The sequence below is a fragment of the Rhipicephalus sanguineus genome, chromosome 1 (assembly GCF_013339695.2).
Source record: "Rhipicephalus sanguineus isolate Rsan-2018 chromosome 1, BIME_Rsan_1.4, whole genome shotgun sequence".
Classification (NCBI taxonomy): domain Eukaryota; kingdom Metazoa; phylum Arthropoda; class Arachnida; order Ixodida; family Ixodidae; genus Rhipicephalus; species Rhipicephalus sanguineus.
In genome coordinates, this window is record NC_051176.1 from 56413334 (window position 1) to 56484270 (window position 70937).

General features: G+C 47.6%; 3 protein-coding genes, 7 non-coding genes and 1 pseudogene across 10 annotated transcripts; all 11 read right to left on the bottom strand.

Annotated features, from left to right (window-relative positions):
• Positions 1-6939: 6939 nt before the first annotated feature.
• Trnas-uga (transfer RNA serine (anticodon UGA)) lies at positions 6940-7021 on the bottom strand. The gene has a single exon. It is a non-coding gene; the product is annotated as a tRNA-Ser (tRNA).
• Positions 7022-17781: 10760 nt separating this feature from the next.
• Positions 17782-17864, bottom strand: Trnas-cga (transfer RNA serine (anticodon CGA)). The gene has a single exon. It is a non-coding gene; the product is annotated as a tRNA-Ser (tRNA).
• Positions 17865-17931: 67 nt separating this feature from the next.
• On the bottom strand, positions 17932-18013 carry Trnas-cga (transfer RNA serine (anticodon CGA)). Its single transcript has one exon. It is a non-coding gene; the product is annotated as a tRNA-Ser (tRNA).
• A 143-nt stretch (positions 18014-18156) lies between these two features.
• Positions 18157-21405, bottom strand: LOC125757993 (uncharacterized). Its single transcript, XM_049414383.1, has 3 exons — positions 20836-21405; positions 19447-19577; positions 18157-18642 (listed from the first exon to the last, which is right to left on the bottom strand). Exons 1-3 carry the CDS (start codon positions 21397-21399, stop codon positions 18261-18263), a joined length of 1077 nt encoding a protein of 358 aa, XP_049270340.1. The 5' UTR covers positions 21400-21405; the 3' UTR covers positions 18157-18260.
• A 5852-nt stretch (positions 21406-27257) lies between these two features.
• Positions 27258-27339, bottom strand: Trnas-cga (transfer RNA serine (anticodon CGA)). Its single transcript has one exon. It is a non-coding gene; the product is annotated as a tRNA-Ser (tRNA).
• A 67-nt stretch (positions 27340-27406) lies between these two features.
• On the bottom strand, positions 27407-27488 carry Trnas-cga (transfer RNA serine (anticodon CGA)). Its single transcript has one exon. It is a non-coding gene; the product is annotated as a tRNA-Ser (tRNA).
• Positions 27489-27555: 67 nt separating this feature from the next.
• Trnas-cga (transfer RNA serine (anticodon CGA)) lies at positions 27556-27637 on the bottom strand. Its single transcript has one exon. It is a non-coding gene; the product is annotated as a tRNA-Ser (tRNA).
• Positions 27638-33469: 5832 nt separating this feature from the next.
• Positions 33470-35428, bottom strand: LOC119390470 (uncharacterized). The gene has a single exon (XM_037658117.1). It carries the CDS (start codon positions 35426-35428, stop codon positions 33470-33472), a length of 1959 nt encoding a protein of 652 aa, XP_037514045.1.
• A 114-nt stretch (positions 35429-35542) lies between these two features.
• LOC119390576 (uncharacterized) lies at positions 35543-36280 on the bottom strand. Its single transcript, XM_037658196.1, has one exon. The coding sequence runs from the start codon at positions 36278-36280 to the stop codon at positions 35543-35545; it is 738 nt and encodes a 245-aa protein (XP_037514124.1).
• Positions 36281-36734: 454 nt separating this feature from the next.
• Positions 36735-38065, bottom strand: LOC125758539 (uncharacterized; annotated as a pseudogene).
• Positions 38066-38189: 124 nt separating this feature from the next.
• On the bottom strand, positions 38190-38271 carry Trnas-cga (transfer RNA serine (anticodon CGA)). The gene has a single exon. It is a non-coding gene; the product is annotated as a tRNA-Ser (tRNA).
• Between the last annotated feature and the right edge of the window lie 32666 nt (positions 38272-70937).

Genomic DNA, 70937 nt, shown 5'->3' on the forward strand with positions numbered 1-70937 from the left:
ACGCCTTCAAAGGATCGCGAACATGGTGGACCCATACGGTGACACTTGTCGCGTCTTTTCGTTTTTCCAGTCGGCGCTTTTGCAGCCAAGCACCGCAAACTGATGCGTGAAAGCCATCGTAAATCACTGTCAGATCGAATCCGCGCAGCTTATCAGACCGCTAGGCGTGACTGTGCTGCTGGTACGCTAGCGATTTGGCAGTTGCGTCACTGGCCACAGTTGCGATTCGCAAGCGCGCACACGCGGGCAACACGACGAACAGCAAGGAGTGCGGGCAGCTGCTTGCAGACTAACCGGAAGTCGTCGGTTCTTGTTCGACCAATCGCAGCATCGCCTGCATAGGGCCCATGTACCCGCTGAAACTTCGTCATTAGGATGAACGGAGCGTGCGGAAGTTGTTTAGAAAAATGACGTTCTAATGTGAACTTTTTCCCAACAGGGTGGCCCCGATTACAGAATAGCGGAACGATATATTCTTTTTATTTAACACTCACACTTTCCTTTATCGATTTCTAGCGTTACACCGCGAAGCCTTCTATAAGGTGTGAAGTTCACGCAGTAAATTTTAAAAGCCTTCTTGGGGTCCTGCATCTGCCCTGGCGAGAGCCTTAGATGCTTCATCAAACGCGGAAATTGACCATCGGCGTCGGCGTCCCGCATCGGCGGCGTCAACACGAGTGGCGCAAAAAATCTTCACGTGATGACGTCATCATATGACGTCATAATGACGTCACAGATCGCCAAAATTTGTGACACGTCATTGTGACGTCACAACGTGACGCTACACGATGACGTCATCACATGACATCGCCGCCTCGCACTGCTTCCGTGATCACCCCCCCCCCCGATCACGGAGGCAGTGACAATACAGGTGTGGCGTAGAAAGCTTGCAATGCCTCCGATCCTGGATGCAGTGAAAAACCATGTTAGCTCCAGAACGCTGTCGGAAAGGGGCAGGGCTGGAACAATACATCGACTGAAGAAAAAAAGAAGGTGGCTTTCGCCGTCGAGTCGTCTCAGGCAAATACGTAAGGGACCTGTGAGTTTTCTCGCTATTAAAGAGGTTTAGTGCAGGGGACCTTAAGCCGCTTGCGTACGCAAGCTGTTGCGTTCTTTTGTACTCCCAGCCACTCATGGAGAATAAAAGGAACGCAAGTGGCTTACATACGCAAGCCGCTTTGAGGCCCCGGCACTAAAGCTTCTCTATTAGTGAGTTTTAGGGACGGGGACCCCAAGCCGTTTGCGTACGCACGCCCTTGCGTTTTCTTGAGGCCTTAAAACCATTTCGTGCGAGGCAATCCCTACTTTTTTAACAGTAGAGCTGTTTAAGCTCGAAGAATCTCCTTTAGTCGCGAACAAAAATGATCATCGTCATGAACCGGCACGCACTCATATCCTTCTCTTCTTCATCTTCATCCTCTTCATGTTCTGCTTCGCTCCAAGAACACGTGCACCGATTTGTCCGGCGTGGGATTGCAATAACTATAACGTAACACTAGTCACGTGACATGTTCCCGCCAGAATCACGCAACACTAGTCACGTGGCCTAAAGCCACGTAACTCTAGTCACGCGACATCTTCAATCCAAAATCACGTACACTAGTCAGGTGACGTAAAATGGCATAACACTACTCACGCGACATGTTCCCGCAAAAATCACGTAACTCAAGTCATGTGACGTAAAATCACGTAGCATTTGTATAGGTTTTTTGTGCATTTATATTGTTCGCATCTGCCGAGGCCTCATGCGGTCAATCATGGTGCACGAGTGCAGAAGAAGATGTTCAATGACAAGAAGGAGGAGAGGTCGGCCTAGAAAGCGGGTTTCTAGCATGCTACTCCTCACGGGGATAAGGGGAAAAGGGAAAGAAAGGCGACTATGGTATGGCACAACGAGTCACTGTACACTCTGTCGAATTCTGATTATTCAGTCCGTCTCGAATTGTAGAATAATGTAAAAAAAGTGACAGTTTCGCCGCAAGGGCGAAGCAATGACTGCGATAGCAAGAAAAGCGGCCCGTGATGGACGCCTTGCTACGCTGAAGAAATATCTGCCCCCCGGCAGCAACTACCGCGCGAGCAGACAGCGGAAGGGCAAGGTTCTCCCTGCAAAATATTAGAAGAAGCGAGCGAGCTGGCCGACGACTTTTAAATGCGCCCGTTGCGCTCCTCGCGCCATCTTGCTGGTAATGAAGAAACGCTTATAGGCGCCTGCCGTCTCTGAGTCCTGCCAGCGGTAAAGGGTGTGTATATAACGCTCGCCGTTAGCTACCTGTAGGATCTGCGTTTTGTGGCGTAGTGTTTAGCGCCACGCGCTGCGGAGCGAGAGGTCGCTGGTTCGAATCCGCGCCTCGGAAACATTTTTTCTGATTTTTTTTCTTTGGGACTTTTATAAATATATATACATACTTATACATATACGGTGCATGACGGCGGCAACGGCGACGGCAAAAACCAGCCGAGACTGTCCATATAATTGCTATCGCAATAAAAGTCACAGGGTCCCCTATGCATTCACCTAAGACGACTCGGAGGTGAAAGCCAACTTCCTTTCAAGCCGTACACTTGATAATTGTCGAATGTTATCAGGCCGCTGCATGGACGGCGAAACCAATCATGAGACCGCCTTTAATTCTTAGCTGGAAGAAACCAGTTATTAACGTGGATCGCGGGACAAAGGAAGACAGCGGGCAGCTCGCACACCCTAGTGGCTCCATTCGGCGTCTCGTGTAGCGAAGATTAGCTCAACGCTTGGGATTGCTTAGGTGTGTATTACAATCGATCGAATCAACAAATGTTTTAATATGGCTTCCAAAGTTAACTGATCAATGTGGACAGCCTCGGGTTGGCAATGTTCTTAAATGCTCGAGAACTTTGAAGCTCGCTTGTATAAAAACTAGTTATACCAGAAGGCTTTCGGTGGCACTTCCATTTTCCCTCACATCAGCGACGGATAGATAATAAGTACGGCTTTATTAGTAATATATTCAAAAGGATATACAAAACCTTCAGCATACCCGATTATAGATGGATCCCCAGATCGCCAACCGGGGATTGGGACTGAACAATAGGCTGCGTCAAAAGTGATGAGAAGCGTTGGGCAGCAGTCGGACGGTGAACCATAGTGGTGCCTGCCATTTCAGCGCTATATGGCAACAAGCACGCCTACCAGGCTTGTCAGCACAGGTTCGTGTGGCCACCGCAGGCTCTGGTTCAGCATGAAGTTGCGCAGCACCTAACCACGGAAGGCGTAAAGCGTTACCATGGGTGTACACTTCATTCAACCCAGAAATTTTTGCCGCTCACTTTTCGGGCGCCACTCGGGCGAACCGTCGCGTGAAGCATTGCTCGATTTCTCTACGCTCCGCATCAGCGCCACGATCTTCCACTGCGATTATGTCGACAAGAGAAAAATAAGCCCAGCAGCTAGAAGGATCCACACCTGCGCGGTAAGAATCCAGCGTGGTTTGAGCGCATCGGTTTAACCACGCCACCACGACTGCAGTCTTTTTTTCTGTAAGGCCATCTTGGTTTAACATACAGCTGGACAAAGGCGATGCACACGGAGCCCATACGCATAAACTAAATTAAACGTTTCCGACAAATGTGTGTCACGTGACTTTCGGTAAAACTGCGACTTTTTTCTTTCTCTGAGCGAGAAGATTATATAAAAAAGAGAACCATCGTGAGTTCTCAGTTTAGTAGCTCATCAACATATTTACCGTACGCGTTTTACTGTATGCATTTTCACCAACAAAGCGTTTCTCTTGGTTCAGCTACGTGAACACGTTCAGCTCAAGGATCAGTATCTTCTGCATAGTATGCATACTGAGTGCCATAGCTAACGGTGTGTCTACTGAATTTCGAACTGGCGTCATAAAAAAAATAATGCAGAAGAGGTTTGCCCGGATTGGCTGTTAATCTTCAATATACGACCCTGCTTGTCGTACACGAGCAATTGCACGGCTGTACAGTTTCTGGATTCCTTTCTGGATTCCTTTCCGGAAGTCTTCTTGCCCGACAGTGTTGAGCTCCTTCGTCACAGCTCTTTGGATGTCCGAAACTGAGTTCAAATGTTTTTCTTTCAACGTCATTTTGACTATTGGTAACAGAAGATAGTCCGCTGGGGCAAGGGCAGGCTAAAAATGCGGACGGTTGAACCACATCACCTGTTTCTTTGCCAAAAATGTCTGTCCTTCTGTTGCTCTGGGGCACGGTGCATTGTCGTGCAACAAGAACCATGCAGTCACGCGAATGAACCATTGCCGGCCGGACCCATTAAATTCCCTGCAGTAAGCGTGCTAAAATGTCTATGTACATTGGAGCATTCAGTTTGTCCTTCTGTAATGAATTCATTTTTTTAATAGAAATGAGTTCTTTATGCACGACACCTTTCCAGTAAAAAAAAAACCACACGCATTGTCTTCGCACGTGATTCTGGGTGCGAATTTTTTTTTAATCGTGGAAAATTGTTTCCCAACCATGCCACTTATTGTCTCTTTGTAGCAGGATCGTACGCATGGGAGAGTGATTCACCACCAGTTATAACATTTTTTAAAACCATTCTTGGTCATTTTCGGCCAGTTGGCCCCACTCCTGGCACGAAGATACGCGGTCTTCTTTTTTGCTTTGTCGTCAGACTGTGGGGGCACAAATTTAGAAGAAATCTTCTTGTCTAGATCTTGTTCCATGATCTTCCTGAGAGTGTCCTTGCTGATGTTTAGGCCCTCCGCTACAATCTTTACGGACTGAAAGTGGTTTTCAGGCAGCTTTTCCAGCAGCTTTTCAAAATTTTCATCAGTTCAAACGGTTATCGGACGAATAGGTCTGAGGTCATCCGTGACCTCCTCCCGACCCTCACGACACCATCGATGCCATGCAAAAATGCTCGCCCGAGAAAGAGTGGCATTGTTGCAAGCAATTTGAATCATGTCCGTGGTATCCGTGGCTGTTTTGTCAAGTTTTACGCAAAACTACAACGGCATCATGTAGCATTACGTCACAAGGCGTCACGCCAGAATTTGTGACGTCATGATGAAGTCACAAAATTTTGCGATCCGTGACGTCATAGTGACGTCATATGGTGATGTCATCACGTGACGATGATTTTTTGCATCACTCGTCCCCGACGCCGCAGAACACAAGATGCCGATGGTCGAATTTCGCGTTTAATGAGGCATCTCAGACTTTCACCTTAAAAACATTAGCTAAATCATGTTTAAGAGATGGCAAGAAATGGTGTGGGACGGATGTTTAGGGGACTCATGCAAGGCTGTAGCTTTTTCTATTTCCCTGGCCGCAATGTCAGTTTTGACTTCGAGTTTCCCCTCATGTTTCCAAGTACGTAGTTAAATAATACTACAGTAAGCAAGGAACTTTTCTCAAAGTTTGACTTTAAATCGAATGTACGATTAGGCCCGATATAATGTTCAAGAAATGCACGTTATATCGAGCGTTTCTACTTGTTACCACATTCAATATATTTATTCCATTTCACTTCGTGTACCTTTTTATTGTTTTTTGCAGAGGGAAAGTTCAAAATGTTTCACATATCAACAAATGCTCAGGTCATGCCCGGCTCACAGAACCACGGTATTTTGCTCTGTCGATAATCTTGACATCATTCTTAGACTTTCATTCTATATTCTGCAAATCTTCATCGCTTATCATCTGTTGCCGACAGCAAAAATTTGACGTAGCACTCAATGGTTTGTCCTTTTCACTGTGGTGTGCAATTAACGCAGTCTCAACTGAAGCCATGTTTATATCACTTTAAAAAACATTCACACTCTGCCAAGAGTTTTCGGGAAACACAGTCTGAAAATTTACCTAACTAGGCTTTAATTTCGCCACACACCACAACGATGAGACAATTTTGACATCGGAGCTGTTCAAGCCGACCGTTAGTCCGTGCAGAGCGAACAGAAAACTATTATCCTCATGAACCGGCACACGTTCTCTTCGTCTTCTCCTTCCTCTTCGTCCTCTTCTTCAACTTCTCCTTCGCTCCCAGAACACGTGCGCCGATTTGTCCGGCGTGGGATGCAATTACTGATAGACTAGAGAACAAGTACAGAGAGAGAGAGAGAAATAGATGAAGAGCCAGAAAAAAAAGAGAAATAGAGAGAATGAAAGGGGAGAAAGACAGGAAAAGAAAATAATAATTGTTGAGGTTTAACGGCTCAAAACCATGATATGAGAGACGCCGTAGTGGAGGGCTCCGGAAATTTTGACCACCTGGGGTTCTTTCACGTGCACCAAAGTCTACAGCGCACCAACAAAACGAACACACTAAAGGGAGAGGAAACGACACACACAACAAGCGATGTTGCAGTGCCGTTGCAGTTCTTGTTGTGTGTGTCGTTTCCTCTCCCTTTAGTGTGCTCGTTCTGTTGTTGCGCTGTTAATTTGAAGTATGAACCGATACCAACTCGCCCAAGTTGCCATGTTACTTAAATCTAAGTACACGGGCCTCTAGCATTTTCGCCTCCATCGGAAATGCGGCCGCCGCGGTCCGGGATTCGATCCCGCCACCTGCGGGTCAGCATTCGAGCACCTAAACCACTTCACCACCGTGGCGGGTACGAAAAAGAGATAGAAAAAAGAGAAAGCAAAAGAGAAAGAGAAAGGAAGAGAGAAAAAGAGAGAATAATAGAAAGAGAAAGGCACAGAGAAAGAGGAAGATATAGATAGCGAGAGAAATACGTAAATAGAAATAAAGAGAGACAATAAAGAGATAGAAAAAGCAGAGAGAAAGGGAAAAAGGCAAAGAAGGAGAGGAAGAAAGAAAGAGAAAAATAAAGAGAAAAAAGGTAAGCCGCCCAGCTCCGCACTTCCTTGAGGCTCGGCACCACTTGTGCGAAGCTGCTTTAACTTTTTTGTTTGCGTCCGAGGGATTGGACTATATAAAAAAAATAAACCACGCAAGAAAAAAAAAAACGCAGTCGGCAGGAATCGAACCTACGCGGGCAGAGCCCAATGGATTTCAAGTCCATCGCCTTAACCACTCGGCCACGACTGCCACGACAACGAGGCCGCTGCCCTTGATGGTCAATTATCGGATAATGCCGCAAACGGGCGCAAAACAAAACAAACATGTTAGTATAGGCGGCCTATCAGGGGCCCAGTTATATGTACTGTAAGCGCTTTTAGTGCGCCTCATTATTTTCATCTATATGTTTCCACCATTAGTATCTTCTTCTTCTTCTTCTTCTTCTTCTTCTTCTAAGCGGTGGGGGTCCTCGTTTTCTGCCCATTTTCGGTTCTTACTGGAGCTGCCTTTAAACCACCGGCTGCGCCGGCCTGCCACTGATATGTTGGAAGACTCAAGTAGGTCTAACGCGTTTATTAGGTCTGCAATTTATACTTCACTTGATTACGATGTGACCTTGTCATGCACGGTTTCAGGAAAAACCTTCGAAACTCGCAACTGATGTTTGTATTTGCCTCTGCTACGTCTCAAGAGGCTTCGACAGCAAGGCGCTCGTGACAATTTGGAACTGTTTCCGAAAAGCATTCTCAAGTTCTTCGGTACGCTTAGCAGGAGTGGCTGCATTGGCCGTATATATAAAACATGTGTGGCGATGGGTGCTACCGTAGGCTCAAAGGCCAGATAACCACCATGGCCTCCGCGATTAACTCCTTTGGCAGCGCGCCGTTGCTGCCGGAGCTGATCGCGGAAGCCACGTTACGCGTTTGCTGGTTCTTTTTAATGTCCATAGCTGGCGCAAAAGTAGAATACCGGCGTATGCAGCCTCCAAGAGGCGAAGATTCGCGTAACTGGTTTGACTGGATGCCACAACACTTGTACTTGTTTAGAAAACGGAAACTCTACCTTCCACTGTGGTGCTGTAGTAAACTGCAATAGCGCGAAAAGGGATGGCGCTGCAAGTACTATCATCATCATTTGCAAAAGCGCATTTTTGTCAGTTCTCACAAGTTGGTTTCAGCAATGTAGAAGCTACGGGGCTGCTTAGCCAATGGCAAGAGCGAAATCGCCTCATGCACCACCGATGGCGGCGCCGCGAACGGCGCTCCGGTGACGCAAAGGCTGGGATTCGGCTTTTGTCGTCGGCTAGGCTCTGGCTAGAACAGCAGCATTTTCGTTATAGTTCGCTCGCGTCACACGGCGTTCCTCGACTACTAGCTGTATTTTCTTCTAATGACAGTTCTTTAGATGGCTGGTAGCATTACAGGAAGTTAAGAAACGTTAACATTTAACGTATCTTCTATATACCCACCGGCATCGTGGTCAGGATCATGCCCCCGAGTTCGTAGCGTCATTCACTGGGCTGGATGGCGTTGAAAAAGCTTACGTGAAAGCGCAAACGTCACGGCAAGCTAATTAAAGAGAGTCTACGCTGCTTTGGAAGCGAAGCGCGATCAATAAACGTTAGCGTTGTGTAAACAGACTTGAGTTAAACGATTAAAGTCAAGTAGATCTGTGTACACAAAATGTTTACCGACAAAGTAAAATTGATAACTTCATCGACCAGCGGGTTATTGCGGACAACTAGCGTAGATGCACATTAAAACTTGTTACGCGTACTATCGGCTCCGAATGAAACACCAGCAGTTGTGCGCGTGGCACAGTTCGCACCGTTATGATTAGAGAGAGATACGCTCATGCGGTTTGCCGCTCGTGAGCCACATTCATGCTTTCGATCGTGCAGTGCTGCCTAATCGGGTGTGCGGACCTTTCAATGGTGACGACAGGACGGCGCGCACTATACAGTTCCTAATGCTTGGGAAACGCGCTGCACAGTTCATGTTTCATTTGACACCGATAGTACAGCTTGGCAAATAGTAGAAAACATCGGCGAATGTGTCGAGGAAGGGGAGAAAGAGAGCTCTTTCCCACCATTATTTTTGGCCCCTTTGGCTGGTAATTGCTATTCTTTACCGAGCTGTAACAAGATTGAATATTTAAGTTGAAAGCCTTAGATTCCTCATCAAACGGGAAAATTGACCGTCGGCGTCCTGCGTCGACAGCGCCAACACGAGTGATGCAAAAAATCATCACATGATGACGTCACTTTATGATATCATCATGACATCACAGACCGCCAAAATTTGTGACGTCACAACTTCACGTCAAATGATGGCGTCGTCACATGACTACGTCGCTTTACATTGCCTCGGTGATCAGTGGGCCGACCACTGAGGCAATGCAAAACCACGTGATGTGTAGAAAGCTTGCAATGCTTCCGATCCTTGAGGCAGTGCAAAACCACGTTACGTCCAGAAAGCATTCGGAGGGGGGCAGGGAAGAAACAATACATCGACTGAAGAAAAAAGAAGAAAATGGCTTTCGCCTTCGAGTCATCCAAGGCAAATGCATATAAGGGACCCTCTGAGTCATTTTAGAACAGTGATCGCACCACGCCCTATCAGGAGTCGACCGTTGATAGTGATTTGCACTATTTTATTGCAAATTCATCTTATTACGACTTTCAGATGCGAAAGCTTTGTACTTATCTACGTTAGTATGGTTACACTAAGTCTTTTCACCTTACTTTCAGACGACTATGAACGAGTCAGAAAACGTCGATTTATTAACCTAAGGATTGAAACATGACACATAATAAAAAAACTCCGCACAACCTACAATGTTTCATATCCCCGTCGTGCGTCCGCTTTTGACTCGTGCTCTCAACCTTTTTATTTCTTGTTTAAATTTCAAGTACTTACGACGCGCTTACACAGCACAGCAGCTACAAAGAACTTGGATTTAATGAAAGGTTGTTGCCTGTAACGGTCATTCAATTTATTTCAATGACATCACACGTCGTTTCTCATGCGCTTAGAACTCCGAACATAGGAATTGAATCGAAGGAGCAGACTTGCCAACCGAACACGCGCAGCACGCGGTATAGGTACATATATTGCGCTTTAACGCAGACACGGAAGCTCAAGCCCGAACGCTGAGGTCAGTAATCGAAAACGTGCCGGAAGGCCATTTTGAGTGCGCCACGGCCATAGAAGGGCCGTGAAAAGAAATCATCGCCATACATGCAGATGTACACATTGATGGCTAGCAGACGACACCAGGAGCAATAGACACCGATCGTGCCCCTGACGGCAACTCCACTCGATTTCGCTGGGCATTTACTTGAAAATTCCGTACAAATTGCTTTATGAACTTGACCACTAATGTTTCAATAACTCGAGTAGGACAGACTGGCCGGCAGCGTCGAGCAGCCTTCACGTAGTGAGCGCGCGCGCGAAGAGCCGCACCCGAGGCCTCTGTCTGACGCCACACGCGGAAGAGCGCCACTCAAAGATCTCGAGGCGAACACCTCTCTCGATGTATTCATCCGCGCCGCACCGTTTGCTCGGCCTCCGCATAGCGTCTGCGCTCGCGCGTTGGACGAGTAGAGTGAGCCCACGGCGGCAAACGATGCTCGTTGGGCAGCAACAGCAGAGCCGCAAAACAACAACAACAACGCGCGTTGGCCGAGTAAGCGAGCACGCGGTCGCAACCAACTTTCTAGCGTTGGGCAGCTGCGTTAGCACCGGAATAAGCAACAACATGGCGACAGCCATCGAAGCTTCTTCCTTGCGCCTCGAAGTTATGAAGTCGCCATCGTCAGCTGTGTATTTCTTATATTTCTTCTATTTCTTTCCGTCTCTCGGTACTCGTTCTCTCACCCATCAGGGTTATTACAGACCACGCAGTAGTGGTGAGTAGTGGCATCTGCCCGAATTCTGTAGCACATACCCGTTCATGATGATGATAGTTTTCGGGCACGACCACGCACTTTACGCCGAGCTAGAACAGCTTCGCTGTTAAAACACATTTTAGTTGGCTATACTTACACATCATGTAGACGAGCATGTAGACCTCACCTGCTTTATTGGAAACCACAGACCATCTTTTCGCGCTTCCTATTCTGCTGGAAAAGCTGTGTGAGCTATATTGATGAGGTTTATAAAAATGATGCTAAAATTGAACTATTCTCTCTTTGCAGCCACTGGACACAACGGCTTGGACTTGCTTAAGATGGATCTTGGACTTGCTTAAGATGGATACTTCACTATTTCCAACACTAGACGAACGACACCAGAGCATGAGTCCAATGACTCACTTAAAATAGTTAAAGAGACGCTTGACACTTCATTCTGTGTCATTTGACCCACTTAGAAGAGTTACTGGCAAGAGTCGTCTGACTACCTCCACAGTGGTAATGTGATCTTTCAGGTCAGAGTTCTTTCACTCTTCCTAAGAGATCCTAGGTACTCTCCTACAGCGCAACGCCTCTCAGCCACCAAGAGAGTTCGCGCATCTCCTCAAAGAGAGTCATATACGTGGCAAATCAGGACTCATCGAAAAGAGTCACTGATACCATTTAGATGCGAAGGCATCTCTTGCTCGGGATTATGTCCCGCGGCGTGCTAGTCCGCACTCACACTACGCATGCGCAACTCTCCTCCTTCCCTCTCTCCGACAGCTGCGCGTTACTCTCTCCGCTTCTCTACCAGCACCTGCTTGCGCTTCTCCTGCGTTCTCGCTTCTGCTCTCGCGGCGCATGCGCTACTCTCCTCCTCTAGTCTCCTCTCCTTCAAGTGGTAGAGCGCTGCGCGCGTTCAGTCCAGCGCTTGCTTCGGTTGACTCCTCTGAAATGCGGGCTCGACATGCCGAAATTCTCTCCTGCGCAGCGCCGCGGTGAGCGCCAGCGCATGCGCGTCCCCTCTCCCTCTCTCTCCTCTCCTACGCTGCTCCCTTCTCGCGCGCCTGTAGACCGCGTTCTCCGCTCGCCCTGTGAGAATTACCGGCCAGGCTAGAGGGAAGACACGACGCGGGTAGTGTTCCTCTTCGCGTTCCACGACGCGAGGTCGGTAGCATGCCCGAGGTCGGTAGCATGCCCAACGAACGCCAACGGAACGCGATCGTGCAAGTGCTCCGGCTTCGCATCGCCTCATGGTCCCCTTTAGCGGGAGATGGTGTAATTTTTTTAGGAGTGTGGGTGAAAAAAAAAACATATTTCAGGCTTCATCTTCTCTTCATTGCAGTTCAGTTACACAGATCGCACTGCTGAGACGAAGTGTATTGGGAAGGCAATATACATGTAAGTGACAGCTGATATTCTGTGAATTACGAACCGAAGATGAATGCTGAATAAACATAAAAAATAAGGACAGTGCTGAAAGAGTGAAATGGAACAATTCTTAGAAAATTAGAGTATAGGAATTCATTAGACATCCTTGTTGGTGTCCGTACAGAACACTAAAGAACCACTCAGGCATGAGCACAATTTCTGCCATGCATGGAAATGTTGGCAGAAATTATGCTGTAGTGCAAACACGAAATCAACTCGTGTGGCACGATTTGAAGCTGCACCAATGCTGGTGCAGCTGTAACCTGATATTATGTGCATTACATGTTTGTTATCATTTTCCGATCTCTTAATGCACAGAAACTGAAATATGTGCCACCCCCCCCCCCTTAATTTAGAAGCTCCAGCTTGAAATGCGAAAAATCGTGCAAAAGTCAAATTTTCGACTCCTTACCTTGTGTTTCGCGACAACGGTGTACACTTTCACTTCACTGGTTTCCCGAGCAGCAACTGCGAACCTGGAACACGAGGGCGCGTTCGCGAGAGCTTGCTTGCGCGATATCTCGACAGGCATCAGTAGACGGCTCGTATACGTGCTGTCCTCTCACTGGTTACTCCGCGTTGAGACGACAGACAGCATGAAAACCACTTCGCTCCCGAGAGTGGCCGCATTCGCTTAAACCAGCGTTTTGTTGGGTTACGTGAGGTAGAACCCAAAAGAGTTGGCTGCTAGCTTTACTTCGTGTAACACTCCAATTGGTTGCTGTCGCTTTCATTGCTTCGCTCTTGCGGCAAAACTGTGATTCCTTTTACCACACTTACAGAAATTTAAGTACATGAGCGTTCTTGTGTTTCGCGGTCATCAAAATGCGGACACTATCGCCGGGACTCAAACACACGTCGTTGAGCTCTGCATCAGTGTTGCCAGGTCGAAAGGCAAGAAAGAAATAGCCACGAAGTTAGAAAAACTAGCCAAAAACAGCGAACTCGAGCCACGGGCAGTAAAATTAGCCACGCGTGTGTGGAAACAACTGCGACGTTTTTACTTAAATGACTAAATGCACGAGCCTTTTGGTGGAAATGTAAATAAGTACAGCAAGAACCCTTCAAACTCATAATTGATGAGATTAAAGCATAAATTGTTCACCTTAGCAATCATTTCGTGCAGGATCACGAAGTTTCTTGCGCTACTGCAGAAATGGCACTCTCTTCACACGTATTGCGTAACTTTTCTTAAAAGAACTAGGAGTACCAGCCTTGTGCGCATAATGAAAATTAGTGCTGCATGACTGTGCTCAAAATCACAGTTGCTGTAACTGACGCATAAATTGTAGTCACATTCGCAATCGTTTCTCGCGTGATGACGAAGTCAATTATCGGATATCGGATTTTCGGCAATTAATCGGATATCCGATTTCCAATGCAGATGACTGCGGAGCTACCTGGATTAGGAGCGCTTTCGATTCCAATTACAGTTTGAAGTCGCGTTCAGCAAAAGGTTGCCTGCAAAATGTTTTCTCCCAAGTCTCAGCAACGTATTCAAAAGTCTTCTCTTTCGTTTAATGCAAGCGCCCCATTCAATTTTGGGAGCTGGAAAAATACCTTGGTCCCAGTGTTTCCATGCAGCTTATTTGAAAGCCCGCTTCTGCGATGCCACAAGATACTGATAATTTGGTTCAAATCGAGGCAACAAGAAAATAGCCAAAAAATAGCCAAGTAGCCAATATGTTTTTTCTGCCGCCACCAGCCTAAAGAGTAGCCAAATTGGGGCAAAGCCACACCTGGCAACCCTGCTCAGCATTGTGACGTAATCTACGTAAAGTATAGATGTAGTGTTCAACATTTTGTGGTGTATATTATATAACGCAGTAGACAGCTAATGCCAGTGGACGATCACCAGTGCCCCTTCATGAGATGCCTGGTACAGGGTTGGCAGGTTTGGCTACTTTGCGCCAATTTGGCTAATTTTGAGGTCGGTGGGGGCATAAAAGACGTCTTGGGTGTTTGGCTAGTTTTGTGCTACTTTGCGTTCTCTAGATTATTTTTTTTTACAAAACGTAGATATCTCGTAACGTCGCACTAACTGGCGTTCGGGTATGTGGTGTCAAACATGTTTGTCACTGCGTGTTCCCAGCTTCCAACATTGAATTTGACGCTTGTTGTAGACAGATAAAGGCTTCAGACACGTGGCTGACACAAAGGAAGCACTGTCGGCCTTGGTCTGAGTTTGCTCACCACTTGCTGCTGAATGGAGCTTTGAGCTGCAACTTGAAGCAAAAAAGACGATCCAGGACGCTCCGCACTCCGCATCGCGGGCACTCCACATTAGAAATCGGATATCCGACGAACTATTTCCGTCAATTCTTAGGATTAAGTTTGGAAAGCGACTAAAGAAGATTGTCACGTGGTTGTAACGGTGAAGAAAGCAATCACAGGCCACAAGCGGAAAAAATGCAACCACTTATTAGGCGATCTTGTGCCCAGAGAAAGAATGACACTAGTGCAACGATATCGGCGCACACAGTCGTCGGTCGTCGAACAATCTGATCAGCAGTAAAGCGTGCCAGCATTTACACATGTTGCATCGAAGACTCCAACGTCATCGTTCACGCCAGGGTTAGCTCAAGAATAAACTCTATTGTTTGCGTTGCGCGCACAATCTTATCGGAACATTCTAAAATAATCGAGAATATTGCCAGACATTCGGCCGTGGTTTGCGCAAGATAGTGGTTACACGTGTAACGGGCCGGTCACATAAAAATAGAAAAAGATCGACGCGTGGCATTGCCTTCCTCTGAAAAAGCATCGTCCCGATGCTTAAACAGAACATGGAAAAGAAAAAATATGCATACAGAAAGAAAAAACGATAATAAAGAAAGCAACAAGTAGACTCCTCAGCCAACGCGTATAAAATGGCTCAAGGCGCACGACATGGACGACTTCAGGTCGTGTGCGGCACAGCTGAGAGTTCGTAATGCTGTCCTGGACAACCTCGTAGTCTAACGGGCGAAGACGTCGGAGTACCTTGTAGGCCAGAAGTAACGTCGAAGTTTTCGCTGAGTCCACGTCGGCGTATCTGTCTCCAGAAGACCTAAACATGGCCTCCGGGTTGGTATTCCATGTTGTGTCGTCGAAGATTGTAGTTACGGCTGTAGACCCTCTGGTGGTTCTTGATACGCGGACGGGCGAGCTGTCGAACTTCTTCGGTGCGCTGTAAGTAGGTAGCAACGTCGAGATTTTCTTCGTCGGTGAAGTTCGGCAGCTCAGCATCGAGCGTCATTGCCGGGTTACTGCTGTAGACCAACTTGTATGGCGTCATCTGCGTCGTTTCTTCTACGGCCTTGTTCTATACGAAGGTCACGTACGGAAAGATGGGATCCCACGTTTTCTGTTCGACGTCAACGTACATGGCCAGCATGTCGGCGATGGTCTCATTTAGACGCTCGGTGAAGCCATTGGTGTTTGGGTGATAGGCGGTGGTCTGGCGGTGGTTTGTCTGCCTCTATCTCAAGATCGCCTTAGTTTGGTCAGCAGTAAAGGCCGTGCCTCTATCCGTGATGAGGACCTCTTGGGCGCCATATCGCAAGACGATGTTCTCAACGAAGAACTTGGCCACCATCGCGGCACTGCCTTTGGGTACCGCCCATATTTTGGCGTAGCGGGTGAGGAAGTCGCTGAGGTTGTCGGACGACAAACTGCACCCTGTGTAACGAACCGGTGACGATCTAACGCACATTCATTAACTGCTGGGATCGAATATTTTTTAGATGCGAAGCAGCTTATGAACGAGGCCTGTCTCCCCGGCGTAACCAGTGCCCCGCATGCCACTAGATGTATGGAAGAAAGAAGAGAACGAAGTGCCGGCACGAGAGGAGAGCTCGCGCGTGGTGTGCAGAAAGGAATGTTTGCCTGAGAAAACGGTGCCACTAGATATATGGAAGAAAGAAGAGAACGAAGGTTTCGCACGAGCGGAGAGCTCGCGCATGGTGTGCAGAAAGGAATGTTTGCCTGACATATGATGATGATGACGATGAAATGAACTTTATTTGGTCCTGGAGAACCCCGATCAGACAACCCCCGAAGGGGGGTCCGTGGACGTGCGATAGAGCGCTCGCTCCAATGCGGCTCGTGCTCTAGTATAAATCATGCAAGGTACCCACTTCGCCATAAATCATGCAAGGTACTCACTACGCCATAAATCATGCAAGGTACCCACTACGCCATAAATCATCGTCATTCATGCTTAGATGCCCTTAGATGCGAAGCAGCTTATGAACGTGGCCTGTCTCCCCGGCGTCGCGTCGACGTAGCCACTGCCTCAGCCAATCCGGAGCGGCGGGCTCACGAAGCCGAAGAGAAACGGGCGCGTTGACATCGCATTCTCAAACTTCAAGCTGCAACCTTTGCAGCAAGAGCCATTAAGTTTATACTTTACGGACCATAAGGCCGTTATACTAGAGGAAAAGCGTTCCCCTGAGCTTACAGTCATATATGACGAGTAACAACATCAGGAGAACCTCGAATAGAAGGACCATGAACAGTGATGAAGAAAACGAAACATTAACAGAAATCTAAGTCGACTCATGGCTGCTTCGCATACTACTCAGGGTTCCCTTTACGGGGAGATGGCCGGATTTTTGGGATGTGTTACAAACAACCCTGAAGAAAGAGCTACCGATGACATGACATCAAATATGTTATCTTTCAGTGCAGAATGAGTGTGATGTTCCATGTGATATGGTAACGTTATTGTGGCTTTACAGCCTCTGGATCACTCGGCCACGACTGCAAACACGGCGCGTTATTTTCTTTTCCTGCCCTGATAGCCGATTATATCGAAGAGAGAACAAAAAAGTCACAGTTTCGCCGCAACGGCGAAGCAATCAATGCGATAGCAATAAACTGGAATGTAACGCGAAGAACGGAAAGCAGCTCGAAATTGCCAGCGCGTCGCTCGAGCCCAAAGGACGCACGAAACGAACGAACAGGTACACACAGGACGAGCGCGAACTAATTGTCACAGTTGTTACTTATTTCTGTTTTTACAGCGCGCTCCTTTCTCAAACGCGGCCGTTGCAGCGATAGAAGTGACCTTCGTACGCCCTGTGACTTCAGCGCGGACATCGCGGGGAAGCACAAGATACACAACCCCCCGCCTCACCACCCTCTTCTTTTCTCGAGATAAGCGCACGTAGGGCGACCATGCCCTGTAGGGCGAAGAGCAACGGCGTTCGCAGGAGCGGGGCGACGATCTTTAAGGCGCGCCACACGCGCGCGCACATCGCGCCATCTATGTGGCAACTGAGAAAGCATGCTGAAGTACATGGTGTATTAAATAGCTCGCCGTTAGCAAGCTGAAAGACGGTGCTGTCGTGGCCTAACGTCTAACGCGGCGGGCTGCAAAGCGAGAGGTCACCTGTTCGATTCCGCGCGTCGGAAGGTACTTCTGAATTATTTTTCTTTGTGGATTTACTATATATATACATACTTATACATATACGGTGAATGACGGCGGCGGCGACAGGGACGGACATTTTCCAGCCGAGACTGTCCATCTAATTGCTATCGCAATAAAATGCGCAGTCCGCAGGATTCGAACCTGCGCGGGAATGTCCCAATGGATTTCGAGTCCATCGTTTTAACTACTTGGCCACGACTGCAAGCACGGTACCCCATTCCCTTTTCCTGCCCTGATGGCCGATTATGTCGAGAAGAGAACCAAAAACGCTCGGTCGACAGAGTTCGAACCTGCGCGGGAGGTCCCAATGGATTTCGAGTCCATCGCCTTAACCACTCGGCCACGACTGCAAGCACGGCGCCCTCTTCTCTTTTCCTGCCCTAATAGCCGATTATATCGAGAAGAGAACAAAAACCGCGCAGTCGGCAGGATTCGAACCTGCGCGAAAAGGTCCCAACGGATTTCGATTCCATCGCCTTAACCACTCGGCCACGACTGCTTTTTTTCCCTATTTATTGCTTTTTACAACCACAACCAAAATGATCACTGTTACGTTCTACCGGCCATAGGCCGGCCGCGGTGACCAGGAAATCAGTCGATGTGGCAGGGCAAAAACGACGAGCCTTTATTTCCAGCACGGAAATATATAGGAAAGCAAGAGGAGAGAAAGAAGGAAAGTTTTACAATGACGCATGCGCTGAGGGGCGTCATTTGGCCGGACTTGTTATCTGCAGCATTCCTTCCCCCTAGTAGCCGTAGCGTTCCACGGGCTTTCTGATTCTTGTGGATCGACGAAACTCGGGGACCGGGCTTTCGGAAAGGTCATCCGCTTCGCATTTCGGGGCATCCTTGGTCGTTCGGTGTTGTCCCTCGGGTGGTGGTTCTTCTGGAGTCGATGTTTCTCGGCTTGCATCTGTGCCGGATGAACGTTTTCGCACCTGGTCGACATGACGTCGAACGACGCCGTCTTCCGTAGCTACAGTGACGAGACGTGCCCCACTCGTCGATTTCACTTTGCCTGGCGTCCACTTGTCTCCAACACCGTAGTTGCGCACATAGACGGCATCTCCAGGAGCGAAGTACCAACTCGCAGACTCAGCACCTGGATTCTTCGGCAATTCGTGGTCCCTGGGAGGAAGGCAAATATCCAGTCTAGTACGCGAACGGTAGCCCAAAAGTAGTTCAGACGGCGAAACCCCCGAAGCTTGTGGCGAATTCCTATAGTTACAAAGAATTCTTGACAGAGCCGTTGACAGTTCTACTCCGGGCATTCTCTTCAACCCATCCTTAAGAGTTCGCACGGCGCGTTCTGCGAGCCCATTGCTTTGAGGGTGGTAAGGCGGGGTACGAATGTGCTCGATTCCATTTTTCTGCACAAATTGAGCAAATTCTGCCCCTGTAAAAGGCGTGCCGTTGTCGGTAACTATGGTGCGCGGTAATCCAGACCGGCTGAACAAGGTTCGCATAAAATCCACCGTTGCATTAGCGGTTGCTCGCGATACTGGAATGGCTTCTATCCAATTGCTGTGTGCATCCACGATTACCAACAGCATTTTGTTTGCAATAGGTCCTGCGTAATCTGCGTGCAACCGCGACCACCTCTCACGCGAAATTGGCCAACTGACGCGGTTCCGTTCCGGGGGCATAGGCAAAGCTTGCACACAATTTCTGCAGTGTGAAGTGGCCCTCTGGATGTCTTGATCCAGACCGGGCCACCAAAAGCTAGCCCTTGCCCTTGTCTTCATGGTGGACGCTCCCTGATGAGACTCGTGCAACAATTTCAATAGCTTCTCACGCGCCGTTCTTGGTATCACTACCCGATGGCCCCAGAATAGCATGCCCTTCTCGACAGACAACTCATGTCGCCTTTTCCAGTATTCGGCCATTTCTCTGCTGTCCCTCACGACGGAAGGCCATCCTTCAGTCACGTACCTACATACTTCTTGTAAAACGGCGTCCGCTTCTGTGAGTGCTTGAAGTTCTTTGTGCGAAACCGCGGGCTTGTCCAGCTGGTCAATGAGAAGCACCATATCCGTGAGGTTTTCCGTTTCTGCTTCCGGCTCCTGCAAGGATTGTGGTAAGCGGCTTAGGGCATCAGAGATTAACATCTGTCTGCCGGGTTTACAAATAAGCTTGTATTTGTACGCCCCGAGCAAAAGCGCCCATCGTTGAATGCGTGCGGCAGCCATAACAGAAGTCTGACGGTCCGGTCTCAGTAGCCCCAACAAAGGACGGTGATCCGTTACTAACGTGAACTCCCGACCCAAGAGGTAATCGCGGAACCGTGTCACGCAACACTAAGGCTAAAGCTTCTCGCTCGATTTGGGAGCACTTCATTTCAGCCGAGGTGAGCGTTCGTGAGCGGAACCCAATTGGCCTGTCTTCGCCATTTATACGGTGAAAAAGGGTAGCACCGACACCGTAATGGGAAGCGTCGCATTCCAGCAGCAACTCCAGCTGCGGATCAAAATACGTTAGCACTGGGGCCGAACACCAAGCGCTCTTTGCCTTCTGAAATGCCGAGTTTTCTTTCGTGTGCCAAACCCATTTTGCGCCTTTTTTCAAGAAGCTTATACAAAGGTGCAAGCACAGTGGAAAGATTTGGCAGAAACTTATTGTAAAAAGTGACCATTCCTAAAAAGGATCGCAACTCAGCAACATTTCGTGGCAACGGGGCCAGTCTGATTGCGTCGACGTTCTTTTCGAGCGGATGTAGTCCCTCGGTATCAATACGATGTCCCAGATACGTCACCGACGATTCACAAAACCTGCACTTTTCTGCACGAAGCTTGATGCCGTTCTCGCGGATTGCTGCAACACTGCTTCCAGATTAGCATTTTCATTGTTGTTGCTCTCGGCTATCAGCACATCATCCAGATATGCCTGTATCCCTGGCAGCCCTTGTAGCACCGATTCAATCTTCCGTTGGAATATCGCAGGAGCTGACGCGATGCCAAACGGCAATCTATTGTAGCAGAACAGCCCCTTCGGTGTCTTTATCACTGCTAATTTCCGCGAGTCTTCATCTAGCTCGACCTGGTTGTATGCATCGCGAAGGTCTAATATACTGAATTTCTTCCCTCCGCATAAATTTGCAAATATGTCGTCTATGACAGGCAATGGGTACTGCTCAACCTCGCACACTGGGTTTAAAGTCACCTTGAAGTCCCCGCATATGCGCACCGTTCCGTCCTTCTTCAAAACTGGAACAATGGGCGTCGCCCATTCGGAATGAGAAACTGGAGAGATTATGCCAGCGGATACTAATCTGTCAAGCTCCTTTGACACTTTATCGCGAAGTGCAAAAGGAATTTTTCTTGCCTTGAAAAACTTGGGGGTTGATCCGGTCTTGATATGCAGTCGGGCCGGCGGACCTTTCATGAGACCAGTGCCCTCAGTGAAAAGGTCAGCGTTTTTCTGGAGCAGCTTCAGAATGACCTCCTGGGCTTGGCTTGACCTTGAAGGCTGCGGATACACGTTGAGAACCTGGATACGTTCGTCTGTTAATTTTTTCAGCAGATCCCGACCGCAAAGACTGGGCCCATCGCAGTCTAAAACAGTCAAAGTACATTGCACTGTTGTACCTTCGTAGGAAACCGGCATTGTTATTGCGCCGAGAAGCGGAAGTCTTCCCAGATAGCATGAAAGCTGTAGTTCTGACTTCTGTAGCTGTGGCCACTGATGACAGTACATCTCGTAGATGCTCTTAGGAATGACGCAAACAGGAGAGCCCGTATCGATGTCCATCGTTACTTGAATGCAGTTCCACGCGAATTCCTTTCTTATAGGGGGTATGAGCGAGCGCTTCGTGGTCAACGACCAAATCTGCGACGCACTGTTATCACTGTCTTCCGTTTCTGTCGCCTGTGCTGTCATTGCTAGCATTCTGTTTGTTTTGTCGTTCACCACGCACATTCTGGCTAAATGCCCTCGCCGTGTACATTTGAAGCATCTGCGCTTGATTAGGAAGCATTGGTTCTGTGACCATGCTTCCCACAACAATTGCATTGTTGTACGCCCGCAGTCTTCGCGCGCGACTCATATTGAGCACTCAACTTAAACAAACTCGCTTGCTCTTTGTCCGAAGTAATACCTTGCGAATCGCGTTCGGCACTTTCTGCGGCCAGGGCAAGGGCCTCGGCTTCTTGAAGATTAAGGTCTTTCTTTGCTAGCAGCTGCTTTTGCAAATTCTTGGACCTGACTCCACACACAATACGGTCCCTTATCATTCTGTCCAGCATCGTCGAAAAGTTGCAATTCTGGGCCATCTGTCGAATTGCCACAATAAATGCATGCACAGACTCCCCTTCTTGCTGGTAGCGATGGAAGAATTTGAAGCTTTCAAAAATTTCATTCGGCACTGGGTCGTAGTAGCTGTTTAACGTCTGCACAACTTCCGCGTAGGTCAGAGCATTAGGTTTCTGCGGCGCTACTTTCCCGTTCAAGATTTCAATTGTCTTTGTTCCAAGCGCGGGTACCAGCAGGGCCCTCATCTTAGCATCGTCCTTCACATCATTAGCTTCAAAGTAAGCCTCCGCCTTTACTAAGTACGCCTGCCACTTATCTTTTGCGTCTTCGAATTCCGGTAGTTGGTGTGCCATGGCTGGTGGGTTCGTTCTGCAGGCCGTCGCTTGTGGGCATATGCTGGCCTTCTTGTTGCTGTAGAATTCTCGTCACCGCTGTTACGTTCTACTTGTCATAGGCCGGCCGCGGTGACCAGGAAATCAGTCGATGTGGCAGGGCGAAAACGACGAGCCTTTATTTCCAGCTCGGAAATATATAGGAAAGCAAGAGGAGAGAAAGAAGGAAAGTTTTACAATGACGCATGCGTGGAGGGGCGTCATTTGGCCGGACTTGTTACCTGCAGCATTCTGTATATACAGAATATATACACTCTATAAAAACACTAGCTTCAGCTTGGCCAGTGCGTATGCTTTAAAAAGGCTTCACAGAAGCCAATTATCAAGTACAGGTAGCCACTCGGGAGGTTCAGGCTGTGCATTGAACAAGTATCGTGTGTACAACATACTCTCAACAAAATAGTCTCTTGCTGAGTGAGCCTCTATATGAGCATGTCGGATATCCATTCTTGTCTTCCATACACTATGCATGCAAAGCAACATTAACATGTCACTCGGCACTTCCCCTGTACCTGCACATGGAAGAAAGCGAATTCCAAAAGCGCTAATAGGTCATTCTTTTTTTAGTGTTCGTTGTAGTACATCCCACAAGTATACAGCATCGTGGCAATCGAGGAAAATATGCCTTATCGTTTCTGGTTTTCCGCATATTAAACAGTTCACTGACCAGGGTACAAAGAGCCCTTTACTTTGTAACCATGGCAATACAGGCAGAGTGCCGGTATGCACCTGAAAAAAGAAGGTTTTGACTGAGGGTCTAACCGGCATTCTTTTAACACGCTTTAACACATCGCGCTCAGGACCATCCTCCGTACAGGACCCAGCCTGTACGGAGCTCAATAGAAGGGTACTGGCAAAAACACATCCCGAAGGTCACGATACAATTTCTTTTTGGGGACATCAGACAAGTATTCATAAGAAAATCTTTCCTTGAGCAGGCGTGTAGACGAAACAACTTCACGCAAATAAGGACTCAGCGGTCAAGCTTCAAAAGAAAAGGACGACACAACGAAATCGGGTAGGGGATTCTGCAATCGCGCTTGGATCAGAGTTCTCAAAAAATTATCATTTTGATCTCGAACGAAAAAGAATCTGCTCACCAGCTGTTTAAAGAACAGATGCAATAGCCCTAGACCACCATTTTTCACCTAATGAAACAAATTGCACCGGCTCTTGCGCTCCCACTGTGATCCCCATATAAAGGTCGCGAATACTCGGTGCATTTTCTGAACCGAATTTCGGGTCACGGTTAACACTTGCAAAGCATAAAAAACTTTGGCAATCAAAAATACATTGCAAACAGACGCTCTTGCAAACATCGAGAAATTGCGGCCACCCCACTTATCGGTACAAGTTTTGATGCGTTTGTTTTCCTCGGACCAGTACTCCGTAGCATTCCCCTAATGATCTAAAGGAGCGCCGAGGTACTTTCCCGGCGTGATTTTCCAATTCATGTTACAATAAACCTCAGGTGTGCTCTGCCAATTGCTATGCCAAAAGCCAAGACACTTTGGCCAACTGATTGCACTACCGGTCGTTGCGCGGAAATCTGTAGCTATTCTTACCACTTCTTGCACACTTTCTTTGTCAGTGCAGAACACGGCAATATCATCAGCATAGGCTAATATTCTGGTTTCACTGCTCAAAAACGAATACCCTCTTACACTAGGGGTTGCATGCATACGTAAACAAAATGGCTCCAAGTAAAGTGTGAAAAGAAGAGGCGACAGAGCACATCCTAGTTTCACGCTCGAGTGCACTGGAAAAGCAGCAGTTAATTCTTTATTGATTACTAACTTAGCCGTACACCCATAGTACACCATTTTAACACCTTCGGTAATAACAGATCCAACATTCACGTGCTCCAAAAATAAAAACAAAACTTCGTGTACAACTTTGTCAAACGCTTTATGCAGATCTAGCTGAATCATGGCCACGCGGTCATGCATTGCGTCACAGCATTCCAGGATACTTCTGGCTATGTGTACGTTTGTGAAGATGGTTCTGCCTTTAATACCACATGTCTGATGCGGGCCGACTAGGGATGTGATAACACTTTGGAGCCGTCTAGCTAACACCTTCATGTATATTTTATAGTCGGTGTTGGTCAGACTAATGGGCCGATAGGACTCTACTGAAAGTAACTTTGCAGGATCATCAGTTTTGGGGATCAATACTACGTGAGCAGTCCTAAATGAGCGAGGTGCCTGCTTCTTCTCATAGCATTCTGTGATAACTGTCGCTGCCATTTCAGTCTTAAAATGTTTGTATATGGCAGCTCCCAGGCCATCCGGCCCCGGTGATTACTTAGACCGTCTATAGCTGCTTCAATTTTCGCCACCGTAATTTCTGCTTCTCTTAACTCCCTATCAGAGCCTTGCAATCTTGGCATAAGGGCCAGAAAGTCCTCTTTGAAGCGCTTGGGGTCATTAATTTTATTGCTAAGAAGTTCCGTGTAAAACCCAACAAACGCAAGATTTACCTCGTCACGGTTTCGTGTAATGTGATTGCGATACCGTATTTCAGTTATCTCTTTGTTTGCTGCATGTTTCTTTTCTTCACTGAGCACTCGCTTAGTGGGCGTTTCGCCCATCCACAATCGTTCAGTGCGTGCTCTTATCATTGCTCCGCGGTACTTATCTTCGTCGATGAATTCGAGCTTTGCTTTCACCTCCTTTATTTCTTTTTTGAACTTTCCCGGCACTTCGTTTTATATATATGTATACGCTTAACATGTAGTCCAGCTCACTTTCTAACTGCTTCTCTTGTTGCCTTTCTTTGTGACGTAATACACAGACTGTTTCGACGGCAACCATCTTTACGTCACACTTAAACTGCTCCCACACCGACATGAAGTTGTTGGTTTCTAAACGAAGGGCATTTGTAAGACATTCTTTGGTTTTCGTGACAAATACTTCATCTTGCAGTAGCTTTTCATTAAATTTCCACAGAAACCAATTAAACTTCGCAGCCTTTCGTTTTTCGCCAATGTTAACCGTGACCATACAATGATCACTAAAACTAAGGTGCTGCGTTTCATAGGATGAGCATAGAGGTACCGACTTCGCCGACAAATATATTCTGTATAACCTCACATGCGACTGACCTTGAAAATGCGTGTACCGTACTTGGCCCTCTCGCGTCATTACGTAACCGACATCTCCCAGTTCTCTCTCGGTCACTATTGCGCTCAACAACTCTGCACTTCTATCACGCACACTGATGCTCATCGTTTTATCTTCAGCTCTACAGACACAATTACAGTCTCCTAAAAACACAACAATTCTTTCTGTTTTTAAAAACCCCTCAACCACCCTAAAAAAAAACTTCCCGTTCGTGCGTTCTGTTCGGTGCATAAATGCACACGGCACGCCAAGGCATTCCAGAAAAAATAAAATCACACACAACCAGCCTACCGCTGTCGCAGGTGGACATTTTCCACAACCGCGATGCTGCTACGAATGAAAACGACACAACCTCCTGACCGCCCCACAGCATGACAAACGCATACATTGTACCTAGGGCGAAAAACTTGAACCATTTGCTCCGTTTGTTCTTCACTTTCCATTTTAGTTTCTTATACAGCCAAAAGGTCTACGTCGTTTTCCAAAAGAATGCGACTAATCTGGCATTGCCTTCTGCGCGAACATAGTCCCTTTGCATTCAACCTCGCAACACGCATGCTAGTTTTAAAGTTAGTCGCCATTTCATGATGGTTGCTTGGCCGGGTGTCCTACTCACATCGTAGCAGTGGGTACTTGTGCTTCTCGTTGAGAGCCTCTGGAACGTCTCCTCCGCTAAGGCGGAGGCGGCGTTGGGGTCTCCCCACGGTCAGGCGGCAAGTTTGGCCTTGGTTTCAAGGTAGGCCGCCGACCAGTCGCTATCTTTGTTGGAGGTTCTCCGGTGCCTGACGTGCCCACGTTTCCAATGCTGTCAGATGCCTCACGAGCACGCTTTGAAGCAACGCCCCCTGCCGCGGTCATCTCGACGTCCGTTGCTCCCGGTCCGACCTCTCGCGCAGCTGCCGATGACTTGCTCACGGCTTTCGCTTCGTCGTCTCCTGCGGTATTCTCTGCCTTCGTGCCTGGCGCAACACGGGGATTGTCGCCTTCACAGGTCCCTTCCTGTGTGGCTCCTGAAGAAAGTTGAAGGGGCGTTACAGGCGTTTCCACATTGTCGTTTTCCCTGCTCGCTTCTTCAGCGTCCGCGGCGTCCATCAGGTGCTCAGACACTTCGTCCGTTCGGCTTGGCCCGGTAATGCTGGCGTATGACCGCACGCAGTGAGAGTCATCGTAGCCATAGCGACGACAAAACCCACAACGCGTCACGCGGCAGTCCCGTCGAATGTGCCGGATGCCACGGCATCGAAGGCAGAGCGGTGCTCTGCCAGGAATGACGACGAGCGCCATGTCTTCCGCAACACCCAGTTGGTGTGGCAGGTCGTCCACAGTAACGCCCACATGCAGTTTCAATGTAACCGAGCGGATAGTTGAACCTTTGTCACTGCAACCCTGGACCTTCCACTTGTCTCTGCTTATTTCGGTTACTTTTCCGAAAGGCGACAAGGCAACTCGCACATTTTCGTCCGGCACGCCATGAAGCAGCCAGTATAGCTTTAGCCGCACACCACGGTCACGGGGGTCAATCACCATACAGCGATGGTCCTTGACGTCGAATGACTCCGCCGCCAATATCTTCTTTTTGCCTTCATCATCCTTGAACGTCACTGCCCACAGGTGATTCATTGGGTATGCCCCAAGGGCGACCACTTCCGGCAGCAGCGAAAGATGAGCAAGGCTGTCTCGGACATGCTCCACTCGATACGGTCTGGCTTTTAAACTGCCATGCAAAAAAACCGTGTGCAAAACAGAATCACTTGAAGGCAAATGAGGCAGAACAACCTGGAAATCTTCGCCTGGCTTTTCGGTACACCTGATACCGCGGCCCAAACGGGCCGCGAAACCGCCCCTACACGGGAGCACATGATAGCACGTCCGTTCACTGTCGTGGCCGGAAGTGGAATCGGCCACGACTGCAAGCACGGCACCCTCTACTCTTTTCCTGTCCTGATAGCCGATTATATCGAGAAGAGAACAAAAAACGTGCAGTCGGCAAAATTCGAACCTGCGCGGGAAGCTCCCAATGGATTTCGAGTCCGTCGCCTTAACCACTCGGCCACGACTGCAAGCGCGGCACCATCTTCTCTTTTCCTGCCCTGATGGCCGATTATATGGAGAAGAGAACAAAAAACGCGCAGTCGGCAGGATTCGAACCTGCGCGGGAAGGTCCAAATGGATTTCGATTCCATCGCCTTAACCACTCGGCCACGACTGCAAGCACGGCACCCTCTTCTCTTTTCCTGCCGTGATTGCCGATTATATCGACAAGAGAACAAAAAACGCGCAGTCGGCAGGCTTCGAACCTGCGCGGGAAGGTCCCAATGGATTTCGAGTCCATCGCCTTAACCACTCGGCCACGACATCTTCTTTTTTTTTTCTTTATTGCCACCTTTATTTAGAAGCACTTCGTAACCAGGCTAAAAACACCAGCCTGGCCGCGACTGGTTTTATTTAAAAGCGCTTCATTGCAGCCAACTCATCTAATAACGACACCCATTCGGGTTGTTCGTCCCTAGAATTGTACACATCTCTCATGTATACAATGCTTTCTGTGAAATATTCATGCGCAGAGACAGGCATCTTTATCTACATGGCGCACAGCCATTCTTGTTCGCCACACGCTGTGAAGCACAAGCAACATAAACATGTCATAAGGCATACCATCTTGATTTTCCGTAGCCAAAAATCTAATACCGTATGGCGTGATTGGCAAGTCCTTTTTCAAGGTGCGCTGCAAAATGTCCCACAGAAACACAGCGTACCAACAGTCAAGAAAATTGTGGTTGATAGTCTCGGGTTTTCTGCAGAAAAGGCAATCTATCGACCACCGGGACGAAGAAACCCTTCTCTTGTAGCCACCGTTTTACCGGTAATGTTTCGCTGTGCAGCTGGAAGAAGAATTTCTTTGCGCTTGCACGTACGGTCATCATTTTTACCCTCTTAAATACGTCGCGCTCATGGCCAACACGATATATGGCTCTGTAGATCGGCTGAGGTAACATAACGTCACGTAAATCTCTGTAGAGACGCTTTCTCGTTACATCAGATAAGTAGTTCGTTGAAAACCGCACCTTCAATATTCCGTATGCCATCACTACTTCTCTTAAATATCCACGCAAGTTACATTTTACAGACACATTTGATACCACATAATCAGGAATCCTATTACACAGTACAATTTGCATAAACGTTCGCAGAAAAGGGTTACATTGGTCACGTAAAAAAATAAATCTTGACACTATTTGCTTCAGAAACAGGTGAGCCAATCCTAGACCACCATTTTTGGAAGAATGAAATAAGTTTGTCCGGCTGGTACGCTCCCATACCGACCCCCAAACAAAAACTGCTAAAACTCTATGCAATTTTTGCACATTTGCTCTTGTCATGAAGAGGAACTGCAGGACATACCATACTTTACAAATAATGAACCAATTATATGCAGTCGCTCTAGAATACATAGAAAGTTCCCTACCATGCCAGCTTTGAGTCTTTTCACGTGTACGTTCACATATCTCCTTCCAATAATCATTTGTGTCTCTGTAATGCTGCAGAGGGACACCAAGGTACTTAGTTGGTACAATTGACCATCTCATATTTGCATAGTTTTGCGGGGTGGTCTCCCAAATCCATGCCGCAAGCCTAGGCATTTATCCCAGTTTACTGCACTACCTGTGAACTTGCAAAACGAGACCACATCACGTATCACTTCACTGACACTTTCTTTATCCCGACAAAACACAGCAATGTCATCGGCATATGTTAACATTTTGACTTCACTTTCCTTTAGTTGATACCCCCTTATTCTATCGTTCCCAATAATCTTCATACAGAAAGGTTCCATGTATATTGCGAATAATAAAGCTGAGATGGGATCACCCTGCCGCACGCCATTTCTCACTTGAAAGCTTTCAGTAACATGCCCATTAACCACAATACGTGTAAAGCACTTTCTATAAGCCATTTTTACCCCTTCCAATATTACAGACCCTACATTAACATATTCTAGCATCAAAAATAAAATGTCATGGTTTACACGATCGAAGGCTTTTTCCATATCTAATTGCAACACGCTCCTTGCTACATGAACATTGCTGTTTATTGTGCGTCCTTTTATTCCACAAGTTTGATGTGGTCCAACTAATGATTTTATCACCATCTGCATCCTACTGGCGAGAACCTTCATGAACACTTTATAGTCTACATTGGCTAAGCTGATCGGTCCATAAGACTTCACGGACAATAACTTTATAGGGTCTTCGGTCTTCGTTATTAGTATTGCGTGCGTCTTTCGAAAAGAAGACGGAAGCTCCTTTAATCTTAAAGCCTCTGTGTAAACACGATGTAAGGCTACAGATATTACGCTTCTAAATGTCTTATACATTGCTGCTCCCAGTCCTTCGGGTCCAGGTGCTTTGCCAACAGACAACTCGTCGATAGCTTTTTCTATCTCGGAAATATTTATCGGCATTTCCAATTGTTCTCTTTCGCTATCGGAAAGCTTTGGTATCAAACGCAGAAACTCAGCCTCAAACCCTTTATCAGCTTTCACTTCTTGACCAAGCAAGCCATGAAAGTATTCAACGAATGCCCGCTCAATAGCTTCGCCTTCTCGTGCAATTCCCCTACTAGTTGTTATAGCTTTATTTTCGTTGCGCTTGGCGTACCTCTTTTCGTCTCCTAGAGCACGTTTTGTAGGCGTTTCGCCAAGAAATAGTTTTTCTGCACGCGCTCTTATCATTGCCCCTCTGTATTTTTCAATGTCTATCGCCTCCAATTGATTCTTTAACTGCCTTATTTCTTTTGTGTACTTTCCAGGTATTTTACTTTCTAGACTCAGTGCAAAGTCTAATTGACATTGCAATTCTTTTTCTTTTTCCTTTTCACTTCTATACAGCACACTCGATCTTTCAATGGCCCTCATCTTTGTTATTTCCTTGAATCGCTCCCAGGCTTCGATTGCATTTCCTTGGGGCTCAGCTAACATTTTGTTAATGCTGTCCTGTACACCTTCTACAAACAATTTGCCTTTTAAAATTTTATCATTTAATTTCTATACTTCCAAGTTAAAGCTCGTCCTCTTTTGTTTATGGCCTATAGTGAACATCACTAAGCTATGGTCACTGAAGGATACACTTTTTACTTCATATTTCGAACATATTCGGATTAAGTCTATTGACACATAGACTCTGTCAAGCCTTGCATGGCTTTCGTGCTGAAAGTGTGTATAGTGCTCCCCTGCAGATAGTACGACACCTACATCTTCAAGATTACAATCTTGTACAATTGTGCTGAGTAGTATTGCACTTTGATCTTTTACAGTTGTCTTTTTTACTCTGTCTTGAGGGTTACAAACACAATTAAAATATCCAGGCATAATGACAGTCCTGTCGCATCTAACAAAAGATTTCAGACACTCGAAAAAAAACTCTACGTTCATCCTCTTTGTTGGGCGCGTACACACAGACAACACGCCAGTTTTTCTTATTATATGTAAAATCACATACTATAAATCTCCCAGTACAAGACACAATTACAGTCTCTTCTACTATACCAAAAGAATTTCTAAGTAGTAGTGCACAACCAGCAGACATTCCAACAGCATGAGACACACACACATTGTACCGCGCTCTAAATGGAGAGACCATGCGGTCGGTCGGATCTTGACTTTCTACTTTCGTTTCCTGAATGGCAACAACATCGAGATCATGCTCAAGCATCAATCGACTTAATTGATACTGCCGTCGTCCAGCAGCAAGGCCCCTAACGTTGAGAGTAGTGTAACGAAATAGACGAAGAGAGAAACCGAACCCGGCCGTCTGGCTGTATCGAAGGATTGGAACCAACTGAGCGTGCCAGCGCCCGTGGCAGTCGCTCGTGAGCCTCGCCCCTTCGTCTTCTTTTATTTGTAACACACTCCCGCGGCCGACAAACTTATGACGTGCTGCCTGCTTCGAGCAGGTAAACTTTCTGGACGGGACGTCTAATCATGGAGCCCGACGCCAACCTCAGGCAGCACGCTCGTGCGATGTTGTCGCGACTCGGTAGCAGTTCGGTCACTCGAGCCATCTTCCACGTTATTGGTGGTGAGTCGTCGTGTACCATGACAATGTCGCCGACCTGAAGCCGTGGTGGTGTCTTGGGTGCCGCTTCGTGGGCCGATCGCAGAAGCAACAGGTACTCCTTGCGCCAGCGCTTCCACAGATGGTCTGTTAGCGCTTGTCGATGTTGAACTCGACGTCGCAGATTGACGGCTGTTGACTGAGGGATTGCGGCGCCGAAATCTTGCGGCAAGCATGTTGCACGTTTGCCGAGCAGGAAGTGCGAAGGTGTCAGTGGGCTTGGGTCTTCGGGAGCAGCAGATAGATAAGTCAGCGGGCGGCTATTGATGTTCGTCTGATGGCAGTCGTGTCCGTTGTGAGTTCTAGGTGTAGAGCCCGTGTTACAGCGCATGAGAAGATGGCTATGTAGGCTTTAGAGCCAGTCTGCTTCGCTGCATGGCAATAAAGTGGTCCGCAGAAGTCCACTCCGACAACCGCAAATGGGCTTGCTTCAGTAATTCGGTCTTTTGGTAATGGCGCTGTGGGTGCTGATTCCGGGGCAATCTTGCGTCGTCGGCACATCAGACAGCCTCTTAATGCGGACTTTACGGTTCTGCGACCTTTCAGCACCCAGAAGCGCTCACGTAATTCGGTGAGTGTGTGCTCGACACTTGAGTGAAGCATTCGCTCATGAGTGGAACGAATCAGCAACTCAATGACAGCGTCGCCACCAGGAAGCACGATAGGGTGACGGAGGGCTATGGTGCCGGCCAGAAGTTGGAGGCGCCCTCCAACGCGTATGAGTCCGTCGTCATCGATGAACGGACGCAGAAGCAGGAGATGGGAGGAAGTGGGCACCGATTTTCCAGCCGACAGTGCTGCAATGTCGTCAGGAAAGTGCGAATGCTGGACTTGCTTGATCCAGTAATGTTCAGCTCGTGCGATTTCTTGGGCCTTTAGCGGTCCGACTGTCGACGCTCACCGTGTTGCTGCGTTATCGATGAAACGGTAGATCCACGCCGTTACTCGAAGAAGACGTGAGTACCGGCTGTAGTCGGTGACCTTGAGTAATGCTTGTTGTTGGGCAAGGTTGACGACGCAATCGGCCTCAGGTACTACTTCTTCAGCGGTTACAATGGGCTTTGGGCATCTCCCGTCATCTTCCCAGGCGTGCTTGGGAATAGAGAGCCATGAAGGACCTCTCCACCATAGAGATGAGCGAAGAAGCGCGACCGCAGTGAGACCTCTTGTAAGTAGGTCGGCCGGATTTTCCTTGCCTTTGCAGTGCTGCCACTTGTGGCCCGCTGTATGCTGCTGTATTTCTGCGACTCGGTTTCTGACGTAGACGTCGCGGCGCCCTGGATCTTGTGACATCCAATGGATGGCAATCTGAGAGTCAGTCCAAAAAAACGGTCTTGTCTTTTGGAAACATGGTATGTTCTTGATGTGGTTGTAGATGCGGGCCGCTGTAAGACAGGCTAGCAGTTCCAACCGAGGCAGAGAGATAGCTTTCAGTGGTGCAATTCGCCCCTTGCTCATAAGAAGGTAAGTACTGCGCTCTTGCGAGTGCATTGACTCAGCACACACGTAGACAGCTACACCGTACGCCCGCATGCTAGCATCTGCGAAGACGTGTAGCTCGGTGGTTTTAATTGGGTGCCCTAGCGCCCTGTTGACTTGTCGTGGCAGGCGAACCTCACGTAGCGTCGGGAGCTCGGAACACCAGGCGCTCCATGCTGTTAGCTGTTCTTGCGGTAGTGGGCAATCCCAAGGATGCTTCATTTTCCAGAGATCTTGGAAAATCAGTTTAGCTCGAACCGTGAACGGCGTGAGGAAGCCGAGAGGATCGTACAAGCTAGCGAATCCTTGGAGCGTTGTTCGTTTTGTGGTGGGCATGGTTGATACAAATTTGATGACGTGGTCGGTGCTCACGATAGCGGTATCATTGTCTCTTTCCCAGCAAAGCCCGAGGACCTTCATTGTGTGTGGATCGCCGCCTTCATCTTCCAATGATAATCGGTCCGTCCGGAACTGTTCTCTTAGCAAGGAGCTGTTTGATGCCCACTTACGAAGCTCCATGCCGGCGTCCGCTAGAATGATTCTCGCCTCCGAGTAAATCCGTTGAGCCGTCTGCAGGTTGTCCGCACCGACCACTAAATCATCGACGTAAAATGACTGTCGGAGGCATTCCACTGTTTCGGAGAATCTCTTCGGATACTCGGAAATGGTGATGTAACGTTGCTGCTAGGAGAAAGGGGCTGGACTTAGCTCCGAAGGGCACGCGGGTCATTCGCCAGTGAACGATTGGCGGAAATGGTTCGTCTTCCGTCGGGAGATGAGCAACCCATAGGAAGCGCAGCGCATCTCTGTCCTCCGGGCGAATGCTGATTTGAAGGTAGGCCTTCTTAATGTCAGCCACCATGATGATTGGATGCATTCTGAAGTTGAGCAAAAGTTTAAGTAAGTCGGCATCCATCTTGGGCCCTTTCATGAGTACGTTGTTCAGGGGTGGTTGACCGGGAGCATGAGATGACGCGTCAAAAACAACCCGAAGCTTGGTGGTGACGGCATCACGACGAATTACTCCATGATGCGGCATGTAGTACGTGTTGGGCTTAGGCACCGTGTCGTTGTCTGGAACTCGTTCTGCGTGTGATTCGTTGAAATATGCCTTGATGGTGTCGTCATAACGAACAAGAAGATCTGGTTGCTGTCGGAAGCGACGGAGCTGCATCAGTAGCCGCTGTTTAGCGAGGTCGTAGTTGCTTTGGCCGGTTTCCAGACCTGGCTCCCGAAGAAGAAGGGGAACCTCGTAGCGCTCTCCTTTCTTGGACACATCACTTTCGAACAATTCAAGGGCGATGCTGTCGCTTTGGTTGCCGTCAGGACTTTCTTGCACCCCTAAAGAGTCGATGCACCATAAGTTGGCAATTCGCATGTCCAGGGCGGTATCGCTTTCAGTGGCTTCTTCGACAGCAATGAAGAGAGAAGTAGCTCGCGTTCTCGATCCTTGCGATAGGTTGCTCAGAGTACGCTGAATGGTCCATCCAAAAAGGGTTTCTGCCGCTGTTATCTTAGGGGAAAGCCGTGCGATTTGTCCGGTTGCCACGTCCCAGTAGATGTCCGATCCTATTAATACACTGATCTCGTCCTCCTGGAATGTTGTCGCTTCTGGATGTGCATCAGCCGGGAGCATACCTTGCCGTGTCATCATGGTGACGAGCTCGCCGTCTGCTGGTGGACTTGTCACTGGGCTAATTTCTGGTATTGCCAGAGCTTCTATGGTGGTCTCGTTACTGCTATGTTGGCTCCGAAGCGTCACCGCAACGCGTTCACAAGTCAGAGTCGCGGGACGTTGCGTTTTCCCGAAAGTGAACAAGGTAAGACGCTCAGTGCCGCGAACGGGACACTTCAAGGCACGAGCGATGTCCTGCCTAACGAAAGAGCGTTGACTTCCTGTGTCGAGCAGGAAGCGAACCAGCACTGTCTTTTCTGGCGCGATAGCCCACGCTCTGCCAGTCTGCAGCAGCACGGGCGTGAGACCAGCGCCGCTGGTTGACACTGAAGTTGCACGATATGGGGTTGTGGCAGACCCTGATGCGCGGTCTTGTGGTGCCGAGGCGTTGCCGGTACGCTGTGACCGGTTCCTGACGTTGTTGATGTCGCATAGCGAAGTCAAATGCCGTCCAGCGCATTGGTGGCACTGCAGGGATCTGGAGGTTCGGCAATCGTTGGCGAAGTGGTTGCGTTTGGCGCAGCGGAAGCACAGCTTGTCCACCTGAAGCCTCCTTCGTTTTTCTTCCGGAGTGAGGCGTTCGGAGCACTCCTGAATAGTGTGTTCGGGCGAGTTGCACAGCAGGCAGGGGCGCGAGTAGGGGGGTCGAACTTCGGCTGATAAAGCCGCAGCGGATGGCAGGGGTGGTTGTGGTGGCCGGAATTCTCGCTGCGGATGCCGCCGGCTTGTGGACGATGTCGCTTCCTCGAGACCGCTTTCCTCCCGTATTTCTATCTGAACTCGAATGAAGTTCATGAGGTCTTTCACTTGTTGTGACTGGGCTCCTTGAGATGCATCAGCGTTTTCCGCTAGTAAGGTTTCCTTTTGCCGCTGACGATACATGATGCTGAGGTCCGGAGGTAACGCCTTCAAGAGGATGCGCCGCAGAACCGTGCGATACTCTCCTGGAGACACTCCGAGACTTTCCAGTGCGTTGATGCGAAATGCTGTCTCGTCCTAGAGATTCCTTAATTTGGTCACGTCGGCTGAGCTTCGAACTGGCGCGACAGACAGCAAATTGTCTAGATGATCGTCGACTAGCATGTCGCGACGGCCGAAACGGTCGGACAAGATCTGAATGGCTACGTCGTAGTTAGCTTCGGCGAGGCAAATACCTTGGATGGCTGCCTTAGCTGCCCCAGTCAGGTATGTCAATAGGTATTTGATTTTGTCGATTTTTGGGATCCAGTCGTTGTCATGAATGCTGACTCGGTATTGGTCCCAAAGTCCTTGCCACTCGCGCCGCTCACCGGCAAAACTTGGTATGTGCAGCTTGGGCAAGGCGATGCGAGATGGCGGCGTTGGAGTTGAGATGTCGGGCGAAGGTGAATTTGCTACCTGCGTCGATGTCGATGCGAGAGGCTCACTGGTAGGACTTGCGCTAACAGGAACAGATGCGGGTGGCGTCGGGTACCAGGGCGCGGTTGCGCGGCGAACTCTCGTTTGTGCATAGCTGACTTTCTCCTCGTACTCGTAGGCGGTAGTTAGGTCTGCTTCCAACTCGTCATCATGAAGTGCGGCCTGGATTTCGCTGTCGAAGTGGACGAGTTGGGCGTTTTTTACCACGCTGAGGTCGAGGATCTCCTGGAGCCTGCCAGCCGGGGTGGTCGAATCTGCGAGCAGGGCGTCGAGTGTTGATAGGGCTTTGGTGATGGCGGTTCGGACGAAGCCGCGCTTAGTGCGTAGTTGGTCCATGGTAGAAGGTCGAGGACTAGACGACCGGGCGGGTTTCGGCACCAGAACGAATGTAACGAAATAGACGAAGAGAGAAACCGAACCCGGCCGTCTGGGTGTATCGAAGGATTGGAACCAACTGAGCGTGCCAGCGCCCGTGGCAGTCGCTCGTGAGCCTCGCCCCTTCGTCTTCTTTTATTTGTAACAAGTAGCAACTCTTAATTGTGTCTCGACGTTAATAGCCATTAGGTCATAACTGGCCATCCCGGGCGCATGATTCTCACCTCTGGTACTCTTTCATCCCCATCAGGTCCACGGTTCCATGTAGCCTCACAGGCCCCCGTTCTTTTGGTCGTCCAAGTAAAGCGCAGCGTATCATTCCCGCAGCACATAAGGCACACGTCATTAATGTGCTCCATTTGTTGAGGTACGATGCCGGGTCAATAACTTGTATCTATTGGTCCGAACCCCCGCCTTACGGGGGCTGTTGATTTGAAGGCGACCCCGTCCCCGTTGAAGGCATCTGCTGCTGTTGTAACTGCTGCTGATGATGATGACTTGTCTGTCGCTGCTGAAGAGTCTGCTGCTTCGGCAGTGGTTGCTGTTGCTGTGTCTGTACTTGATGAACTGTCTGCTGTTGCTGAGCCTGTTCTTGCTGCTGTTGGAGTTGGGTCGGCGGCTGGGTCTCGGCTATACGACGTTCACTTAGGACGTTAGGTGCCGGTCTTCGGCGCACATTAATCGCCTTAGCCGGCGGTTCCTCGGAAGCTTTCATTACATTCACCTTCTTCCTTTCCGCCTCCTCCCTTGTCCTCTTGTTAGTGCTAGACGTGTCCATGTTTGCTGGCATTTCTTCCTTCGTTTCAGGCGTCGTTGCACCTTGAGTACTCCTCGTAGGTTGGGCTTCAATCGCAGGTCTTTTGTCTTTGCTACCAGTTGAAGCAGCACTCAGGGGGCGTGAAGAAAGGGGCGTTAGCCTGGGTGTTGATTCCTCCCGACGTCCTCGAGTGAGCTCTTCTGCCTCGACCTCGTCCATGTGCTGCTCAGATAGTTCTTCGCTCCCCACGGGCCCGGCTACACTTGCGTATGTCCTCGAACACCCGCTCTCGTCATGCCCAAAACGCCGACACACTGCGCAACGCGGGGCCCGGCACTCCCTCCTAATATGGCCTGGGCCTCGGCAACGCAGGCATAGCGGTGCTCTTCCCGCTACGACAACGAGCGTGAGGTCTTCTGCAATCCGTAACTGATGTGGGAGGTCGTCTACCGTGAGGCCCGGTTTGAGTTTGAGGCTCACCGCACTCGTCGATGAACCTTTGTCCGTGCAGCCATACACGCGCCAGCGTTCTCGCACTATTTCATTAACCTTGCCATAAAGTGCCAACCTGCTCGGACGTCGTCATCAGCAACGTTATACAGTAGCCAATGAATCTTCAGTCTCGTATCCTGGTGGCTTGGGTCTATAGCGATACAGCGCTGGTTCTTCACCGCCATGTCACCAGCAGCAAGCATTTTCTTCTTGCCCTCAGCGCTCTTGAATGTGATGGCCCAAACATGATTCATTTGGTACGCCCCCAAGGCAGCCACCTCGGGGAGCAAAGCCAAACGAATAAGTGCGTCCCTGAAATCCTCGATGCGGTACTGCCGCGCCCTGATATCGGCGTGCAAAAAAACAGTATGCAGCGTTGCATCACCTGATGGCAGCCAGGGCAAAATAATCTGATATTCCTGTGACGATTCGTCCATGTTCCTGGTACCGCGGCCCTGCTGGGCCGCTGATGCCGTTCCGATATCGTCGGAGCTCATTCCGCCCACGTCCGTACACTACGGTGACCGGAAGTGGAATCCCTCGGCCACGACTGCAAGCACGGCACCCTCTTCTTTTTTCCTGACCTGATGGCCGATTATATCGAGAAGAGAACAAAAAACGCGCAGTCGGCAGGATTCGAACCTGCGCGGGAAGGTCCCAATGGATTTCGAGTCCATCGCCTTAACCACTCGGCCACGACTGCAAACACAGCACCCTATCCTCTTTTCCTGCCCTGATAGCCGAATTATGGCACCTTTGCACTAGTGGTGCCAAGCCTCAAGGATGAAGGGAGCTGGGTGGGTTTCTCGCTTGCTTGCTTGTTTGTTCCTTGTGTTGGCTCTTACCCACAACGGGGAATCGGCCACGAAACCGGCGGTTAATTCTTTTTTTTTAGCTAAATAACGAGGAATAAATCAATTGCCGTAAGAATAAACGAAAATTTAAGAATGACTTGCCAATAAGGAATAAGGAGCAGAATAATACAACAATATGAGAAACAATGAACGAGTGAAAGGCATTCCACAATACCAAATTTTGTTCAGGAATAAGTTAACAAGGAATCCTTCATGTCTTGCCGAGAAATTCGCATAGGGCTGAGCAGACGTTCCTTTTGCTGAAGCCTTGATTCTGTGTATTTTTTTCTTTTTCTCTTTCTTTGTATTTCTCTGTGTTTCTTGCATCTGTTTTTTTTTGTGTGTCCGTTGCTTTCTATTTCTTTGTTTCTCTCTCTATCTATTTCCCTCCCTTTCTAGCTCTTTCTATCTGTACTTGTCTTTCTTCCCTTCCTTTCTTTGTTTCTCTCTCTTTCTATGTCTTTATCTCGTTATATGTTTATTCCCTTTATTTCTCTCTATTTTTCTCTTTCTATCGCTTTCTTTTTCTCTTTCTTTCTCACTATTTTCTCTTTCTACTTCTTTCTTTCTCTCTCTCTCTCTCTTTCACGTGCTTCGCGTACTTCACTTCGCCGAGCAGAGCTTTTGTTCAAAGGGACCGACAACTGCCTAGAGTATGAAATGAGATGACTCCACTGATGGAAAGATTGTCCGTCGCACTGACTCAAACCAACCCAGTTTTTTTCGTGAGAGATGGATTTATACTTTTATTTCTTAATTGAAAGTAGCGAAACATGTCCTGTGGCGCCTCTGGCGGCAAAAACATGAACGATCCGACGAAATCGGCCACGTGACCGTTGATTGCAGTACGCGGTCGACGACTTTTTGTTAGTATTGAAATATTGTTCTTTACTTTATGTTAAAAAGTATTACTCCATAAAAATGTACATATAGGCCTGCGTTAGTAGTATGCATTAAAGTGACGCTGCCTTCGCGTGACGTAATGATCCCATGCTCGTCAGCGCGTACTGAGCAACTTTTCAGCGTGATCATACAACCGTGCACGCAGTTTCCAGGTCGCTAAGATTTTGGAGCACCCCCCCCCCCTCCCCCGGACATTGTTTTGCTACGTACACTTCGTCTCAGAAACGACGCGCGCTGCTACTCGGCGCGGTCGCACATATGCGTAGTGACGTTTTCGATAACTTGGCTTGACTCGTGCGTCGAGAGAGCAACGACGCCGGGACAAGCCACCCATGGCACAGGCGCAGGCAACCTTGGACGCATGCGCACAAAACGCGGTACAGATACAGGGAAGGTGTATAATGCCACATCATCTCACTGTAACAGCTCGTTATTTTCAAAAATAGTTGAAAAGCTATAAATAAAGGTGGTTAAGCATAGTTACAGGAACTCCTGCTAAAGCCGAACAACGATAGCTTTCACAAATCGCGAGAAGGGCTGGCGGCATCGCTATCAATGCTCAGCGTTGCTGGAGGAAAGGTGCGTCCGTGTTTAGAGCCTTTCAGATCGAAAAATACTGCTTGTAAAATAACTACGTGCTTTTGGGATTAACTACTGCAGCTACAAACACTGCGAAGGGTGAGCTTCCTGTCGCAGCGTAAAAAAATGGGTCGAGAAAAATCAGTTGTCGGTCCCTTTAACGCTCGCGCCTGCTGTACTCGGTAGTGGGTCTTGCCCAGTCCCTGTGGCGCATGCCCACCTGTGGTTTTCTTCGGAAACCAAAGTCTGCGATAGTCTTTCTTGGGGAACTTGAACGCAGAAATTTTGGTCTGTCTTTCTGTTTGTCGACACGTCACCCGATTCAGCCACCCGGCCAACGTTGAACCACTTGCTTACCGCCCACCCATCTTGAACTGGTACGGCTGTTCATACTTGTGAACGTTGTCGATCAAAAAGTAAATATTACGCATATCTGAGGCGCAACATCATTAGGTAAGTATTAGGTGGTGTGTTCCTTTAATAGAAAATACATAGATACGCAATTTTAAAGACCCTAGTTTCTTAAGCTGCGCTGAAAATGCGACAGCGCTGAACGTGCCCTCTGCACAAGCTCATGTTGTGTTTCGGTTTCCGTTCAGTATTGCATTGTACGAATGACAGGGGGCGCCGCTCTGGCATTCCTGTTTTACCCAGGCGAAATGTAAATAAGAGAGTTTGTGGAGAGTACTCGTTGAGTGCGGACGTTTCTTCTCCTTCGGCGCATCGCGCCAAACAGCGTGGTCGGGCTGGCCGGCGTCCCCACCGGTCGCGTTGGTCACCGCCGGTCTTCGCCTGCCGCTGCGCTGGGACTACCAGCCCGCAACACAGCACTCATGTTTCCCAACGTATTGCCAGATGGCGTCCATCTCACGCAGCGCCTCTTCTATCGTCTTTAGACGACGTTTGCAGCGAAGCACGCAGATACGCGGCCAATTTTTCACGGCCGGCTTGAACAGATGCACCGTTAAAAAAATAAATAAAATAACTTAAGGCAGCTTTGCACTAGTGGTGCCAAGCCTGCAGCTGGACAACCTTGCTTGTTCCTCCTTTTCTCTTTCCTTCTTCCACTCTTTCGTTCCCCATTCCTCTAGCGTACGTCGCCAAGAGCGAACTGTCTTTTTTTATAGTATATCCTAACATGGATAATAAAGTTGCTCTCTCTCTCTCTCCTAACATGGAAGGCGAGGACGAAGAGAGGGCGGGCCGGCCGAGTTTTCGCCATAGCTCGGCACGGCGGTTTCAGCGTTACGCATGACGGATTCCTGCCAGACTAAACAGCACCGAGCAAATAACATCACTAGACATGAGGCTAGTTGAATTAAACTGAAAAATCTTAATTCTTGCCAATTAATCATGCACGGTTATCTAACTTGAAGGACAATTAATTCCTTAACCACATCTCGTATGTATGTACATACCTCTTCAATAACGTAGTGATTTGCTGGATGTTGATGCAAATGTGCATGTCTGACGTCCATACTTGTTCACCATGCGCTACACACACACATAGTCTAAACATATGGCACGGCTCTGCATCTGTTTCCGCACGTGGTAAGTGAGAAATTCCGAATGTGCTAAAAGTCAGGCCTTTTGTCAATGCATATTGAAGCTCATTCCACCGGAGCATCTTGTCGTGACAGGTAAAAAACTCGTTCGCTCAATGGTTTCCGGTTTCCTACACCAATCGACCGACTATGAAACAAACAGGCATTTGCTTTGCAAACATGGCTTTGCAGGTAACTTGCCAGTACAAAGTTGAGAAAAGGAACCTCCCCTTTCAAAAATGGCTAGTAATATTGAGTAGACCACCTAGTAACCATCTATTGACATTGGTGGCCGTCTAGTAACATTAGCGATCTAGTAACCTTTGTCAATAGGCCGTCTAAAGACCTCCTTCTTACTTTTTTATAAAGACTATTCTATGTAGACCGTCTAAAGAGCTCCTTCTTACTTTTGTATAAAGACTATTTTATGTAGACCGTCTAAAGACCTCCTTCTTACTTTTTTATAAAGGTTATTCTATGTAGACCGTCCAAAGAGCTCCTTCTTACTTTTGTATAAAGACTATTTTACGTAGACCGTCTAAAGATCTCCTTCTTACTTTTGTATAAAGACTATTTTATGTAGACCGTGTGAAGGCCTCCTTCTTACTGTTCTCTAAAGACTATATTATGTAGACCATCTAAAGCCCTCCTTCTTACTGACGTATAAAGACTATTCTAAATACAACCCCTGAAGGCCTCATTTGTGAGTACTACTTTAAATGTACCTTGAAAAGATGATGTAGCTTTAGCTAGGGGTGCGAAATCATAGAACATTAAACCTTTTCGCACTTTTCCAGCCCCAAAACGCGCATGTCTTGACATATAATTGTGCACGTGCCGATGCAGGACCTACACAGGCGTAATAATATGGCGTCCATGCAGGTCCTCGTTGCATGCACACATGCAGCGGCTTTTATATGAGGAAGGCTCCCGCCTTTCTCATATAATTCAGCTTCAAGGCTCTTCCACTAGGCTGCGCGACATGCCGGTTTTTGTTACTCTTAAACACGATTTAAAAATATAAATCCTACTCACAATGTGAAAAGGATGCTGGAATCTGTCGCTATATTTCACTGTCTCTTCACTTTTACCAGGATATAATCACACGTTGTGACCAGTTCTCGGTACCTTTAATCAAGTCTATAGGAAGCTCCTTGTGGATTGTGTCTGTAAGGTGGTGATCCCCCTGATCTGCATTCCGAAAGCTTGAATTCGTTCGCGAGGGAGCAATAAGTTCAGGGAAGCAGATGTGTCCATGCTTATCGTCTCCTGTTGTGCACTTAGGGCAGTTGAAGTAACCACTGTGGCCCTTAATTCCGAGAACATAAGCCTTAGCTGGAACAACACAGATTAGTGCACCAAATTCCACACGGATCACCTTAATTTTAACAGCAAGATCTTCATGCAGGGCTGCTTTCATGTCCAGCACAAAGTGCTGCAGGAAGACATTCGTCACTAAAGCCTTGAACTGCCCATAATAAACACCAGTTGGAAATGTTGTAGTGCCTTCACAATTTGCTGTTTTACAGAGAATGGGCTAAAACTGGTCCCGGGTGCTTTTGGTCAAAGGAAGTCCATCTACATTCATATAAAGAATGACTGGGTCTGGCACAGACAGAACATTTTTCAATGCACCATGAAGACTTTCACTTTAACCAAAATGACAATACTGGCCTGAACCCATTGGTTTAACGCCCTCTGCTGACCTTCGTGTTGACAGAAGAGCCCTAGCAGTTTTCGGGGAGCTAGAAAAGCAATTGTGCAAGACCTGCAATAAATTTGTGGCAGTAACATGCGGCACATCTCTTTCAATGCACTAAACCTTGAACTTTTCTTTGAAAGAGACTGCATTTAGTTGCTCTCCTTGGATCAACTTGCTGCCTTCTGGAGAGCTCGGTACCTCATCATAACTATAAGTGCAAGGCCCACTATCACTTGGAGGGCTGTTATTACTTGAATGAACGTAGTCGGTGCTCACATCTGCCTCCGGAAATTCAAGCATGGAAAGTGTGCGACAACCAGGCTCAGCAACAGGGTCGGGCAATGGGGCTGACGGAGTTACTGTGCCATCCATAGCGAAGTGAGCACTGGAGGCATTAATTAAGCGTGAATCTGTTACTCTAGCCGACAGTATTTCGTTTAGATCGTTCTGCACGGGATGACACGCGCGCCGTTATGCAGTCATTCGAGGCAGAGCAGCCATGTGTTCCATGATCGCGGTGTCAATCTACACACGTGGCCCACAACAATGTCATATCAGTCAATCACTGGACAATTAGTTACGTAGCATACTTTCATTGCATATATTTTGACCTCAACAGTTAATAATGATATCTGGGGTTAACGTGCCAAACCCACGATATGATTATGAGAGACGCCGTAGTGGAGGGCTCCGGAAATTTCGACCACCTGGGGTTCTTTAACGTGCACCTAAATCTAAGCACACGGGCCTCAAACATTTTCGCCTCCACCGAAAATGCAGCCGCTGCAGCCGGGATTCGATTCCGCGACCTTCGGGTCAGCAGTCCACAGGACCACCGTGGCGGGGCTTGACCTCAACAGTTTCTACGGAAGATAAAGCAAATTACATCACAAATAAAACGTGCCATGCTTGCTGTGAGGGTCCAGTTCAGCGTACACCAACACTGCCCGGTGGGGAGACAAAGGAAAAAGTGCTAAGAACGCGCTAATTGCAGTAATACAAGCATGTAAAGTACTTACCGAAGGGGTAGACATACGTTGAAATCGGGAAGAACTTGCAACCAGGCAAACAAGGCATGCGCGCTTGTGATTTCTCCACGAAACGTCACGGGCCAGGTACCTAAAAACGAGGCCAACGAGGCTAGAGAACACCTATAACGAGCATAACCGTGCGCACAGGGTGGGGTGCAAAATCTGATCCTACATTGACCCCCCTAGTCACTGTGGAGATAGGTTTAGCGCAAAGCTTACCCTACGAGGCGACCGTGAAGGGACGCGACGTTCTCCACTGCCGCAGCGAACAAAGACGCTACGGCCGGATTCGCCGACTCCGGCACGGCGCAGAAAAGGCACTCGAGGCAGGATGTCAACAAACAACACGGGTTTATTAACCCAAGATGCAGCACAGTACGACAGTCACGGGCTTGCAGGCCGTAAAGGGAACTCCGCAAGACCGATCGAGTACGCTTGCCAGCGGCGCTACGACTACCACACAAAGGGCAGCAGTCGAGCACGCGAACGAGAAGCCGCCTGCTAGAGCAGCGCGTCAACCTCTCATGCTAGCCTGAGTGCATCTCCCGCGGGCAAGCCAGGGCCCGACAGAAGCGAGCACAAGGGGGAAGGGGGGTTGTCACTGGCGGCCAATGAGGACAGGCGTTGCGCAGTGACGTAAGCTAGCTTGGTGGCGTGAGTATGTCCAGGCATGCCCGTACGCGCGCCCGCGCGCCGGGAAGCTGACGCATGGCTCGCACCAGACAAAGAGGCCTGGCGCTGCCGCCGTGGTCGCCATACTGCCGATTAACGGCGGTTCCCAGCGCTGGAGCCGCGCGGGGCCAACACGCGCGCTAGCTGGGGAACGAGGCGCCAAAGGGAAGGGCGCGTTCGATTCCCACATCACCCAAGAGGAGGGGGGGGGGCGCAAAATCTGCTTCATACATTGACTTAGTAGGGGGGGGGCTGCGATGAACCTTCGCCTCCCCCCCCCCCCCCCCCCCCGATGGGCAACCCTGCGCACGCCTATGATAACGAGACTTTGACGCATTTGACGCTCCGAGCCTCCAAGTCCGAGCACGCCGGGAGCGATGATGGTGATGGCAATGGCTGCACAGTGCTCGCAGCAATCAGTAAGCGCGATTCAAAAAATTTTTACGCATTAAGCATAAGAGAGAAAACAATAATTAACAATATTTCATTTAATTCTTCTAAAATAAGCTGGTGGTAAGCGTACGTGTTATTTTAAATTGATACGAAACCACTGCTCGTGCGGTCTGCTCTTTCACGAAAGGCACGGCGTGCGTGAGCACAGTGGCGTGAGCACATGCGTCGTACCGCCTCTACCAAGTGCGACACCTGTCCGCAGTTCCTCGTCCTCATAACGGTGCGACAAGTAGAAAAAGAAAAGAAACGGACAATTTCTCAAAAATATGAATATATTATTTTCATGTGCATGTAGATATACAATTTTGCACGCGCCCCAAATATGCACTCCGGTGGAGTTGCAGTTCCCGATAATTTAGGATCGCCAATTTTCAACACGGTATACTCTATTTCGTCGCTAATCTCAAGTCCCGATCAGAACCTACAAGGGATAATTTAGGAATGATCCCTATGCGTATGTCCAAAGGACATCGTGAGAACCGCCCTGTTGGGATGTGGGGCGTTTTTGAGAAGTCTCTGGGATGTAGTGTGTTGTCTGGTTTTATAGTGTTAACAGCCATTTGAAGTGATGATTACCCCAAAATATTTACGCCCGTCTTTACGTCAAGCAGTAGAAACCAGACCCATCGACGGCGGGAGGTTTTACGTTCATTATACGTTCCTGATGCGACATTCATTAACGCACCTCGGGGCAGAAACCCATGCACTTCAAGTGCATCACTTTAACCACTCGATCACGACCGCAACGTCGATACCACTGATAGCTGATAATGTCGAGAAGAGCAAAATCAAAATGCGAGCATGCGCAGCAGGCAGGATGTTCATCATTCGTGGCTAGAACCAACCGGATTCCCAATCCCTTTCAAACTTGGTACTTTTCAAATGATGGTTTAACCCATAATAAGTTGCCTAAGTCTTTTTTATTGCTAATTACGTGATACAATTACTACAGAGGTAGCCTTTATAGTCAGCTGCTGCTATCTAGCAGTTGCGACTGTCTAGCAGCCCATTCTGCTAAGGAATGGCTTGCATTTTTCTTATGACGAGCGAATTTTTCTAGATACGGACTACACGACCGCGACTTCCTCGCCTCTACCATGACCTCACTCGCATTGACACGAGTGAAGTTGTGGTAGTGAGGAAAATTTGGGACTCTTTGTTGCCCGAAGCCTACGCCACTTTTCTATACTCTGGAACTTGAAGATAAAAGGTATGTTACTCTACGACGCAAAGCGCACTGAGTAGGAGCATATATAAACAAGTTTGCGAAATGCCTCAGCAAAACAGGAATACTTACAAATGCTTTAGGTCACGTTACGGTACATAGCGAGACCTTTATTTTGTCCCCATCAAGCGACGCCACAGGCACTTTTCATTTTTTTGCAATTTAAGAGCCGATATAATATTACAAGTACCTGATTATGAGATTAAAGGCGCATTATTTCCGTTAGTGTGGCAAAGAATCTTTTCTTTCATACCAAAACATAGACTCCTTTAATGGCATGTGGCGCTGGTTGAAGCAAAAGTGGCTTATTAAAAAACTGAAACCCGTTTCTATTTTTCAGCGTGTGATAACTTCGTGGACATTTGGTCAGGTTCTGAGTTTTTACGAAACTAGGTAACAGCGCCAAAACAATTTGTTCGCGTTCATGGCATCAATAAAACAAATGCTGGGTCTATCTGAATGTACGCAGAACGTTCGGTAATTTTCTCTTTTAAACCCTACAAGATTCTTACAATTCGAGAGAAAGATAACTATAATAATTTTGTGGTTATTACGTGCCAAAATCACGACATGGCTATGAGGCACGCCGGGCAACTCCGGATTAATTTCTGAGGTTATTTACGCAAATGTAAGTACTCATGTGTTCTTGCGATTCGGCCCCACCGAAATATAGCGGCCGCGGCCGGGAATCGAACCTGCGTCCTCAAGCTTAGCAGCGTGACAGCTGACCTCCTGAGCTACCCCGGCGGGTAAGAGAAAGATGGAGGGTGAAGACGCGTTCTCTTTAATACATTTCAAGGCTAGCTTTATGAGCGGTACTTTTTTTTTTCATTGCAGCGTATCAGACGTTCCGCATATTTCATGACAAAGCCAGCAGCTTAGCGCTGGTGAAGACGAGGACAACAAGGAAGAGACACTGGACACATGGGCTTGAACGGACACATGGGAGGCGCGTGAACGCTCGTCTGCGGGAGCACCACTACAAATGTGACAAGACGCCTGCAGATGGTTTTCTAGCAATTCATTGCCAAGAATGCGCGTGTGTTCCTTTCTTCATAGTTAGAAAGAGGAACTGCGAAGTCACCCGGTTGAAATGGAAAGTGAAAGAATTGACTATCACGGTAGTTCTTGCATCAGCAAAACTTCCCTAACGCTATCTGACAAAGAAAACAGTTTCTTCCGCAAGCCGTAAAATTGATATTATGTCTGATTCCGCTCAAGTGTTCTTTTTTCTGTTGATTCGCCCGGTTTTTTCTGGCTCTTGGTTGTTACGAAGGCCACATGGTCTTGTGACGTGTATCTAAAGGCACGTTTGTTCGATGCGATCAAGGGATAAACTTTATTGTTGTGAGAGTGTTTCAAAGGTCACATGATCTCGTGACGTGCATCTGAAAGGCGCTTTTGCCCGATCCGGTCTAGGAATAAACATTATTGTTGTGAGAGCGCCCTTGTGTATACAGTGTCTCTTCCTTGTCCTCGTCTTCACCAGCGCTAAGCTACTGTCTTTCAAGATGCACCAACAAGCCGACATCGCTACACTTGCTGCATGACAAATCGGCAAGTGGGGCTGCGTCTGTGTCAGGCAGCTGCGGAACATAGCCGCGGCCTTGCGTCCCACGGGAAGGTACAGCATAGCTGGTGCAGCAGAGCTGCAGCATGCCGGTGAGCCAAGCGAGCAGCATGTCCGTCAGCGTGAAGCGGGACACGTTCATGAATTGCGGACGGGATTGCCAGCGATTGCACACATAGGCCGAGAAGTCTTCACAGGGGTCCACGCTTCTGCGCAGTGTCAGAGATGGTCATACGCGTATTCTGAGCTCGACTGCAGCCTAGTTTGGTGCAGTTACCAGACAAGTATGTGATAGCTGTAGTTTTTGCCACCTGCAGAGTGACTGATGACTGGAGCAGCCAAATGGCGACTTCCATTGTAAATGCTAGTATCGCCATGGGCTGCTTTCACCTGGCCATCGCTGCTTTAACACGTGGATTATGCCTGACACTTAGTATTGGCATGCTGCGGAACAAGAGCGTCGCATGTCGCAATTATGCAGTTCTGACAACCGGTCACCTGCGCTAATCACCTTACGCTACAACTGAATCATTTCGCTAAGTCATTTAGTCACTGCCCTGTGTCCTGTGAACAAAGAATAGCAGAGCTGTTCTGTGTTCCCTTCTGCCTTGTGCCGTCATATTTTGCGCTACCCCAACAAGATGTTCAACCACTACCAGCTCACCCTATCTTTGGAAAGTTAGGTTGAAGCCCACTGAAGAAAACGTGGACAGTAGAAGTGGACAGGACAGTGCTTCTACTGTCCACGTTTTTTTTCAGTGCGCTTCAACCTAATTTTCCAAAGATGAACGTAAACCAACTAGCCCAACTCACCATCTTGCAGCTCACCCTAATTTCGATTCTTCTGGAGCCATCAAGAAAGTTTTGGCAAGGCTGTTTCCGGTCCAGAAGTGGATGCTACAGGGCCAGACGTTGAACACTCCGAGAGGAATGCAGGATGAATCTTGGTAAGAACGAACAGATTGTCTTGGTAATCATTTGATGCAATTTATGTGGGGGCAGGTATTCGACAAACAACAATAATTCTAAAACTAGTTTCGCGAAGAAAAAATTTCGTTTGCCAAAAAAAGAAACACAAATTTCCGCCACGTAAAACACTTTTCCGCCCATTGCGCAACTTCTGAACGGGGAGAGCAGTTAGCGAAAAAATGGTACTCTCCTTGACGACAATATCTTTTCTGAACAAAGAAGAAGTGAAATGCAACCTTATGAGTATTTTATTACACTTTGCCTCGGAGAAAATCCTGAATTAAAAAAAACTGGGGAAGGGCGAAGCACGTGGGGTGTTTCAGCTCCACTAACATGAAACCTGGGGAGGGGCGAAGCATGCAGTGTGCACCGGTGTTTTCCACAGCGAAACCTTTACTCTTTGCTGCTTTACTCGCCATCGGTCCACTAACGCACCATCACTTTGCAGATATGTTTCAAAAAGTGGTATGTTTCAAGTTTCAACCCATCGAGCTCTGCTGACCTTCATGGACCAAACAGATCTGGCCAACCGTTTATAAGCGTTTCTTTTTGTGTGTGTGTGTGTGTGTGTGTGTGTGTGTGTGTGTGTGTGTGTGTGTGTGTGTGTGTGTTTACCTATTTTTGTCCAAGTCTTTGTCAATTTTTTGACGCCTGCCTCCTCCCGAAAGAGCAGGCAGGCGTTGTGCCCATTCTGGTGGTAGTTGCCAGCTTGCTCTCTTCCTCTTTTCTTTGTGTCCTTGTGCTTGTATGTATGCAAATCAAATAAATAAATAAAATAAATACCCTAGAGATACACGTTTCTGTCTCTGGTTTTAAATAAGAAACTTCAGCGCCTTGGTAAATTTCCTCGGGGCTTCTGACGCCGATGCTAAGCTGCGAACCATAATGTTTTAAGCAGAAACGACGATCCTTTAGCTCATAATATACACAGTGTGGACCGGTGGTGAGTAGTGGGATTTACCCAATTTTCTGTGGCACATACACGTTTATGATGGACCGTGACGACGACATGACACACCGACAAGGCGAGACCCTCAGGTGCTTCGCCCCTAAAAGAAATGCTTCTAATTCAGAATGTGTTTTTTTTTTCGTTTGAAACGAACCCGCAGGCTGAGTTGTGTTGGAACCTGTAATCATGCCTATTTTCTATTGTCATGCCCACCTCCACCTTATTAATACACCAACAGGAGTACTTTAGTTACGTCGCCACCTTCTTTTTTTAAGTCTCTTTAGATTACGTCCAGACCCGCCACGGTGGTCTAGTGGTTATGGTGCTCGACTGCTGACCCACAGATCGCGGGATCGAATCCCGGCGGTGGCGGCCGCATTTTCGATGGAGGCGAAAATGCTCGAGGCCCGTGTACTTAGATTTAGCTGCACGTTAAAGAATACCAGATAATCAAAATTTCGGAGCCCTCCACTGCAGCGTCTCTCATAATAAAATCGTGGTTTTTTCAAGCTAAACCCCAACAATTATTATTATGATTACGTCCCAAAATTTATTCTTGTGGGTCTATCGTAAGGAGGGCAGTTTAAAAAGGCACTTTAAGTGTGTTGAATATAAAATTTAAAATAATTGTAGCGAAATAATGAAATTACCCAAAATACGCCCATCACGCCAACAGTGATAACCGCCAATCCCTCCCCACAAAACAAAAATGCCTTGGCAGCGCTATATCTGTGTATGTAGGCTGTAGAATGAACTAGTATCCTTGCTATAGCATGAGTATGAAGTACATTAGAGCCTAAAAACTTACAATTGTTCGATTATAGAAGGTACTCTTTCAACTGAAAGTGTATAACGTCAAAACTTATTGATCGTTTTCAATTTTTCTAGTTCACTGCACAGGATTATATCTGAGAAAAAAACATGGATAGTTACTTTGAAAAGTATTAATTTATGCCAAAGTTATGAGTTTTTGCGTAACTAAATGCAACTGAAAATCAGGTTTCGAGAAAAACAAGCGTTAAATTTTGCAAACATGGCATTTTCGGTTTCAGGGCAGGTGTGAAAAAGCGCTCAACTTTTGAAAAGAGCCAGATAGGGACGTAGTTCTTTCTGCACCACAGTATCTAATACTTTCGAGCAAATGGGAGGCCCAGCTCGCCAGCTCTGACCCGGAGGTACAGCTTGCGCTTCTGGGTCACGTCAGGCAGGCAGCAATAGCCAGTGGAGCCCTTGACTTGGGACCCCGCCCATCGAGCTCATGACCCCTTATCCTAACCCTTATGAATAAAGTTGTACTGCTACTACTACTACAGTTCTGAATGTCTGTGCATTCTTATAATTTCAAAAATAAAAATTCGCTTCTTTCCGACGTCGTTTTAAAGGATGGCGACATACCTCCAGAGAAAGTAAATTATTATGATGGCCTATGTCGGTAGACAATTTAAACAGATAATAATAAAACGGTGGATAGTGACAATTTTAACAGCGAAGCTGTTTAGCAAATGGTTCCTTGTGAGTCGATCGCAGAAAACTATCATCATCTTAACGGGTATGTGCCACTTTGCGGCTACCTGAGAACGAGTATACAGAGAGAAAGGCAGAAAGAGAGAGAGAAGCAAACAGAGAGACGTAAATAAAGATATGAAGAAAAAGAAAGAGAAAAATTCTTGCCGAAAAAAATTCTTCACTAGGCGGGATTCGAACCCCGTGCCCTCGATCCGAAGGCGAGCGTCCTAACCACTCGGCTATCCAGGCACGCTAGCAGAGCATAGCGTAGCTTGTATAGTATAGAGTAACAAGGGGGGGGGGGAGTGAGCGTGAGGAGGAGAGATGTGATGGTGAGGAGGGGGAAATGAGGGGAGTGTATAAAGCGTAGCAGATAAAGAATGAGAAAGAGAGAAAGAAATGCAGAAAAAAGAGAGAGACAGAGAGAACACCCACAAAAGATAAAGAAGCAGAGACAGAAAAAAAGATAGAAATAAAGAAGAAGCAAGCACTGCGTCGTCTAGCGACCAGATATCGCACCCACCTGGCCAAGCCGCGCATAGTCATAGCCGGTCATGGCTGGTGATAGCCGCGCAGTAGCTAAGCCACGCCCACCGGCGGAGACATCGCGCGCAACCTCCGCTCTATAGTGCATAGCCTGGCTGCGTACTCCCGAGGAGGAAGCCGCGCACCTCGAAGCTAGACGTGTCGGTTGACGGGGAGTACGAGGGGCGACGGATGCGTGCTTCGCTGTGCCAAGCTTTGCACGACTTAGTGCAAACTGTCCGCATTTTTTTTTAGTTGTGCCTTCTTTCGAGGCAGTTTCGTGCCCCCGCAGTCATACAAAACCAATCACTTGTTCCATCTTTTACTGTGATGCAGGTGCCGGAAACAATCGGTTCCATAAATACTGTATTTTCTTTCAGCATCATTTATGGCAGCAGTCGTGTACGAAAGCGACGACACATTCCTGTTTCTTAACAAAAAAAGTAAATATTCCAAGTATTCAATTCAACGATCCAAACTGCAAAATACTGTCACGCGGCGAAGCATCAACAAAAATTAAACAAAATAGCAGTAAGCTAACTTTAAGAATGCTAATAAAATGAAAGATCTTAAATATTAGCGCGCGCATGCTGAAAGTATACTGTCTATACAACGCAAAACCAAACCTTAAAGAGATAATAATATCTGGGGTTTAACGTCCCAAAACCAAGATATGATTATGAGAGACGCCGTAGTGGAGGGCTCCGGAAATTTCGACCACCTGGGGTTCTTTAACGTGCACCTAAATCTAAGTACACGGGCCTCAGACATTTTCGCCTCCATCGAAAATGCAGCCGCCGCGGCCGGAATTTGATCCCGCGACCTTCGGGTCAGCAGTCGAGCGCCATAACCACTAGACCACCGTGGCGGGGCAAAACCTTAAAGAGAGAGTGATGCGTTATTGAAGAGTGGCATTAATACCTAATAATGTTTTTTGCGCCATCTCCGTTTTTTCTGTGTTTTCTTTTTCAGGCTTTGAAGAAAGGCGGCGAATAGTGAAGAAAATGAAACATCTCCTAGCGTGCCTTCATGCCCGGATGGCAGCACTCTCAATCGCGTTTTAAAATGAACGAAGCCAGCGTGGCTATCGAAAGGCGAGCGAGTCTGTTCGCACCTGTCGCCAGCAATGGTCAATCGCTTATCATTTAATGTAGCAGCGGTGCGAGGGCAGCGGTGCGAGCAATCTGACCGCACCAGTTCCCGGCGCCTCACTTCTTTCACATTTTTATGGACTTTCCTCGGACACCGTATAGAACGAACCACGTAAATAATAACGTAAGTAATCTAACTTTATTCACCACTTTAAAATTTTCAACTACGACTTATGGGCATAGAGCGCTAAAATTTTGCTCAAGTAAACGTAACAAATCAGCAAACTTTGTAACAATTTTTGTATACCCACCAGTAGAAGGAAATACCACGTACGCAAGGGGGTCTTTAAGGTAACAAAAATGAATTGAAGTAAATTGCGTGATAAATATGCAGTAGCTCAAAAACGATTGTGAACATATGTTTCTTTAGTCCGGCTCTTCTATAACTTAATGTTATTGAAACACCCAGGATACATATATGCACCTTGTTCAGCTCTCATTTGCGTTCAGCTGTGTTCCTGTTGCGACATGATACTCAGCCATACTGCATGAGTTCAATGCACGCTTCACGTGTAGTAGTAATGGTTGGTTTGAGGATAATAAGGACGCTTACTTCTGCACCCCATAAGGAGAGCACGGTTAAGTCTCGTTGGAGGGAAGGGAAAGGGGAGTGAGAGAAGATAGCGAAAAGGAGAGGTAACCATCTCGGGAAATGAGTACCCACAACACAGATCGCCAGGCTGGGGTACCTCTCTCCCCATTATACCCGCCACGGTGGTCTAGTGGCTACGGTGCTCGACTGCTGACCCGAAGGTCACGGGATCGAATCCCTGCCGCGGCGGCCGCATTTTCGGTGGAGGCTAAAATACTTGAGGCCCGTGTAATTAGATTTAGGTGCACGTAAAGAACACCAGGTGGCCGAAATTTCCGGAGCCCTCCACTACGGCGTCCCTAATAATCATATTGCGATTTTGGTACGTTAAACCCCCACATTTGTTATTATTACTCTCTTCCCGCGAGGAAAACTGGTGGGTGGCCGGTGGCGCTTGTAATCGAACACAGTATACCTCCCGCATTGGAGCCGGACGCTCTAATGACTCGACCACCGCTCCGGTCTTCACATGTAACGCCTCCGCAGTGGTCGCTCAGTAGCGGTCGCCGCTTCGAATTGCAATCACTAAGCGTTGCACTATTCGCAATGACTTCCTGCCATCTTCATAGACTATGCTCTTCTTTCAATTGTTTGTACCCCCTTTCTCCTTTCAAAGTGCAGAGTAGCCATTCAGAAGAGGAAACCAGCAAAGATAAAACGAAGACAGCGAAGTACAACCAGAGAGGACAAGCGCTGTGCTTACAACTACTTAATCTTCGAACACTGTTTAAGTCCAGCGCTTGCGGTGTCTGTTTATTTTCTTCGGTGCCTTCGTTTTGTTTTCTTGGGTTCCTTCTTCCGAATAACATGAACCAAATCGCCCAGCAAGCTGCGGTATTGAACGGAGTAGCCAAATGGAACTCTGTTCAGATTAACGTCCCTGTCTTTCCTTTTTCTTTTTCTCTCTCGGCTAAACTTCAGCCATCTTTGCACGACAAAGCTTGTCACTTCAGCGACCCTCACAAAACTAGCGCTCGGCGACTTCTCACTCAACCGTGCGGTCTCACGTTAGCGGAGCCTGGACTAATCGCAATGCAGCGATGTGCGCCTGTCCTTCCCGTTCAGTCATGTTGCTCAAAGCCAGAGCGGAAACACGCGACGAGAATCCTTACATCTGTTGCACGTGTGGCCACACCTTGAGAACCAGCGCCACCAATAGTCGTCACCGTCCACGGATGACGTCTACGGATGACGCGTTTCAGTGACGCTGCCCCTCGTGTTAAGTTGCCCTCTTAGGCGACTGAAATATTTGTCAAGACACCGACTGATGTATTTCGTTGGTTTTGGCTTCCTATGGCATCGGTTGGTTTGGCAATACAGTGTGTTGTATTTGCAATGTTCTCACAGATCAAAATATTGGCTCGCTAGGCGAGAGCCATCCCAATTACTCGCCCGAATCAAACCTTGCGTAAAGCTCCGTGCGAATACGGCATGATGGCTGATGTCGCGCCAGGGCTGGAAGGTAGGGCTCGCCGACCCAGCTGTGACATGGTTTCCTCGACGTCTTGTCCACTTCCACCATGTTTGTCTGGGACACAGCTAGAGAGATACCCGCGCCGGCGTTCTCTGAATCGGGTCGCCCACGAGCTTCGCCGCTGTACGCTGCATATCGGTGGACGCGATCGCCATGCCGTGTGACGATCCTCCTTTTGACTTTCCGGTCGGTCCCGCAGTAGCAGTGACTGCCCAACAAGCATGCTAAAATTAGTATTTGATGTCACCTGTCTATTAACTATAAATTGGCCGTCGCAAACATCAATACAGCGCTTGAACGGCTACAGATTTGTAAAAAACTGCTGCAGTCCTATGAATAAAAGCACACGCGCACGCGCGCACGCGCGCACACGCAAGACCAGAGAACGAAAGGTTTACCAACGATTAGAATTCGTGCCTTTGGAGTTCAGAAACAAGAGTTTCGTTCATTTCGTACACACGTTCAAAAACATTTCTGTAGGAAAATCGTAGCGCAAAACAAGACAAGGACCGACAAAGAATACGTGACTGGCGCTAATTTCCAACCCAGTCCCGTGTACTTTGTCGGTCCTTGTGTTGTATTGCGCTAAAGTTTTTCTACAGAAGTCATGAACCAACTAGCCCAGGCAAACGTTGCCAAGTTCACAAACAACTCGCGTTCAAAATACGTCACTTGCTTTTATGTCAACAGCCTACAATAGGTTAACATTTCATGCTTTTTGTTTCGTGCCAGAGACAGCCGTGACAATTTCGGCTTATAGTTACATAAGGCGGAGGAGCAACACGTGGCTTCTCAATACATATGTATGCAAACACATGAGCTAAAGTGGACTGCTGCTTAGCACGTTTGAGTGATTCATTCGATCCCGGTAAAATTGGTAGGGGTAATAGATTCAGATATTATCCCTATTTTAGCGTTAGCAAGCACAGGCAAGTCATGCGACATCTAACTCGTTTAGGTACTCATACGTGTAGGCTTAACTGAGAGGGGTAGAACTTGAATGGCTTCAGGGGAGTATTTGATCATTTGATCGTACGCGTGAGTTTTCAGTCACGTGGTCTTAAACTCTAATTGAAATTTATTTTATAAATTATGACGAGCGAAAAATTCGGCAGATCCCACGCGTTGTGGGAACCGGTTTCGTGCAAAGCAGTCAGCGAGTATTTCTATGCCGTACTTTATGCCTTTGAGCCAAGCGTTACGAGGTAAATCGACGTGTTTCTGTAAGCGAAGTAGCTGTGTGCACATCTTGGGCTACCAGTTACGTCGACAACACTGGCGTTTAATGGGTGAGTTATGGTGCGACGTAAGGTCAGACCTCACGTTAGAGTACATACGTCAGTATTATCAAACTAAGTGCACTTTATGGTGCAATCATGTGAATATCATACGTAACTTTCATGAATATATTCCACCGGGGTCGAGCGATGCTTCAATATAGCTTGCTGAATCATAGGAATACAAATGTAATGTTTATTATACTGCTATAAAAGCAGAGCCAACACTATAAACACAGACGTTAATCTGATATGACGACTGTATCGTATAGGAGTACATATATAGTGTTTATTGCTCTCTTGTAAAATTAGATAGCCAGCACCACAAACCCGATTGACGTCGCACCGACATTACACACGCATAGGCTGTGTTTCCAAACCATTTTATAGACTGGGCGTGGCTCTGTGGTAGAATACCTCATTGCCACGCAGAATGCTTGGGTTCGGTTCCTGCTGGGATCCTAATTCTTATTCTTTCCATTCGTCGGAAAGGCTATGACGACGTACGCGACAGGATTTTCACGTTATTCATGTCATGACCCGACCGTCATATTCGTGAAATCCTCTTACCCTCCCATGCCAATTTCGGTCTACACCAAGTTAAGGAGGCGATCGTGAGAGCACCCAGACGTAGGCGGACAGACAGACAGACAGACAGACAGACAGATAGATAGATAGATAGATAGATAGATAGATAGATAGATAGATAGATAGATAGATAGATAGATAGATAGATAGATAGATAGATAGATAGATAGATAGATAGATAGATAGATAGATAGATAGAAACGCTCAAAGTGACAAAGGTTCGCTAAGAAATGCTTCGCATTTAAAATTACGATACGATTATGAGACACGCCGTATAGACTGGCTTGATTTGGCCACCAGATCTTCCTTAACGTGCACCAATGTCTAAATTCACGGGTGTTCTTAGATTTACGTGCACGTTAAAGTGGCCCTGCAACACTTTTCCAAGTAATCATCGAATGGCTTTATTAACGGAGTTTATTGCCTCCCGAATCGACACCACAATTTTTTTTAGAATCCGTCAAGTGCAAGCGGAGTTACGGGGATTCGTCGTACGCTGTAAGCGCTTTCTCCCTCCTATCGTACCAGCGAGCGCGCTGAAAGCTACGCAGGGAGGGGTATGACAAGGGGGCAAGAAGATGCGTCCCTTCGTCAGCGAGCGTCATGACCTTCAGCACTTTCTTTTTTTTTTCACACGCGCGGCTTATGTTCAGTGTGATCGCGAGCGCGAGTGAGGGCACGTGGCGGCATCCCGGGGCGGCCGCGGTAACTGTGCAACTCACGATGCTCAAGTCAGCCAATGGCCGCGAACTTTGGATTTATGGCGCGGTTATTTGGGTTTATGACATCATTTGTCGAGAAAAGAGCAAGTGATTACTAGCTGATTTTGAGAAATAGCTGTAAATTCCAGGCCGCGTGCTGTGCTATAATGTTCGGCTGACGCGTTCTCAGGAGCCTCGACTACCGATCGGCAGCGTTTTCTGACCTGGCTGAAACAGTGTTGCATGGCCCCTTTAAAGAGCCCCAGGTGGTTGAAATTAGGCCGGGGTCCCCCACTACGGCACGACTCATTATCATATCGTGGTTTTGGCGGGCGAAATTCCATAATTGCATTGCATTACGGGTGTTTTTGCATTTCGCCCCCGTGAAATGTGGCCACCGTGGCCGGGAATTGAACCCGCGGTCTCGAGCTTAATACTGCGACGCCTGACCTGCTAAGCGGGTGGTCTCGAGCTCTCCTACGGCGCTTTACGATGACATGATACAACGTTCTGAATAATGACATCATTTTATTGCGTTTCTTGTAAATAATAGTAATACTGTCATCTAACCTGTCGTAATAACTTTACGGGGCGAGAGTGTTTTCAAAGCTCATGAGCTGTAAGAACTCCAATGTCGGCTAACTTTCGCTAAGAGTGAACATCCATCAAAGTTCTTTCTTCAGTGCAAACTTCGAAAGGCGCCGACCAAAGTGAAAATATATTTACTAGCATTTAGGCTCCCACATGGGAACCTTGTTTACTTCATCAGTTATTTCTGTAATTACATGCGGGAAATGCAAACAGGGCTTACCTGCGTACAATTTCATTACATTAACGGGAAATATTTGAAGCTGACTCATAGTTGCGCTTTGTCTACGGACTCCCTGTCGACAAAATTTAACGGCGATACGTCTATAGACCTTTGCATCGGGCGAGGAGAACCGGACTGGCAACCACCGCTTTCCTCCTCTCTGGCTCGTGCGCGACGGCGCGGAGTGTGCGGGCTGGTGCTTGGATGAGTGGCATTGTCGAACAATTTTCGCGTGTTTTAGGTCTACCTGCGGATTTTCTTCTCGTTTATTGCGATGTTAGCCAGAGAAAGGTCAACAGGAATCCACTCGGCCGTTTTGGTTGTTCTAACATCTACATCTACAGAAAAATGGGAAACTGCTGTCTGAATAAATATGCGACGTGTATCTCCAGGCGCGGAGTGTTTGCGGTTGCGGACTCTTCAAGGTACACCGTTTGTGTTACGTTACAGGTTCTAAATCGGCGCGTGCCGCAATATATCCTATATACCTAGTGTCCCACACAGTCAAATGACAATCGGATATGCCCAGGTAGGCGAACAAACATTAGCATCATGTACGGCCCTGTCCGGTAAAGCGCGAAACATCTAAGCACCGTGCACTCGAGTAGCCACCTGGATTCGTTTTATTAATATATTTTAATATGATGTAATAGGTCTAACAATTAGCCTCGTAGCTCGGCTCAACACGCTGATCGCTGCAGTTTATGTAGCGGTGTTAGAACGGAAGAGAAATCCCTCACTTCGCAGCAGGGTAACCGGCATCATACGTTTCATTTGTGCGCTTCACCGTCCTTGTAAAGCCCGAAAATTCACTGAACACTACATATCCTTGTCGTGAGGTTACCATTTCCGTTAGAAAACGGTGTGTATCGTATACAATGTTTGATATAAAAGCCGAACAGCAAAAAAGAAAGAAAGAAGAAACAGCGATAGAAGAAGAAGAAAAGCTCTGTCGCTTCGTGTGTAGAACTACCTCAGGAAGACAATTTTTTACGTGGTGAAGAACCGTGTCCGACAAGCCACGCAGTGATATACGACCTAGTTAATTCTCTTCTGAGCGCAAAACAAAAACCACGTTGTTATGCTTGTGTGCTGCTTCTATAACTGCCAATTTTGCTGCTTAGATTTGCAAACGACAGTAAGAATTTCGCTAATGGAGTACATCTGGAGACGAAGTTGTAAAAAAAAAATAAACAAGAATCACCTCCGAGGCCGATCATAGGCTCGAGCTCAGGCGCGCTTGGTACCTCACCAACAGAAGAAACTTTCCAACCATCTTCACCTTATCGCCGCCGAAATCCTATCAAAAAGAAAAAGAAGAGCGCCGGCATGCAAACATCAGCATCGTTTTTATGTACCAGCACCTCCCTGAAAACAGCTCTCATTTTGTTCGCACCGGCGGACAATCAACTAGCCAGTAACAAGCGGTGCCTTAAAAGTTGAGAAACAAGAGTGCCGACAGTTTGTGAGCAACAGGCAGACGCCGTCCGCGCCACGAAATCAAGACTGTGCGCTCACGCACAACCGCACGTACGAGCGGTAGTAGGTGCGACAGCATATAGAAACGGTGAATGAAAAAACACACTAAAAGATTACAGTGCAAGAAAAAAATTCGTTTGTATCCCCAAAGAGTTCCAGCACTTGCTTGCCCAGCTAGAACAAGTTGAAATACTTGCGCGGTTCACCGACAGACAGTGCCGAAAATATATAACGACCACTTGCGACACGATCGCACCGCCGTATATTAAAGGGGTCATGAACCACTTTTCTAAGTAACGATCTAATGACCTCAGTATCGGAGTTTACTGCCTCCCGAATCGATTGCCGCAAAAATTTCTCGAATCCGTCAAGAATTAGCGGAGTTACGGGGGTTTGGCGCACGCTCTCAGCGCTTTCTCTCTTTTCTCGTGCCGACGAGCGCACTGGAAGCTAGACAGGGGGGGATGGCACGGGGGAAAGAAGTTACGTCAGCGCGCGTCATGAAATGCGATTGCTCTCCCGCAGTGATTCGCGTGCGCGAGTGGCGCGAGCGCGGCTACCGTGTACTGAGGAGTGCGGCGCCGGCAAGTGGCGGCACCCCGTGGCAAGAAGCGCATCTGATCCGAACACCGCTCTCGATTTACGTCGGCTATCGTCCAATGAGGATGCTACGTCTTTTGCGACGCGTCGATGCAGATCGCGACGTCATCCGGCAGACGCCGCCCATCGACGAGAGTGAGAACCGGCATCTGTTTGAAAAGAGGGCTCCTGAGAAAACAGCAACTTCGCGTTCCGCTTGTAGCCTTTACGCGGCGCGCACGACTGCAATATTTGGCTGAGCATTTCATAGCCGTGTCAGCTTTCCGCAGGATGTGTTTTTTCAACAAGCCCAAGGGGTACTTCATGACCCCTTTAACATCATTGACCCTCAATGAATGAAACCATTTAAGGACGTATCACAGACTCATTTCCTACCTAAAGAACATCACTTGATACGAGATTCCGCGCGCCAGAGCGAAAATAAACAACTGCAACTGCAACCGCACGCATACCTTCCATACAAGCGCGGAGCTTCGCACATGCCAGTCGGTTGCCAGACCAGAGGCGCCACCCGCTAGGCAATATGGCAGCGCCCATGAAAAAAAGGTATATACCAAGTCAGCGCTGCCTAGGTCCCTAGTAACCTTGTCAATCAAATACGGGACTCAGGCACATTTTAAGGGAATTTCGCCAGTATCTCGCAAGCAGGTGATTTACGAGCTGTATGCGTAATGTTTCGGTCGGGTATTTTTATTTATTATTTGCTTGTGTGGATGGCTAGAACATAGTTCTTGCCCATATTGAAGAACACCGAAGAGAAATACCGGAAAGTTTGTATCAACTTCTAAAGGAGTACTGTCACAATATTTTGAAGGCGAGATAACTTCCGAGGTAGATTTGTGTGAACACACACACATCATCTACAATATATCCACAGCTAATATAGCGTATTCTAAAGTCTGTGTCACGCAACTGCGCATGCAGCATAGCACCTCGTGACATCGACATCAACAGGTTTGAAGGTAAACAACCAACAACCGCCTGCGTCACGAGTTTGTGCTGGCTGAAAGGTCCTTGCGTGCGCTCTAGCTTTCGTGCTATTGTCAACGCGGTGGTCACGTGCGCGCGATGCCGCGTGCGGGTGGCGCGTGGTGATTGTGTCGCTGTTTTGTGTTAATTCTAAAAAGACAGGGCGTGCAAACACGTACATTCATACGGTAAGTATTCAGTCTTTTTAGAATGAATACTTACCAACTAGCTCAGCTCTCTGTTATTCTAAGCTTCATTTCTAGTACTCTGAGCCCTTTTCCGTGTTCTCCTACTTATCTGAACAATCCTGCCCCTTTGGCATCTTTAATTGCTATTTGCTTGGTCCATGCTAGAACTTTTTCATGGTTTTCTAAGAATAGAGTTTGCGCAGTTTAAGTCCAACTTTTGTGCGGGTTTCTGCAACCATCTACCGGACAAGCCCGGAGGATATGTGCCATATTGACCGCGGAATCATGGCGTCAAGTGAGATTTTACCAGGAATACCTCAAGGTCCGTTGCTCGACTTCGCGTGACGATTGCCGCCAGAAGCAGATGTACGCCGACTGGATGAGGCTAGCTAACCAGCATGCGGAATTCATATGGAGGGTAAAACTTCGAGAACTTCAACCATGTAAAAGGAATTTTTTTTCTACTGTTTCACCGCAAAATAACTTGCTAGTCCTTGGAGGAGCTGCCTTAGAAGATAGTCACTGCAAAACCCTAGCCTTAGGTCCCAAATACTGTTTTAAGCCGAACCTGAAACCAATAGACGTTTTAAGTTTGCCGCGTGCAATCACTAGACTAGTTCCTGAAGAAGAGCGTTCCCATTGCATTTCAGACTGCGTTGCTAGCATCAAGGGTTCTAATATGCATCTCAAGTTTCCTGATCCCATCCGGCCTTTGGTTAATTATTCTGTGGAGAAGAAACTGAGGCCAGTAATTTCAGATAAGGAAGGGTATTTTGTAATTATGCCGGACAGTTTGTTCTCGGAAAAAGCATTAACAGCTACACCAAAGAATTTTAGGAGGGTAAAACTTAAACCATCAGTAGTTAGGCAACGTGCTGTCGACCTTTTCTTAAGACATAATCTTGAGAGAATAGCTTGTAATGTCAAGAAGGCTAAATCACTTACTTTAGAATTGTTTTTTTCAGCCAAAACATATAAGAACGAGATTCCGTTTCGAGCAATCGTTTCAGAGCAAGGCACCTGGCAAGTCGCTGTATCTAGTTACTTGCAGAACTGCTTAACCTCTTTGAGTTTTTCAGACCATTTTCGTATGCGTAATTCTCAGGCGCTAGTTCAGTTCCTCTCAGAGGAGAACCCTGGCTGTTGTAAAGCTTTTAGTATGGATATTGATGACCTGTATTATTCTTTGCCGCATGAGGAATTGTTAAAATGTGTTAATGAATGTATTAACGAACAAGGGCACCAGACGGTTTTCACCGATAAATGTGGCGTTTCTACCGGAGCATTTCTAGAAATCCTTTCCATGTATTTAAAGTCGACGCTGGTAGGTTGGAAGGAAGGCGTTTCTGTGCCGAAATCAGGGATATGTATTGGTTCTAAGGTTGCTCCGGTTCTTAGTGATTTATACCTTAGCAAGATTGACAATCTTTTGGAAGGCGCCTTAGGTAATTCGGTTATTAAGGTTTTTCGATATGTGGACGATTACTTGATTTTTTGTAGTGGTGAGGACTTTGAAAAGGTGGTAACTTCCGTGAGCGAAAAATTTGAATTAAATGGAGGAGGGCTGAGCTTTACTAAAGAGGTGCCTCAGAATAATGGAATACAATGTCTAGACATTTCCTTAACGTTCCAGAAGAACCACGTGTGCTGGCAGTATTATCCTAGATCTTCGAAACCGCTGTTAAATTTTTCGTCGAAGCACTCGAAGGTTGTAAAAAATTACACCATTTCCCGCTAAAGGGGACCATGAGGCGATGCGAAGCCGGAGCACCTGCACGATCGCGTTCCGTTGGCGTTCGTTGGGCACGCTACCGACCTGCGTCGTGGAACGCGAAGAGGAACGCTACGCGCGTCCTGTCTTCCCTGTAGCCTGGCCGTTAATTCTCACAGGGCGAACGGGGATCGCGGTCCACAGGCATGCGAGAGGGGGCAGCGTAGGAGAGGAGAGAGAGGGGGAGGGGACGCGCAAGCGCTGGTGCTCATCGCGGCGTTGCGCAGGAGAGAATTTCGACATGCCTAACCCGTGTTTCAGAGGAAGAGTGGAAAGGGGGAGGAGAGAGGGGAAATGGGCGAGGGAAGCGGAGAGGAGAGGGTGAGGGGAAAGGGGAGGAGGACACGAGGAATGGTGAGGGGGAGTGGAGAAGAGGTGTGTGAAGAGGGTATTCGCATGCGCAGTAAGGGTGGTCACGCCGCACACCACCACCACCGGATTGAACTCCGCCATAAGATACTTCGCATCTAAAACGGCATCGCCATGTCTCGCCTTTAGTCAGCCCTCACCAAGTCGTGTGAGCACAAAATGAGTGATAGCTTTAACGCACAGGTTACGCGTCTTTTAAATGTAGGGTATCCGCGTGATGCAGTGGCCACGGTCGCTGAACGTTTAAAGAAGTCCATTGTGTTAAGTCCCAGCATGGTTGCAGAAAGCGATAGGAAGAAACGTGTGGTAGGTATACCGTACATTCATCGCGTATCTCACAGGCTAAAGAAAGTAGGAAGTAGATACGGCGTAAATGTTGTTTTCACGGCTGCCAATAAGCAAGGTAAGATTTGTGCCGCTGTGCAGAGGAAGAATGAGCGAGTAAAAGACAAGAAGCGGACCGATATTTGTTTCGTAAAACACACCAACAAATTCACTGATTGCCGTACGAGTGTGGTGTATAAGGTCCCTTTCAGCTGCGGCCGCTTCTACGTAGGACAGACGGGCCGATGCATTAACCAGAGCTTGTTGGAACATAAGAGATCGTTATCAGGAGGCTCACCTTCTAATTTATCTCTACATTGTCGAGATTGTAAGTGCGCGCCAAAATTCTATGAATGTGCAGTGTTGTACCGGCATAGAAATGAAGAAACGCGCCTGATGATTGAAGCACGGCATATCGAGAATAGTGGTAGCGCATGCGTGAGCCAACCGTCGATTACCCTGCATAAAGATGAAACCAAATGCCTTAACAATTATCTTCCGCGTAGACCGCCACGCGTGCCGGATTGATAGGTTCGCCAGTGGCATGGGCATGCGCAGATAAGTTTTCGTGCCTTCTTTCTTTTCAGCCGTTGGGCGTCTCTTCAGTTGTTAGTCGGCGTTTGTGGTGTCCTGACTTCTTTCTTGTGTCCGTGTTTGCACGCCCTGTCTTTTTAGAATGAATACTTACCAACTAGCTCAGATCTCTGTTATTCTAAGCTGTTTTGTGCGTTCACGTGGCCAGCAGTATTTACAAAGAAACCAGGCTGTCTCGGCGCTCTCTGAAATCGAAACTGCGGTCAGGCGCTATAAAGTAATCTCGAAATATTTAACTGCCGCGTGCTAGAGCAAACGAGTTTTCAAGCATGCTGGAAAGCTCGGTCGTGCATGTTGTGCAAGTTGGTTTAAACGTACCCAACCCACCGCGTTGGCTGAGTAGAATTTTGCCTGCTGTGCGCGGGGTCGCAGGTTCCTTTAACTCACTGCCGTCGTTACATTTTTTTCAGTGAAGAAGTGCGCGAACGGCAGCGAAGTTAGATAACAGTTTGACGAATAATGTTATCTTTATCTATGACTCCATAATAATTCTTCCACACACGGCCGGCCTTGTGGTACCGAATGCCAGCGGTATTTTTTTTTCTTTTTTTTTCTCATTTGAGATGCGATGGTGGCAGAAAAGAAAACCTAATGCGCATCCCCATCCAGTGTAGGGGCAAGTAAGGAACTTTATGGTATAACGCATTCCAGGTCTCGCGTTAGCTTAGGGGTCTTCGTCTGTTCATACCTAGCGACCAATCATTTAGGTCATAAACGTATGGCCTAATCATTTGGCAGCCAGGGCTTGAACGCCGTAATATCAGCGTGTTGAATGTGTATCTCGCGCCCACGTCGTGTTGGCTGGTGTCATTTAGATGTTCTGCTCTCTGAAACTACCAAACCGTTAAGACAGAAACGAACATCTTTGCTGCAGCGCGATCCCGAGACGCCTACAAAAAAAAAAGGCAAACACAAAGCTCTGACGAGGCGCTTTGTGCGCCTCATGTTTTCCGTGCGACGCGCTTCGGCTAAGGTGTTCCTGATGATTAACCAGAAGGCCCACATAGCTACCCTCCTTGACTGGAATGAACGTCATCCAGCCGCCATTTCGAACACAGCAGACTTATTTTGACCATCAGCAGCTAATTCGACGAGGGAATTAGGTACGCATACGCTCTCTTCTATTCACATAGTGCACGTATTCATAAGGGATGGCGAAGGTACACGGCGCAAGGATCGTCGGACCAGCGACAGGGAAAGCACTACATTTTCCAGCATATACAGAGTGTCCCAAACAATGTACACACTCTTTAACTGCTAATGCTTATCATACTTTGTGCCCTTTCTTCAAATGCAACAGCTTAAAAAATGGCTGCAGAGAGAGAGAGAGGAAAAATTATTTACAGAAAGTCAAAGAGGTAGGCTTGAGCTACATTTTGCTCTGGCCTACTGCTCTACACTGGAGAGGGAGGATAGGGGAGCGAAAGAGTGATGAATGACGATGGTAAGGTAGGAAGGAAATTCATTCTGAACTGCTACTGGAAGACTGAGAACATAAGTGAAGTGCAAAGACATTTCAGAATGAAGTTTGAACAAAATGCGCCAGCGCGACTCACAATTTATCGTTTGCGAGATAAGTTTGAGAAAGAAGGAACAGTCCAGAATGCCCAGAAGGACCATTCCGGAAGGTCATCATTTACCAGCCCCACAACAAAACGCAAAGTCATCGAAAGGTTTTAGAAACCTTCAAGAAAATGTGTTCGGCAAGCGGCTCGTGAGACAGAAGCTCCAAAAATGAGCTGCGTCTGGATCACAATGGCCAACAATTTGAACGCTTTCGATAAATGGCTGATTTCTACATTTCTTTGCATTATTTTGAATGTTGAAGTATTTACGTATCATAATCATTATCAGTGTTACAGTCATAAAAAGAGCGTATAAATTATACTGGGACACCCTCTATATTAGATGTTCCTGCAGAAAATGGCTTTGGTGCGTTCTAAGCGAGGCCTGGCATGATATGAAGTTTCTGTTAAAAGCAAAGATGGACGGGCTCGCCTTTACAAGGACATGAACTTATCGGGCAGAGCATAAGCGCCCATTCCCTAATCAGACACATTAACGTCAAGGTTCCCGACCAGATGTTTTAACGGCAGTGCCACTGAACCTATCCATTGCGCGTTTTCGATATGCCGGTCAGCTGGAGCCAAAGCCTCCATTTGAGGCTGTTCGATAACGGCGTTCTTATCGCGAATGGCGAAGGTATGGCGCCATTGCTTTGTCCTATGTAAGTGGAGGCAACACAAACACACACACACAAAAAAAGAAAAACACGCCTCCGCTGAGATAACGTTGTTACAATGGCGTAAGAGAGAGCTTTACTTAAGGCGTGTCTATCTAAAAGCACGGGACAGATAAATTGCTTTTGCAGGGAACCTTCTGCAGGGAATTGCTTGAACGCTACTGCCCATAAAGTAGGTGTAAAAAGTTAAGTACACCATTTACGTTAATAATCATTTTTACAAAAACTGCGGAACATAAGAATGAAAGCTCGAGTAACAACTTCACAGTTCTAACTGGGCATTATAAAAAAGGTATCACTGGTCTGACGGCTGCCACTACCGTGACTTTTAAATGCGCAACATTGGTACATTAAGTACTGCTCTTAATTAATTGAGTAATTAGTAAGTAGTACATGAGGTTTACAAACAAATTTCGAAATTATATATGCACCAAGCTGACGCAGGCAAGTTCAAAATTTCACTTTACACTCTAAGAAAAAAATGAGTCTTTTGACTTCTTTCGGGGAGTCTCAATTGGCTTGCCACGTATATGACTAGCTTTAAAGAGGCACGTCAACTCTCTTTGTAGACCATTATACTTTCTTCGGAGAGTCGTGTGACCCACAATGGAGTTAACATGCATCTCTGAAGAGCATAGGTCGGCGAACTCACTCATGAGTCGACTCACTCAGACTCACTCAGACTCATATCGAGGCGTGAGTCTGAGTCTGAGTGAGTCCGGGTGAGTAATGTTCTTGTGAGTCTGAGTCTGAGTGAGTTCGGTTGGGAAAAATTTTGGTGAGTCTGAGTCCGGGTGAGTCCGGGTCGAGGAAAATTTTGGTGAGTGTGAGTCCGAGTGAGCCCTAAGGGCAAAATCTATTGCATGAGTGAGTCTGAGTGAGCTCCACATTTTTTGCCGACCTATGGTCTTATCTGCACAAGTTCAGCATCACTATCAGCCTTATGTCGGCTCACGTTTATGCTCACGTATACTTCCACATACTTCAGCGCACTACCGTTCATACGTCAGCTCAATATTTATTGATCAGAGGCATGAGTTGAGGAGGGAGAAGGGGAGGAGTGCCCCCCCCCCCCCCGCAAACTTTTACTTTTTCACGGGAAGTTACTAATCAAAATATCACGTGTGAGTCATCTCTTGCAATAGAAAGGTCCTTATTGAACTGCGAAGCGAACTCAGATAACTCGTCTTTGAAGGTACGAGATCAAAATGCGCTAAGTAGCGCACCGATTATGCGAGATATTGGCGTTAAAGAGCATTGACATTATGGTCGAAAAAGGCTAATTATAGGCTAGCGGACTCATGAGTCGACTCACTCAGACTCGCTCAAACTCAGATCGAGCCGTGACTCTGAGTCTGAGTGAGTCCGGGTGAAATATATTTTGGTGAGTCTGAGTCCGAGTGAGTCCAGTTGAGAAAAATTATAGTGAGTCTTTGTCGGAGTGAGTCCGGATGAGGAAAAGTTTGGTGAGTTTGTGTCCGAGTGAGCCCTAAGGGTAAGATATGTTTCGTGAGTCAGTCTGAGTGAGCTCCACATTTTTTGCCGACCTATGCTGAAGAGAGTCATATACGTGGCAAGTCAAGACACCCCGAAAGGACTCACACATACTCTTTTTTTTTTTGCTTAGGGTGTAGCTGTAAACATACATTTGTACCGCATATACAACCTAACACATACAGTGTATAAAGTGCTGCTACCTACCTTTGGGGCACATGCATTTCTGGAGCTGAGAACTTGCTGATTCAATCTCTTGTCCATATTTACCAATAGGTGGCTTTCTGAAAAAAAAAAATAAAAAGAAATACCTTTAACGTATTACATCTTGTATTATATGGGATGTAGCTAATTTAAATGAGAAAACATGATTGATCCATCCGTCATAGGAATCGGTATAACACGAAAGTGAAACGTGTCTTTACAAAAGCAGTTCGTTGTTCACTGTACATTGATAAATGAGAGCTTGCGGAATGTCTTTTGGTGTTTGGCAGCTATAGCACCTTTTGATGTGGACGCACCTACGTTGATCCTTGTGGCATGTCTCCATCCCGACGACTAACGTCAACGATCACGATAACATAATCCCGGACCCAGCGTATGGGGAATCCCGCGCAAAGATGGCATCAACAGGTACAGAATCACTAGTTCTCGATATTCGCTCATGGAAAGCTTCGTCATTTGAGGGGAGAAAGTGCAAGGTGTGCGCTCTCCAACAATAGGGTAACCTACACTTCTGCTCATGCATACACTACCACACAGCGCTTCAGGAACGCGAAAGGCAGAGCTCGTAGCTTGAGCCGTGAACGCGCGATGGCGTCCCGTCCCCGATGGCGTGTTTCTCACTTCAACAAAGCACTCGCTGAAACTGTATTGAAACGAAATGGAGTGGAAATTGGGGTGCCAGCCTCCGCTGCGGTGAGGCTACCGAAGCGCGTTCCGTCGGCGTTCGTTATTGTCATGATGCAGATATACTTCACTTCACCTCTCTAAGACGGCGACACCGCCCCACGCTAAACCAAGGTCACTGTGAAAGGGAGAATCTGTGAAAGATATAAGGCGTGTTTGTAAGGCGCATGCATGAGCGTCGGTAGTGCAGTGTGTAAAACACCCAGCTCCTATCGTCGCGGGCCGAGAGGTCGTGGGTTACATTCCCAGGTCATCCAAATCACAGAAAGCTTTTCTTCTGCTTTTTCTCTGTCATCGGTTCGTGTGCATTTAACCGACGCCACATCCGTGATGGAAATGGTGTCAGTGAAACCTTGGTGGACCCCGGCATAAAACTCTTTCGTTTAAAAAATGCGGCAGATCTCACCCATCATGCGAATCACATTAAAGGGACACTAAAGGCAAATAACAATTCATGTCAGAGTGAAAGCTCAATGTGTGACAACGTCTAAAACGGCAATATTATCAACAGCAGTGCTCTACTTACCGAGAAATTAAACTAAATGTATCACACGATGAGCGCCACGAGCGGCAAATTTTCAAAATGATCCCGGTGACGTATGAGAGTCTGCCTACAATTAATCACTAGTAATTAAACTAGCAGCAATAAAAAAAGAACCTTCCGTGTATCAATAGACGTAATAAAATGCTGTTTGTTCATTTCTGCTTGATTCATGGAAAAGAACCTCTTTGGCGTTGCCATGGGGAACGGCACGCGTGAATCAAAGGTTCCGTTTTAGCCGAACTGCGCTTCGCCCGGCGCCCTGCTTCGCTCACGCGGTCGCGTCTCAGTGGTAGTTTCGGTATCGCGTACTGCCGCGTGTGTTTTGCGCGCTCGTGAAAGTCGCTCTGACAGAAAGTTCGACAAAATGCCGCATGCATGTGATGTTGCCGGATGCCCGAATGGTGCACGCCGCCAGTAACGCCGCCGCGCAGTAAAGGCGGGCGACGTTGGGCACGGCAGCAGTGTCGTGTGAAAGACTGACTTCAGGCGGGTGATTTGAAGTACGCTAACGCGATGCGGACCACTAAAACGTGATTTTATTTCAAAATAGGCACTTCCTTGGTACAAAAGTAGCACTACGAGGTTTCTGGACCGCTGTTTCAACAATCAACGTCGACTTAATATTTGCCTTTAGTGTCCCTTTAATGCGGATCATGAAACGACTAGCAGCTAGCCCATCCCGTATTTATTGCTTTCAGCCAAGAGTTACGAGGTCGATCAACGTCTTTGTATAAATCGAGTAGTTGTGCGCATATCGTGGGCTTGCCAGGCGTGAGGACTACACTGGCTGGTGGTGCGACGTAAAGTCGG

Coding starts and splice junctions, on each gene's coding strand:
- LOC125757993 (XM_049414383.1), bottom strand. CDS start 21,399: ATGCTAGCAATGACAGCACAGGCGACAGAAACGGAAGACAGTGATAAC. Junction 19,578..20,835: donor CAACCCCCAAGTTTTTCAAG/GCAAGAAAAATT, acceptor CAATCCTTGCAG/GAGCCGGAAGCAGAAACGGA. Junction 18,643..19,446: donor GTTTTACAAGAAGTATGTAG/GTACGTGACTGA, acceptor CCTTCCTCCCAG/GGACCACGAATTGCCGAAGA.
- LOC119390470 (XM_037658117.1), bottom strand. CDS start 35,428: ATGTATCGTCAGCGGCAAAAGGAAACCTTACTAGCGGAAAACGCTGAT.
- LOC119390576 (XM_037658196.1), bottom strand. CDS start 36,280: ATGGACCAACTACGCACTAAGCGCGGCTTCGTCCGAACCGCCATCACC.